At 40.2% G+C, this 72,089-nt stretch overlaps 1 protein-coding gene across 2 annotated transcripts; it reads left to right on the top strand.

Moving 5' to 3' along the window:
- The first annotated feature begins 21,965 nt into the window (after positions 1-21,965).
- INKA2 (inka box actin regulator 2) lies at positions 21,966-51,954 on the top strand. Of its 2 annotated transcripts, none has more exons than XM_075196243.1 (2): positions 21,966-22,374; positions 46,482-51,954. In XM_075196243.1, the coding sequence occupies exons 1-2, from the start codon at positions 22,330-22,332 to the stop codon at positions 47,502-47,504; spliced, it is 1,068 nt and encodes a 355-aa protein (XP_075052344.1). In that variant the 5' UTR covers positions 21,966-22,329; the 3' UTR covers positions 47,505-51,954. The 2 variants fall into 2 exon arrangements, with proteins under 2 accessions (XP_075052344.1, XP_075052345.1); XM_075196244.1 differs by lacking the exon at positions 21,966-22,374 and adding an exon at positions 38,997-39,082.
- The last annotated feature ends 20,135 nt before the right edge of the window (positions 51,955-72,089 follow it).

The raw sequence follows: 72,089 nt of genomic DNA, 5'->3' as shown, positions 1-72,089 counted from the left end.
TGTGATTAAGCAAACTCTCCTAAATTTTCTTTAAAAATCGCAAAATACAACATGCTGCTTCCTAGCTACGTGATTAGTAAACACATCACTGTTACACTGTCCTGTCTATAGAGCCGGAGGTCCGGCAGCAGTCAAAAGTGTAAAAATAGATAAATGTTCAAAATAAAAAAGCGTGGGGTCCCCCGCCCAATATTCGGGCTGCCAGCCTACTGCTGGTTGCATGAAAATCAGGGAAAAATTTGCGTGGGGTCCCCCCGTTTTTCAAGCAAACAGCACTAGGCAAACCAGCCTGGGGTGGGTGGCACTATAGCAGAGGGACATGCTGCAAGAGTCCCCCTGTCATAATGACAAACCAACCCTTGGCTGTTCAGCACTGGGCTAGATTCCCTAGACAGTGGGAGTGGGTGATTTCCACAGTCTGTCTTCAATGTCTCTATGATGATATTTCTCAGCACACATTGGCTTTTAAAGTTTACTAGAGTTTTCATAAATACTTGTGTTCTTGTGTTTTATGGTGGATGCATCCCTGATGTTCCCATTCTTAAGCCCCTGCACCATCTTCTTATGTCTCTCTCCCACATCCCCAGGTAAAATCTTCTCCTCTGTCCCTCTCACACATTCCCCTGCACCATCTTCTCCTCTGCCCCTCTCACACATCCCCCTGCACCATCTTGTCACAGCTCTCAGGTGGATTCCACAATATTAATGTAAGAAACAATGATGCTGGTAAACTTAAATATTTATTGTGAATACAGGCAGGGGTGGATCTCAGTGGCTGAAGGGCCAGGCAAGGCAAGAAACAAAATGTCCAGAAATAATATTGAAAACAAAGTCTTTTAAACTTGCCAGGCTCCAGAGATGCAGAGTGAAATCAGAGTCCAAAGTCCAGGTAATTATAAATAGCAAATCCAGAGCACAATGGTCAAGAGCTGCAACACAAACAGATATCCAGAGCTGTAACACAAACAGATATCCAGAGCTGTAACACAAACAATGAACCAGCAGGAAATGATTTCCACGGGTCAGTCTTTATGGTCTGATGATCAGCAAAACACTAAACAGCTGAGTGAGGACACACAATCCACATAGCGGCCACTAGTGGGTAAAACTTAGAACTGCACCCGTAGGGACTTAGTGCAGAAAAGCATCAGGCCATAACAGTACACCCCCCTAAACAAAGCGGATTCCAGATGCTTTTTTCTTTTCCTCTCCCCAACCTAGACAGCAGATTTTTTCTTCTTACGGGCTTTGGAACATTGATTTTTCTTTTCAGATGCAGATCTCCCGACCGGAGCTGAGCATATAGCTGCTTCAGGAGCTGGAATATCGGCAAAAGCTGGAGCTTGCACTAGAGGTAAAGTTGGTTCCGGTGAAGACATAGAAGCTTCTATGGTATCAGAGGCTGGGTCAAAAAGAGAGGGTGGTCCAAATTTCTTTGCCACTGCACCAATGAAGATGCTGGTATGGTAGAGAATGGGGTGATCAGATTCTATCAAGGACAGCGCCCATTCCAGAACCTTCCCTTTAAAACCCATTAGTATGGTAGCTACTTGATTAAAGCTTTTAGCATAATAAGTAGGATTGAAACAGAAGTTATCGAAACACTGCCATGTAAAAGCACAAAATTGATCCAGGTCTCCATCAAAAGGCAGAGGCTGAAACATGGGAAGGTTACAGGCAGTAGCCTTGGCAATTATAGCACAGGCGTCTATGACTGGGCACTCTGAAGACTTTGGCTGTGGGTTAGCAGCTGTTACTTCGTACTGGGCACCTGACTCACAAGGCTCGGACTGGGCAAACAGCTTAGAGAACTCGGGTTGAGCATACATATCAGAAGGCCTGGACTGGGCACATAGCTTAGAGAACTCAGGTTGAGCATACATATCAGAAGGCCCGGACTGGGCACACAGCTTAAACTGGACAGCGGTAGGAGGAGCCTCGGACGCGGCAGCACTGTGAGGATCCTTGGATGCGGCAGCACTGTGAGGAGCCTCGGACGCGGCAGCACTGTGAGGAGCCTCGGACGCGGCAGCACTGTGAGGAGCCTCGCACGCAGCATGCACTGTGAGGAGCCTCGCACGCAGCATGCACTGTGAGGAGCCTCGCACGCAGCATGCACTGTGAGGAGCCTCGCACGCAGCATGCACTGTGAGGAGCCTCGCACGCGGCAGCACCGAGTAAAAACTCGGGCTGGACCGCACTGACCGGCAACTCGGGCTGGACCGCATAGACTGGCAACTCGGGCTGGACCGCACTGACCGGCAACTCGGGCTGGACCGCATAGACTGGCAACTCGGGCTGGACCGCACTGACCGGCAACTCGGGCTGGACCGCATAGACTGGCAACTCGGGCTGGACCGCATAGACTGGCAACTCGGGCTGGACCGCATAGACTGGCAACTCGGGCTGAACTGTATTGACCAACAACTCGGGCTGGACCTTCAATAATGTCTCTTGAGCGGACTGAGAGGGTAGCGCCCTCTCTGAAGCAGATAGTATCTCAGGACTGGAAACAGAGGCTGGAAGCTTGGCACAGGAGCTGGAAGCAGGAGCTGGAATGTTGGCACTGGAAACAGGGGCTGGCACCTCAGGACAGGAGGCAGAGGCTGGCACCTCAGGACAGGAGGCAGAGGCTGGCACCTCAGGACAGGAGGCAGAGGCTGGCACCTCAGGACAGGAGGCAGAGGCTGGAAACTTTGCACTGGAGGCAGGAGCTGGAAGCTTTGCACTGGAGGCAGGAGCTGGAAGCTTTGCACTGGAGGCAGGAGCTTGCACCATGGAGCGGGAGGCAGGAATAAATGGTGGAACATAAACAAATTTGGAATGCAGAGAGGAAACAGGGGATGGATCAGTAGTCCGACGTGGTCTACGGATAGGACAGTCCTGTAAGAAGTGCTCTTTACTGGCACAGTACAGACACAATTTGTTTGTTATTCTGCGCCACCGCTCCTCTTCGGAGAGATGGGGGCGTGGACCACCTGTGAACCGGGAATTAGTTAAACCATAGTTCTTAGTAAACGGCAAATTTGTAGGAGCACAATTACAACGTGCTGCTTGCACAGATTCCACAGCAGAGGGGGTTGGTGGAGACAAATCACTTGCTTCTGCATTAGAAGAGACAGAGTCTGACAGCCTTCTGAGTGGGTCCATAAGCAAGGTAGAAAACTTAGCCAGCTGGGAGCGTAGCAGGATTATGTCCATTTGTAATGCCTGTAGCATAAATGAGTCTGAAAAAGCTGACACAGGTGTGGCCCCAGCGAGATCCATGAAGTTTGGCTGGTTCATTCTGTCACGGCTCTCAGGTGGATTCCACAATATTAATGTACAGAAACAATGATGCTGGTAAACTTAAATATTTATTGTGAATACAGGCAGGGGTGGATCTCAGTGGCTGAAGGGCCAGGCAAGGCAAGAAACAAAATGTCCAGAAATAATATTGAAAACAAAAGTCTTTTAAACTTGCCAGGCTCCAGAGATGCAGAGTGAAATCAGAGTCCAAAGTCCAGGTAATTATAAATAGCAAATCCAGAGCACAATGGTCAAGAGCTGCAACACAAACAGATATCCAGAGCTGTAACACAAACAGATATCCAGAGCTGTAACACAAACAATGAACCAGCAGGGAATGATTTTCACGGGTCAGTCTTTATGGTCTGATGATCAGCAAAACACTAAACAGCTGAGTGAGGACACACATTCCACATAGCGGCCACTAGTGGGTAAAACTTAGAACTGCACCCGTAGGGACTTAGTGCAGAAAAGCAACAGGCCATAACACATCTTCTCCTCTGTACCTCTCACACATCTCCCTGCACCATCTTCTCCCCCATCTCTCTCACACTCGTGGCAATCCAAACCCCCCCAATTATAGATCTGTAAGGAACAGCAGAAAGAAAGCTGTACTAAGGCTGGTTATGGTACTAAAGCTGGACCAAATGCGTTATAAAAGGAGAAGGAAAAAAAAGAACAATTTTAAAGTGAGTTTCCGATTAAGATATACAGAAATTTGAATAAGCAGCTTTGATCTGAGAAAAAAACCTTTTATCTAGCAGGCATACTGAACAGTCTGATGTCTCTATTGGCTGTTAAAATAATCTCTGTGCGGATGGTTAGTGCCTCTAGTTTGGGACATGGGTCTCTCTCTCTCTTGCTGGCGCCTGTTCGGCGCCGCGGCCGTCCGCCATCTTGACCAAGGATTGCGCATGTGCAGAAACCACGAACTGTTAAAACCTTGCTCATAGTCTCATTGGTCAATCAATCACCTCTCACTACTTAAGGCACCTGTTACTCTATTACCGTTGCCTGTTCTTTGGTTTTCATTCCCTTGTGACTCCGAGGTGTTTCCGGTTTCTACTCGTGCTCTCTGTTTGCTGTGGAACATACCTGCACAAGCCTTCTCTCCATATCGTGGTACAACTTGCCAGCCACAGACCACTCCACGCTACCTTGTTACATACCTACACCTGGACAAGCCTTCTCTCCATATCGTGGTACAACTTGCCAGCTGCAGACCACTCCACGCTACCTTGTTACATATCTGCACCTGGACAAGCCTTCTCTCCATACAGTGGTACAACTTGCTAGTCGCAGACCACTCTACGCTACCTGATAACATACCTGCACCTGGACAAGCCTTCTCTCCATACAGTGGTACAACTTGCTAGTCGCAGACCACTCTACGCTCCCTGATAACATACCTGCACCTGGACAAGTCGTCTCTCCATATCAGTGGTACAACTTGCTACTCGCAGACCACTTCACGCTACCTTATAACATACCTGCACTCGGACAAGTCTTCTCTCCATATCAGTGGTACAACTTGCTAGCCGCAGACCACTTCACGCTATCTAGTATTATACCAGCATCTGCATAAGTCTTTACATCTACCAACGGGAACATGTGTCAGGAGCAGCTTACCCTACTATTTTGCATGGTACCTGTTATTAGGACTAAAGCCTATAGTGCCTCTGAAGTATAGCTGCGAGTCGCTGACTGTCCTGTTGCATTATTGATTGGTCCTTCCATAGACTTTATCCAGTTGTCATATGTTGGTCTGCTGTATGCTACCTGTGTGCTAATGCACTTTGGAACTTTCTACTCCTTTTATTACTGCTCATCAGTCTACAGTATTACCATTGTTTTCATTGTTCAGAGACTCTGCATTTATATAATTGACATTCCCTTTCCTTTTCAATTGTACAGTTCCGTATATTCACCACACTTCCCAGAGGGCCGCGACCTGCACAGGGGCAGCCGCTAAAACCATACTCCCTTGCGGGAGTTCCTGGAGAAGACCAGCCACTGTGTTAGACTCCGCGCCTCTGGTAGAGTAAAATTCCACCTGGTGAATTCTGGGTAAAACTCCTAGTGCCCGTGACACTCTGTAATTGGCTGGTGATATAGGATCAAACTATTCACATCTCAGGTTATGCCCCTGGTTGTAGTCATACAATATTCCAGTAGACAAAAGTTTTCTACGACTTTTTTTATTGGCCCTACACATAAAGCCATTTTCTTGGAAGTTGGGTTCACAATAAAGACTGTGCATTCAATACAAATCTAAAATCCAACAGTCCTCAAATATCAATATCTGGACCAAAATCTGGTGTGCACGTCACTGTTGAGATCTGTTTCTAATCTTCCATAAAATCATATGTATAGAAAAGCAACAGCACCATCAGGGCCTACTGCTGATACATTTTATTTACCAATCAGCGCAGACAACATTTCAATGCTTTATGGACATTTATCAAACTTGCAAATGGGTCATTTATAAAGGTGAAGAGGCTGGTGGTGGTATCGCCTTTTCCTACATTTGTGCAGTAAATACAGTTATATTGTGCATGGCCTGACAGCCATTGATGATAGACGGAATTCAAATGAGCACCATGTTGGTCTATGGCAATAATCACTTACCCTATGAGTTTCTGCTGCTCACCCTGCTATACACAGCCCCACATAACATCAGTGATCCTCAGTGACAAGTTTAATATACTTTTATTCCAGTAATTTGGCCGGCAGAAGTCTCTGCTGAGTTTTGGCCCGAACTCCTGCTTATTGCCGTTAAGGTTGCCCGGTCAATGGTGGTACATACAGCCAAGTGCACAACTTGTCGGCAGTCACGGGAGATCTGGACACCTCCGCTTCTTGCAGTTTCTCAGTCTCCTAGCAACCTCAGTCACGTTCAGTGTTGTGAGGGCGAGACCTAAACAAAGAGAAAAGAATAAGATAAGCAAAGCCCAAAAACCCACGACCCGTGGCCAGCAAAAAAAATCCGCAACTAGCAAAAAAACCAAGCCCAATTCCGCTTGTTGTAAGCGGAATTGGCAGCTATGGGCAAGATACTTACTCAGCTGTTTAGGTAAATTGCCCCCACCTTTGCAAGAAGCAACGTGTAAACTGACCTATGATCTGCATTGCACTGGACTATCTTAAGCTGGGTACGCACTACAGAAATTTCTACCAACTTTTTATGCTGAGCGATTTTACATGCGATCGATGTTCCGATCGCTCGGTCCATGGACTGCATACACACTAGCCTTGTTTAGGACGATAAAGGGAAGAGCGGACATCCCTTTATCGACTTTTTACAGTTATGTTGTGGTGAGAAATGACTGTAATTTCATACTCATTGTTGTGGATCGGTCGGAAGTTTATACACACTGCACAGCGGAAACGAGATTGGACCGAAAATATTAAACGGTACGACCAACCAAATGAGGCGATAATCGTCCATTTGGGCAGACTTTCGACCACACTGACCCGACTTTTAAACGAGCGGTCGTATGTCGGCTGTTTGAGCCGATTATTGGATGAAAACAGTGTAGTGTGTACCCAGCTTTACATCCTGAATCAATGAAGAGAGACTAGTTTATCTTTGTGTACATTGTGACATCATTACATTTTTTTTAATGCAAACTGCATAAAAAGCCACTGGACAGTATCATTCAGCCTCTTTGCTAACACAGACTTCAGGATTGATGGCTGATTACTGGATCCAGTGCACTGCGTAATGTATTCGGTTATACTTTCTTGCATTTTGTTATACCTTCTCATACTTCATCATAGATTGCTATAATTCTGCTATATTTTGCTAATATCTCTTTGTGCATTGGAACTACATTAAACGCGTTAGACAATATTTATTGGTGAGGTAGTAATGGACATTACAATTCCCATGTATATTTGATATTTTTTATGTTATTAGTATATAATATACTTTCGACTAGTTTATTTTGTACATTTGAATGGTAAAATTATAAAAATTAGAGATGTTCACTGGCCCCCGTGTTTAGGGTTTTAGTTTTGGATCTGTATTAACTTTGTGTTTCGGTTTTGGTTTTGGCAAAACTGCCCTCATGTGTTTTGGGGGTTTTTTTGTTTGTTTTTTAAATTGCTAAAAAATGCTAAAATCACATAATTTGGCTCGCTTTTGTTCCTACATTATTATTAACCTCATTAACATTCATTTCTGGTCATTTCCAGTCAGTTTTAGTCAAGTGACAAGAACACTGCTTCCCCCTGTTTCTGTGTGAGCAATGGCACTGAGCAATGTCACTGGAGAATGGAGAGTGACAACTATACTTCTACCCCTGTTCCTGCGTTAGCAATGGCGCTGAATCTCCTGGGGAGAGAGGTACTTATGGAATCCAAAACCCGCGAGATAAGACGATGCAACAATGACGTTTTGATTCGATTCAGATCTGAGGAAGCAGGTAAGTACTGGGCAAGCTCATCTCAGTACTCGGGGGGTGGGGGGGGGGTGGGGCTAGCCTGAGTCTCTCAAATAAAAATGTGTTATTTCCCATATAACACACAGGTCAGTTGGTTAGAGCGATACAATTGTCCTGTGCTTTTTTCTTAAATGATAGTGTGAACAAAGCTTAAAGAAAATAAAATTGCTGTAAATGAGTTATATGCTGACATTGATACACACTGTTCCTTAGCAGCATATACTGTACAAAGTTGGATTAGTTTTACACCAATAAACAGTTTATTGATCAAGACTACTTGGTAGTAAATGTGAACCATTCACACGATGATCCACGTGATCTTGTACTTTGAGTAGGACTTTGTTTAACCATTTATTTCTCTACATTAATATTCCATATATTTTTCCTTCATACTACTCATATTTGTGGATGATCTTTTAAAAATTGCAGTGTACAGCTCAGTATATATATGTTTACATGGGATGACCAGCATGAAATATATCATTAAGTAGTCACAGCTTGGATCCAGTAGCAAAAAAGACTTATGAAAAACATCATAGTGCATTTAGGAAAGTTAAGAATAATAGGGAAGCCCTGGTCTAGATACAATTTCTCTATCAACTACATTTGCTGTCTGCTTTTTTAGTTTTTACAGCTCTGCTTCTGGTATCTGTGTTGCATGACCTTATCCTTGTGTTAGTAACTTACTTGCAAGCATAACTATTTTCCCCTATGATCCTGAACGTGGTAATGCAGTCCTGATCTCCTATTGGACAGCTTCTTATCCCATCTCAAAGCGATGCAGCGAAGAGTTCATTCAAGCTATGTGCCACCTCACTAATTTCCCTAGTATTTAGTGATCTCATCATTAGAACAGACGGCTTTCTCCCCAGGCATGTCTTGCATGTCTCATAAGTATGGATAAGTGATGTTTTCATGGAACAGCTGGGTGCAGCTATTTCAATTAGCAATAAAGTGACCACAATGCAATCCTATCTTTTGCAAAGTAGAACAGGAGACCAGTCTGAGCAAAGAAAATGGGAGGGGAAAAAATAACAATTTAAAGTTAAGAACATTACCCCGGGGGTCACATTTTTAAAGTGGTTTTGTGGTTCATTTCAGCTCACTACCCTTATTAAATTACTCATACCTTTTCATCTTGTTGTTTAGTCAATGTGGACACATTATCACCAAACTTGTTTTCTTTGTAGGTTCACATCAAGTGAACAGATTTAGTATTCATTAAAACATTGATAAAGGTTAAAACTGTTTATTATCTAATCATACTTTGTGTTTGTAGATCTGGCTTTCTCAGTTATTTGTCTTTAGGGGCAGATTGCAATAGGTACAGATTAAGCTGTTCTGTGTGATAAAATGGACCTGGGAAGGTAGTGGTACGGCATATTGATGCCAAGAAGAACGACAAGACTCACCCCGACGTGACTATTCTGAAGGAGCTGGTTCCCGACCTTGCCCGATGACGACTCCTCTTCACCCCAACAGCAGACAATGACAATGAAGCAGGAAGGCGGCTCCAGCTGATGACGTCATTGAGCATACCGACGGCATTATCACTGTTGTTAAGGTGGTAAGGTAAGTATGCACCAATGTACAATGTATAATCCTTTCTAAAACACATTGTACATGGGTGCATACTTACCTCACACTCTTAACAATAGTGATAATGCCGTCGGCATGCTCAATGACATCATCAGCTGCAGCCGCCTTCTTGCTTCATCATCATTGGCTGCTGTTGGGGTGAAGAGGAGTCGTCATCAGGCAGGGTCGGGAACCAGCTCCTTCGTAATAGTCACGTCGGGGTGAGTCTTGTCAGGGTAGTCAGCATCGATATACTACCACCGCCGGGGAATGCTATTTGTTCGTAATGATCTTGGAATGTGGGGATATGTAAAAATATTAAAGGGGTATCTGCTCAGTGGTTAGTAATACAAACATTCCCCTTGCCTTTACCAGCAGATTGGCTGGTTATCATCGAGTCATGTGCTGTTGTCTTGCAATAACTATAACTATAAATGCTCTCTGTGCCTGATGCCTACTGACTTTATATTGGTAACAACAAGGGTCCCATTTACAGATAAGCTAATTTTTTTAAATTGCTAAAAATATTTGTCTACTTTTACATTTGCTCATAGAGTTTTGCAATTTTTCAGAGGACTTTGGCATCAATTGTTTTGTACAGAATTCTCCCTATCAATTTGTTTTGCCTGGACTTTCCCCTTATTATACCACAACCATGATGAATTAATGCCATCGTACCATATCTGTTTTAGAGTATAATTACTGTGAAATGCAGTATTTACAAATACAGCAGAATGGCAAAAGAACAGTATAACTGAAAGATTGATGGATCGTCGTACATCTGCTAAATGGTCTTTTCTGCTGTGAAATTGAGGTTCCTCAACAACATTGTGTAATCTCATCCTTCTCCTTGCCAGAGGAAGGGGGGGTGAGAGGTCGGAAATATAATATCTAACAGCAGCTAAGTAGATTCAAAGATTGCCTTTCAATTGAACAATCCAATTAAAAATCAGGCTGGGTAATTTAAAATTGCTTTTATGAACATACCATTTTACTTGCTCTTGCTTTTACTATACTTTGTTAAATAAATGTAGGTATCAAATGAATAAACCATCAAGTTATCACTGACCTGCCTTATCTATATCCTTTGCAGACAACCTGTTCTTTAGCAAGGATTACATGTACAGGACAAATAGCATACACTTATCACCAACACTGGCCTTGTTAAAGCACATAAGACTGGCATAATAATTATTTTCCATCGTCATATGATAGTTTTTTATCCATTGCAGGTGTTTGCAAACTTTCCGGTACAAAGAGAAACTGTAAAAGTATCACAAAATTGGATTCTGGTTCTAATTATGTACAAGTGAAAAACAAAGGAATAGCTTGGTTATATTATTAATGTGCGTGATGCTGTTTTAAAAGCATGCATTATACGTGTCCCAATGTTGCATTACATGTATAGAGCTCCTCGTCTTATCATAGATGTTGTAATATAAAATATTAGCTTTGTTGCTGTTCTATGCATTGTAACAGAATATATTGTTCAGCAGTCACCAAAGCCTTTTTGACCCATGTGCAAAATCTGAGCTATCCTTACCACAAACTGCACTGTATATTTCCCTTTTCATGTAACCTGTGTAGCAGTTCTCCTAATACTGATTTAGAAGTAGGCACTCCATGGTCATTTCTATGCCTATGACTTTATCAGCACTTATTAATTTGGTGTTTTTCAGAAGTTTATGTATAACCAATGACAGTGACTTGTCACAGATATTGATAGTTCCGCCAGTGATACTGTGATGTTATATTGTATGTTGCCAGGTAATCATACACCACTGTTAAGACAAACAGGAGCAGAGGGAGTCTTATTGTATTATTTCTCAAAATTGTTACCTCTAAATGGCAAGTGAGCAATAAATGGACTGAAATAGTGTTATTGTATTTCCTTTGAAACCTGAACATTTCAATTGAACACTAGAAACTTTCTACAGAATGTTTCCATTCTCAGCTATCCTAGTGCCTCAATTCCCCCTTCAGTATTCTGAATTATTTTGGGGTGGGTGGTGTTTAATGGGTAAATATAACACAGCAGAATTCTACTTTTAATTACAGCAGTGAGATTAGCTGTAATTACATAAATGAAAATTGCATGCTGTGCGTTTCTGTGTTGGTGTCACAAATATATTAACAGACTGCAAATTATTTTTTAGTGAATTGTTTTTCCTCTAGACATGTTCATGCCCTAATTTTACAATATTTTACATAATGAAATCACAAAAAATAATATATACACTCATTATTACCTTGTGTGATCATGGTAAAAGTAGAGTGGGAACTTCTCTAGCTACCAATATACTACTGTAATTAAGGTGACTACATTGTTACTATGTATTTGAGCAGCTGTCTTTTTCTTTCTCTTTCTAAATTGTATATTGTAATCTTCTGTATAAACAGCTGAAGGAAGGATCTTAGCATTTGGAGACCAGCAGTAATGCAATTTCATCACATTCCAGAGAGGGGAATGGGAAGCTGAAACTATCTCACCACTAACTAGAATGGAGATATAGCAAATGCCTCTGGTTCAAGGGTAACTGCATCCAGAAATAGGATGACAAGCACTAAAACAGAATTATTTTTGGAATTAAGAAGGCACTGCAGTTACAGAGAATGTTGTAGAAACAAGTGGTCTAATTACATTTCAAAACGAAAGGTTTACTATGGGTCTCTTTGACCTTAGGCCATACATGTTAGGCTACCACAAAGTTTGAAGTGTGATATATCACCATGTATTTCTTGGGAAATGCTATTGAACAAACTATGTGGCAAGCAAATTCATGTAAAGGAATTAAGCAGATCTAAGTGTTAGGAATAGTAGTGCCAGACCTAAGTGTGAACACTATATATATTAAGGTGTGTCCCAATTTTTTCTCTGAAATAATTCTCTGCATATGAGTAGAACCAACTGCCGCTCTCAGAAAACCATCTGGCTAGATTACATGGATGGATCTCATGAAGGAAAGAAGAGACGGAGGGTAATACAGATGACGCAGATATTCTAATAAATATGAAAAGGGAATATGAGTAGAAATTCTTATGTGGCTTATGTGAGCATCTGCTATAAAATAAACTATATTAACTTGTAATATGCAGATGCTTGGTTTCCCGAGTGGAGATTGCTGGGGTAGAGTGACTCTCATCCATTATGAACTACAATTCCCAGACTTGTGTTTTTACGAGATCATTTATCTAAAATGACTTAAGTTAAAACGCTATATATAAAGCATTCCATGCATTTTGTGATTCTGGACTACTTTATGAATATATTTGTGGAGTGCAGTTTATCGCAGAACCCCAGGACCTTCATCTGGGAAACCAAACATCCGCATTTATCACAAGCGCATATGGTCATATTATCCTCTTCCAGAGGCTGCTATCTCTACTCATACACACTGTTCAGGTTTGTTAGATAATCGGTACCATCTATTTCACCATCTGTTTCAAATTGAGTTCTTGGTATATAACCCGTCTTTTTACTTTATGGCCAGTGCCCAATGCATTAGTTCCTAAATTAGTGGTTTGTGCACATGCTGATATACAAACAAGCATAATATATGCCAAGAACGCAATTGGCATTCAACTTAACATGAGCCCCTCCATATCATCTAGACAAAAATAAAGTAAGACCAGTAATGGGTCCACTCCCACAGAGAATCATTTCAGACAATAATTAGGAAAGCATCTTAAGACGTACAGCGCCAACATTTGGGTCTGGCACTACTGTACCTGTGTAGTCCTGCCATCCCCTGAAGCAGCAGCTCAGTTCGAGAAAACAGGTTAGGGAATCAGGCCTAGAGGTACAGATGATTATGCAATAGGAGAAGGAGAACATAAGGAAAGAGGGTCCTGCTTGTGGGAGCTTACATCCTAAAGGGGAGACACAAATAGGGTAGCACCAAGTGAGGGTGTGAAGGTGATAGTCGAGGCAAAGGAGCTAGAAAGAGGGCTGATAGACTTGAATAAATAAATTAGTTTTAAGGGAACGTTCAGGTAACATTAGATTTTATTGTACATAGGTAGGGGGTTAGATTGAAAAACCCTATATTGGTCTTTTTCATCTAAATTGTAAAGGTGGACATATCCTTTAATGTTGATTAAACCTAACTAAAATGCGATGTTAAAATAATATTTTGAAGTATATACTTTTTTAAAATGGAATTATATGAGGAAACATTGCTTGAGTATCTGTTGGCTTCTATATGCAGCAAAGAGGTTAAAAAAACAATTATAAACAGTCATGGCAGATGTCAGAGCGTGAAAGGATTAATTCACTTCCTCAGTGTCTGATTCATCATGAAACTGTATTTAGATGTGTTTATTGCCATGACGACACTGTACCCTGAAGCTTTAATACTCCACAGCAATTGTCATCTTATCTCCTTTAAGATTCTTCCTAAAATTTTCATATCCTCAGCTCACCGGTATGTTTTAGCACAATGAAATAGACTGCTAGTTTTAGATAAATGGTGTTTAATACTATTTATATTTCATTTTTATTATAATGATGTATCACATATTGTAAAATGTTCATTTGCATGTCTTTCTTTTAGAACCATAAGGGCTCGTTCACGTTTATTCGGTTTACAATTAAAACCCATATACAATATATAAATAGAAGATATATTATAAGAATAAAATGCAATAAACACAGTGCATAATCTGACTATTATATTAAAAAAAATAGTAGTAAAAATAAATAAATAAAAGGGCATTTAAAACCTGGGTAAATATCTGATATTGACTATACTGAATATCAATTCAGGCATTCTATCTCCTTGTAAATTCCTCTACCCGGCACACTTTATAATCTCACTGGTCAGGACAGAAGGCCGAACAACAATATCTATTATTTATCAGTACAAAAGAAATATTCCTGATGGCGCACACTAAATTGTCAATAATTTAAATTAAATAATACAATAACCCAAGTGTTGTGATTAGCCAGTCCCACTACTGTATAAAGGGATATGTAAATATTTTAAGAACAAAAAAAAGTAAATGAAGCAGTACAGCACTGACATTGCTGACAATTATATTTAAAATCGCTTGTTTTTAGCTCCGTACCTTCGAAGGAAAAACAGGAGTTTGCCTGTGTGCATATCATGTCTCATTTAAAATCACATACCGGCATGTTCTAGAGTTCCTGAATTCATAATATTTTCAGTGTGTATTTACCAATTATTACTAGTTCCTAATACAAAGTAATCTTATATTAATGTTTTTTTTTAATCTGATTTATCCAGATTCCAATACAGTTTAATATTTCAGAATTTTAACAGACTTTTTTATGGTTATATTTACTTAAACAAAAGTGTTGGTGGTCTCACTCAGCGCTGTACTGCTATTTTACTTTTTTTAGTATGTAATATTTAACTTTTCCTATTTATGCACACTAGGTCCTGGCATCCAGAAATCTCACTATATATAGAATAATATTTTGTGCATTTTCGTCACATGTTATGCCTTAAATATTTCCCAACAAATGTGCATGTAATTATCAGGCTCTACACATTTGCACATAATTGGGACTGTGCAGTTATTATTACTATCTTTTATTTATAAGGCACCACAAAAGGTCTGCAGCACCGTACATGACACTGTAAAATATAATACACAGTCAGCAACGATCCATAACACTTTACATAGTACATTATAAAAAAAACAAACATAATAGTACAAAGACCAGACATCAACTAATTAGCAAATTACACACAGATAACTTGGCAATGCAGATCACAAAATTTAGTGGACAGTGAGTGAGGGTGATGGTAATGTCCATCATGACTAGGCCGGGGCTCAAGAAAACAGGCTAGAGAAGCAGGTCTAGATGTACATCTTCTATTGCTATTGCAGAAGGAGAAGATGAGCAAAGAGGGTCATGTTCATGGGAGCTTACATCCTAAATGGAAGACACAAATTGGGTGGCACCGAGTGAGGGAGTGGAGGGCATAGCTGAGGCAAAGGAGTTAGGAAGAGGGCTGATAGTCTTGAATAAATAAAATTAGATTTAAAGCCATGCTTGAAGCCTTGAAGAGTAAAGTCTAATCTGATTGTTGGAGATTGTTCCACAGTAACAAGTTACCAAAAAAAATAGAACATAAAAATTTTATGGTGCAGAATAACTTTCTTCACCCTGCATCTGACTGGGTGCCAAGTGTATATGTTGGAACTCCCACAAAGTTCATAAATTCATAATTGTGGTAGTACCTTATTGTCCTCTCTCTGAAATGATGCACTAATGCAAAGTCATGTTTAAGCAAAATCTACCATGTCTTTATGGCTCATACACCTTACTAAATCAGCTCTCTCAAAGTATTATGGTTACGCAGTATAGTGCTTTAAATGCTGTAACCTTGCATGCATAAGAATGCATGTGTCTATGAGCATCATTGACTCCTATGACTATTGTACATCTCCATTCACATATCAGTGTGTAATGCGATGAGTGTTCTATAGAGCATTATCTTCACCCTCAGGGCCTGCTTTAGAAGTCTGACTGCCGGCTTCAAAAATCCAATTTTCTGCACTGTAAATTTGCAGCAAGATGTGGATTTAACCAGATTTTAAGTAATTTGAATCTTTGCATCTGGGGTGGGCAAGCACAAGTAGAGTACAATAGGGCCATGCACGGTTAAGAATGGCAAGCCCTCTGGATAGGCGGGTTTGTTAGACTTGGCCATATCACCAGACACATGTAATTTATGAAATTAGTGAGCCTGTATGCATGACTATTGTTCATATGTGACAATGGGAGAATGGTGGAGAAATATGTGTAGCATATGCTCTTCTTCCCACTTTCTCCTTGTTACATATGTTTTGTAACAAATCTCCCCTTGTCAGGTGTTCTCCAAGTTTCTCCCCCCAGAAGTTCATACTTGCTGCAGTGTCTGGTGGATGTGGGCTTTGGTGTTGACAGCAGCATGTACATCTCCTGCTCCATATGGAAAGGGGATCGAGGAGCTGATGGCTGCCACTGATTATATTACCTTCATTCTGCACAGACTGTCCACATCATGGAACAGCAGTGTGGACTGTGTAGTGCAGTGCAGTACTCTGGCACCTATTCCACTGTACACTGAATCAGGGTAAGAGCAAGAGCAGATGATGGAGCTGGATTAGGAGGGTGATGTGAAGCAGGACATACCTACTGACTGTCCCTGTGGTCAAGACAAAGTCCTGATGGTGAGGGATAGTTCCCCAAAATCATAACTGTCTTGCCTGATTAAGGACAGTTGGCAGAGTTGCTGCTCTCTCCTACCTCTTTTTGTATTTTTAATTAATAATAAATATGATGGCTTTGTATGTGTTTACATATTCTGTACCTGACATATTTGTCGAGAATATTGTATGCATCACTCTCACTCATTCACTGGCAATGTTGTGCTTATATTGTTGCCTGTTCTACTTGGGCTACCATCTGCATCCTTAGCGCTCTAAGGGGGAGATTCAGTTGCCTGCGGTGTACCACCAGACATCACGGCAGTGTTCAGCTGCGCACATTGCTGGCTATTATGGTAAGGAATTACAACGTGTCTCCGTGGAATTTTCGCATCACGCTGAATTGAATCTCCCCTAAGATGTGGTCATTAACCACACATTACAACTTCACTAAATTTGGTAGCTCCTATTGCCACCAAGACACATGGGGAAAGCAGTCTAATAGAGATCGCTATGCCCATGCATCATATTGGTACCCCAGTAAACACTGCTAAGAGGATCTAAAATAAGTGATCTGTGTATAGTAACATCCAGATTTTATCTGCCACAACACACATAGTGTTGACATCCAAGTGTGTGTTTTTTAATGTTAACACAAAAAAACTAACATTTTAAAAAAAGAATAAAAAATAAATAAAAAAGTAAAAAAATAATATATATACATATAAAAAATTGTAGAAATAATTTCATGAAAAAAGTTCATTCCCTGTATTATGTCCATAAATCTAAAAGTATATTTACTAGACTGTAGTAACAAAATAAAGCCTTTCCTGTCTTGGAAAATATTATAAAATTTGCTTGGGAAGAGTGAAAAGTTGTGACTTTATGAGAAAGGCCATTCATTTCATTAGCAATGTGAGAACCACTATCACAGACAGTTGTCACTGATGATTGATTGCAGGAAGAAGAGGGGTAGCGCAAATTGACAAACTGCATTATGACTCCATTACATTTGAAATTGTATCAGGCAACACTGACCAGTATAGCTTGTAGCCAAAGCACAGAGTGGTAAGGGTCAATATCTCTGTGGATCTGCAAGTTAGAGAAGAGGGGAGACTATGCAGTATGCAAATACTCTGTGTATATTAGATTGAATAAGGAATAAGAAAGGTGCAATTTCAATTCCTGCTTTAAGTAGCTGAATGTTTAGGCTTACCATAGGGGCATATGCTGATACAAGTATTGGCATTAGAGGCATCATTTAAACAAAGGGGGAAGCGTCACAGATCACTGCATCATTTATCTGTACACAGAACTCATTCAGCAATTTTGCCAACAGTCTATTCAAAGTTGGATTTTTTTGTAAAGCGGCGTCTCACTGTAGTTACCACAATCTTTCATCTGGATATAATTTATCCTATTTACTATATTTACTATTATTTTTGGGACTGATACTGTCTAGATTTTATTTATGGATACTCAAATTGCTTTTCAAGTGCTTTGTTTATATCATACTCGCAGTGCTAAATTGCCAACATTACAGTACTTATAGCATATTTGCATATGCTAGATGATAGCTAATTAGCTGCACAAAACACAGTGTTAGTGATGCCATTGGGACATGTTGTTTGCAAAGTCCTCGCTATTGGCCATTATTGTTGCGCTAGTCTCATTTAGCATTACATTACTCTTTTGTCAATACAAACTCCATGCTTTTTCATAATTTCTTCATCATTTATTAACTGACTTAAGTTCCATAGTAATTCATCTATTTAAATACCATATGCCCATCTTGCCTTAGCTTTGATAGCATTTTTGAAGAGTATCAATATCTTTATTACAATATATTGAGATACATAGATATATACAGTACATAAACATTTGGTTCGATTACATGATTGCTCTTAAGCCTGTCCTTTTAATTACGTCTTTATTTAAACATATGTTTTCATTTTAAAGGCTTGTACAACTATGGGTGTTCTTTTAGACATCTGTGTTGTTTTACGTGAACACTCCAAAGCACCTATGTGAATGCACCAAGGTTATGGACCACTGATAGCTTTGGTAAACTTACTGTTTGTACACTCACAAATTCAACACTTGGTAAGAGAGAACACTACAAGCTGCATTCAGTATTAACTCTACATGTCTTGTTTCTACCAGTCTTGATTATTAAGTTTGTCTAAGGTTTGCTTGTGGTTATAATTTAGTAATAATATCTAAAATAATACGAATAATAATGATGGGAATATTTTCTTGGACAAGATTATAAACTTTTGCTTGCACAATTTTTTTTATTCAAGGTCAGAGGTGCAATTACAATTTTGGGAGTCCCATAACCTTAGCTGTGGGTCCCATGGCAGCTGCATTTCCTGCAGTCCAAGTAGTTATGCCCCAGTTTAAGGTAAGGGTTTTGGGAAAAAAACGCTATGGCCGACAATTATGCTGTATTTGTTTCACCTACTTTCATACAGATGGGAGATGGTGGTGACTAGGAACTGTCAGATTGCATGACTGTCATTATCAATGAGTATTATTAGGAGTGAATTTTCCAAGTGTGTATATGTATGAGGAATTTAAAGGCTGTATTCTTTCATCCTGCACAACTGTCATTGCAGCTGTTTAAAAGAAAAAGTATTGGCTAGAAATGTGACATTGCGAATAAACACATTTAACTGTTAGTTCTTACATAACAGTGCTAATTGTTTGCCAGACGTAGTTCAATAATAGTAACACAAGGGGCCTGATCAATTAAGGGATGTAAATGGCTATTTTTGTGCATATACTCTGCATAATTACTCTACGCATGCCCAGAACTGGAACACACTTCACAGAATGCAGCAACATTCAATTCATCTTCGAGCACAAAGGACATTTACTACAGTCTACCATTTCAGGGAAAGAATAGGGCAAGTAAGAGACCTATGCATGTAGTCTATATACAGTAAGGATGTGTCAAGCTCGAGTGGACCCAGCACCATATGAATTAAGCTCTGGGCATCTCTCAGGCACTTGTTTTGTCAGCCGTATGTCTTGCTCCAGCTACAGGGCTAGTCTAAGTACAATTTACTAATGATGACGGCTGAGTATGTTTGCTATTAATGTTTTTGCAATCATGAGCAACTGTAAAAAAAATGTATGTGCTGTAGACATTTGTAACACCCTAATAAATGTATTTCATGGGGAATTTTTTTTAAATAAAACACTTTGTTAATTTTTTAATGTTTTATCATTGATGCCTATATTATTAACTGCGGACATTAATTGAATAGGGTTTTTTTTCTGTGCGTTCTTTTTTGAGTTTGTATTCCACACATATATTGAAATGTATCCTGCCAGGGGCTGACTGGCATACTGTAGCCCGGGGGGCAAGCACAGAGCACTGGCCCATCCTTAAAGGGTGGATTTTGGTACAATATATATTTATCAATATAAGAAGAGGCTATTTTAGTATTGCTTAACCCAGCGATACCATATTATTATAAATGATAAATTTTAAATAATGAAAACAAATAATGCAACAACAAAAACAAGCCTTTTTTTTATATTGCATTTTATTTTATATGTTTTTTCTCCCTACAGCACTTTTTTTTAACATACCTGGTTGATTATAATGGAGTATAATTCATATTTTAGTAATAGATTACATAATAATGTTCAATTACAGTACTGAACATAGGCTGATTTATCAAAACGCAAAAAGCCCTTTTGCTTTAAAAACCTGATGTTTTTGCCAGCAAAAGAGCTTGTCTTTGCTTTGCACTACATACTGATAGGGTTATTATTTATTTTAGGGTTAACCTAAAACAAATAATATATGAGGGGTGCTACTGGGAGGGGGAGCAGAGCACTAGGTGTCAATCTGACACCCTGTTCCAGAGCTGGATTAAGGCTCTGGGGGTCCCGGGGCACTTTAGATAGGGGGGGGGCCCTATGATGTAACATGTAGACCTAATTTTCCCCAAACAGCCCCATGTTCAATTAATAGCTCCCAAACCACCCCAGCATTAGATTAAAGGTCCAATTATCCCATCTTAAATTCATAGGCCCCACTATTAAATTAAATAGCCCACCATCACCCCACAAATAAAATAGCACCAGATAATTATCCTCTGCCTCTCACATTATATTAAGACCCCCTTACCTCGCATATATATTAAATATACTGGCCCCCTCACACACACACAATATGCTGGCCTTTCACAATGTACTGGCACACACACACACACACACACACAAACACAATATGCTGGCCACCTCACAAAGTACTGACCCCCACACACACAATATGCTGGACACCTCACAAAGTACTGACCCACACACACACACACAATATGCTGGCCCCCTCACAAAGTACTGACCCACACACAATATGCTGGCCCCCTCACAAAGTACTGCCACACACACTATACTGATGCACACTATACTGACACACACTGTACTGACACACACACGATATGCTGGCCCCTTCACAAAGTACTGCCACACACACACTATACTGACACACCACACACACACACACACACAATATGCTGGCCCTCTCACAAAGTACTGACACACACACAATATGCTGGCCCCCTCACAAAGTACTGCCATACACACACTATAATGACTCACACACACACAATATGCTGACCCCCTCACAAAGTACTGCCACACACACACACTATACTGATACACACTATACTACCACACAAACAATGTACCACCCCACACTTACCCATACTTGCCAACTCTCCCGGAAAGTCCGGGAGCTTCCCAAAATTCGGGTCAGTCTCCAGGACTCCCGCGAAAGTTGGCATTTCTCCCGCATTCCGAAATTAGGTTGTTAAAATTACGCGATTCACCGAGAATCGCAGCATTTTCACCCCCGCCCCACCGCGCGGAAAAACGCAATTTTACTCGTGGCCTGCCCATTAGTCACGCCCCTCTCCCAGACATCGCCTACTGAAAGTAAGCAAGTATGCACTTACCTGGTTCCATCCACGCTGTGCGCTCTGTAGTCTTCACACATGGGACACATGGTGCACATCCCATGTGACAGCAAGAAGGATACGGCGACTCCTTGTTGAATTTGGACGAGCGTATTCCCGATTTACATGTGTGTTTTTTAAAATCCAAATTACATTCAGTATTTCTCCCTTAATTAATCAGGCCTAAGATGTGTAACTACTGTGTAAATATCTAAGTTGTGTTTGTTTAAAATGTTTCTAATGAATACATTTACATTAATGCAGGTTGTATAGTTATGTATTTTGTTTGGCACATTGTATGTTTGTCAGTGCCTACAAAACTTCCGGAAGCATTCACAAGAAATGAATTGTATCCTTTATATAGAAGAGTAAAACCTGCTGTAGCAACTCCCTCTTGTGGGCTTTGTGTAAATAATCAGTAGGTCTCTATAGACATCAGTAAGGCTTGTCTACTCATCAGTAGGGATGGGCTGCCATTGGCTGTTGAGAGCAGCAGCTATCCCTGTACATTTCTCACAGCTCTGGCAAAGAGAGCATGTTTAGAAAGCAGCATGTTAACTACACTATTCTGTGCTTTAGAGCTACCACGGGAGCTGTGAATCTTACAGGCAGAGCTAGCACAATTAAAATAAGCAGAGGAACTCAGAAGCAGGATCAGGGGTCACAATCCTGGTGCATTAAATGGACCTTCATTGATTTCTAACACATCCTACATCATTATAAGACTTCCTGTAAATAACATTAGACTGGTAATGACTACTGAAACGATCTAAGCTGGAACCAGACTGGTTGATCTGACAATATGCTGGAGTACTGAGTGACAGAAAAGGGATGCCGAGGTTCCTCAAAGACTGACAAATGGACTCCCTCTGTTAATCACACTAATGAAGAGTATGGACCAGTACATTCGCAGGCTGAAGCAGGAGCTGGTAAGAAATCAGTTGTTTATCTAAACATATGATATATAAATATATATAACACAAATACATAAACTAATGTCTGTTTATAAAAATATCTATCTCACAGCAAATCCTATTTATATGGTTAGAATAATGGACATTATAAAGAGGATGACATATGTTTAAATAAACTTTTGTAGACCAGCAGTACAAGCAGTCAGTATAACAAGGAAGAACTACATAAATCAAATAAAGTTTCAAGTTTTTTAATGGACTGAAAATATTCACAAACCTACATATTGTTCCTCACAATACTTAGCACAAGGGGACAGGCTACAATGAGCAGTCTATGTTAGCAAAACAGGTGTTTTGTGGTTGCTGACTAGTAATTTACAAGCAATTATCAAGTAATTTTTATGACTAAAAAAATGGTCTCTGAACTATTATATAATTCAATCATCAACTGATGCACAACACAAAGGATAACAAATGTGTAAGACATGCATAAGAATGATTAGCATATTATGCAGCAAAGGATTATGGTTATATTCACCAATGGAAAGGTTGAATCTCAACATAAGTGGTCTATGTCCTAACAAAAGTCTTGAAAGAATGACAGGATATAATGCTTTACATAGTTAAATTATGGAATACTGTAATTGAGGAACATTGATATATGGTGAAAGTAAATGCAAAGTAAAGTACTGAGGTACAGAAATAGAGCCTTCATAAAAAACTTCTTAGTTTGTAAATCATATAATCTATCACCAATTTTATGGTAGCAAAATAAACTCCATTGAGTTGGCATAGTGTAAATTTTAAAACTTAACCCTGGATCCATTCACCCTGTATACAATTGGGACAAAATTACTAAATGTAGCTGTAATAACAATGTCAAAGTAATTATTTTGTGGAAATAATTAACATTGTGCAAACAAAAGTTTAGGATTATGTAAATGAATTCATCTTTTATGACATAATTCCTTACACAGTATACCTTGTCCCGTTTTACAATGATATATTTTCTTAGTATATGGCCATTATAGTAATATTAATATGTAAAAAAAAATAATATCAGATTCTAGCTTTCCTTGCAGTCTGTCTAAAATTGTGTGTTTGTCAAGCGCAATAAAACTAAAATGAAGCCGGATAAAAGTTGTGCTAATAACCAAAGCCGGCTAAAAGTTATGGTAATGTTTATAGCGTGAAGCTGTTTTATTTGTAAAAGAAAAAAACTTTCCCTTAGAAAGTGACTTTGACAAAATGCATGAAAAAATTAGTAACCCTGTAAGAGGATAATGAACTAGTGAAGGAATGTGTTGGATACACGTAAAAAGTAAACAAAAAAACAATATAAGCAGTAAACTAAATGCTATATAGATAAAAAAAAGTTTACTTCAAGAGTTAACAGTGCATAACAGACAACAATTCAAAGATTGTGGGAAAGGGGTTGAGGTGGCTATGTTTAGACTACTTAGACTTTTATCCTGACATGCACCTGTTCTGATTTGGGATGGATGAGAGAGCTCTATACTAATGAGAAAACTAAACACACATTGACAGAACATTCCATGCCTTTTGTGATGAAACACAACAACTGCTGCAGCAGAGCATTCCTACACTATGTTCACAATTAAACTAGACATATTGTGCACATTTTAATGCACTTGCTAAATAAGTTCATTATTGAAAGATAGTTTGTTTTATGTTGTTATTTTCATGGGAATAATAGAGAGAAAAGCAATGTTCAGCTGTATATTTGTAGAGATTCTGGTGTAAGGAATTACTTTTTACTTTTGCAAGAAGAATAAGTGAAATGTTATTGATTAGTCAGACACTTTTCTCTAAATTTCTTTTGCAGGGGTGGAGTAGCCTAATCTTAGTAGACTCCCTGAAAACTTAGCTACATTGACAGTTTACATTCAAGATTATTTAAAACACCATCACATGGTAAATGCACTTCTTACTGGACTTTTAAAGTGGGGCTAACTTCCAGGGACTATCTTGTACTGGGTCACTGGGCCACGTGCATTTTTTTTTCTTTTAAAATGTTCCTAATAGGCTGTTGAGTCGAGTCTTGCCCACTAGGCTAAAATTTGCCAGCCCTCCCCTGATAACTTCCATATGGTCTCATGAATAGGGCTCTTGGAGCAGATGGTCCATAAAAACAACTCCTTTTGCATGACAAATACATAAAAAATTGCTATAAGAACCTATTCTATTCGAAGAAATAAAGAATTCTATGTTAGATTTATAATGATTAGAATCTTGACTTCCCTGGTAAACTCAAGACGAAGGTTTCATACTAAGGAATTCAATATTAAGATGAATAAAAATAAGATCAAAAGTAACCTGTAATGCTGGGGCAGATTAGCTTATCAGGGCATTTGCTCCTGTTACTAACAACTATGCATCACTTCTTGTGAGCCAGTGGCTCCTGCAGTTTACATTGCACCGAATAGACCAGTTTCATGTTGAAATGGTCATGTACTGTATCACTTGTCTCATCTGTTAGTTGACAGTTCATGCGCTGAGCTTCTCCAGTAAGAAGTTATTGTATGTTCCTTCTTCTGGTATTCATGTGATTGAGGCTCACAAGGAAGCTGTCCATTCAGGACCAATTTCTAGAGAGATACCTTATGTCAAGACCTGTGAGTAGAGCATTTGTAATAAAACTTGATGGGGGAGAAATTATTAAAGTAGATCAATCTAATACAACCTGTTGCCCTATTGCTGTTTTACAACTACAAAAGCGTCAACAGCTGGATCCTGGTGGGAGATGTACAGGATGCTTTTCTCTGGTCTAGAATATGGGTAAGAGCAAATTTGGAATGCAGCTTTTTTATTTTTATGTAAAAAATAAAACTAAAAGGAGGGTTTACAAAATTTATGTTTGGGTTTATTTTTTAAATATTAGATTGTAAATATACAGTAAGATATGTCTGTAGCATTTGTGGTTTGAAAAAGGATCAAGTAAGTATTGAACAGTAGATAGCAAAGAAGAAATTGGGTATATAAGTTAGGTGTGTCGCCAATAATATCTTTGTCCTGGGCCCAACAGTACCTTAAAACAACCCTCATCCTTTCAAAAGGTTCCTCAGCTACAGCCAACAGCATATTCCCCTAGTTAATCAGACAAATATGTCTGCCACAGGGGGATGTGACCCCTGGAACCAATAGAAGCCACAAGTTCTTTCTAGTTTCTTATTGGTCCATGCTGTGACACCTCCTAGACCAGACCTATGCAACCTGCGACCCTCCATTTGTTGTGAAACTACAAGCCCCAGCATGCTTTGCCGGTAGACAACCAGTTGATAGCTGGAAGGGCATCCTGGGACTTGCAGTTTCACAACATCTGGAGGGCCGCAGGTTGGACAGGCCTGTCCTAGACAGTGAATTGTGGAAAAAACACTTTTTTGGAACACTATTCTGTTCCATGGGCTCAACTAATGGAAAGGAGTATGCTAGTTTACTGTAATGTTACCTGGGAGTACTTATTTAATAACTCCATGGGCCGTCCCTGCCACAATGCACCTCTGTTTTGATGTCTTACTTATATATAAGTCGCATTAAACAGGATGACAATGCTAAGCATATAAAAAAATATCTGACTTAAAGGATTTCTTATATAGCCCCTTGCCCTCAGAATAACAACATTACCTGAACTAAATCACCACAACATGACTGATAGCTATCAGTGCAGTGAAAATAACTGAGCAGAATATCCAAACTGCCCAGGTTGGAGGTGTGTAGTGCATACAATGTCATCATCATAATCCACATTTATTTAGACAACAGCACAAATTCCATAGCACTTTACAGTTGGGAACAAACACAGTAATAAAACAATACTGGGTAATGCAGACAGAGAGGTAAGAAGGTCCTGCTCGCAAGCTTACAAACTATGGGGGGGGCAATATCTTATTTTACAGGAGGCCATCCAATTACTTATCGCATACACTGCATATCTCCTGCCCTAAATCAGTAGTATGTGTTTGTCCAAAAGTGAGCAACTACTTTATTGTTTGTATAAAAACTTGAAAATCATATTTGTTTAAATTGTGCTTAGTGGCGCTATTATTTATTATTAACCCTTAGTGAGGCTATAACTTCAGTATTAGGAACAATGACATATTTTATAGCATCTATAAGGATCTTAAATATCTCAGAGTTCCACAATCATTAAAAATAGACTCGACCTGCAGTTATAAATTAAAATAATTCATTAATGTCATATAATATTCCTATATGTTAGTTTGGGTACATTAATGTATATATTATTGTACTTGGTATTCAGATATTAGGCTAAAATATTCATGGTGTTATGGGTCCGGAGAAAAGTTTGCTGTAACAAGGATTTTATTACAGAAAAGAAATATTACATGAAGAAGCTGAATCTGTGCATTACAAATTTAGCTAAACTTGTAGATAAGATGCCTTGAATATATTACAAGCTCTGTATCCTTTGTTGCACATTTACACAGAACTGGGATGATGAACACGCTCTGACATGCCCTGCAGAGTCACAGCAGTGGAGATGTGCGCTGGATTTGCATAGGGTCTGAAGGGCTTAATTAACCACCTCTGAATGTGGTAATTTACATAAATATATTTTACTGGGGAAGAGTTACATCCAGCCTCATCACTTGTGCCAAAAAATGACTGTTACATCTATTCCATATCCTTTTCCTGATGGACTGAATGAAAAGAAAATCAAGGCTGGTCTGATAAGTTGTTTATGCACATTTAGGTCTTTTAAAATTCTTAGATATTTTACATCAGAATTATTGTTTTTTTCTTTATAAGGAAACATTTAATGTTCATAAATTCTATCTATAAAAAGTGGAATCCAAAGTGTGGATTGTTTTTTTCCCCCCAGTGTAACAGATTGTTATTGGGACAGGGGTGTTGCAAGGTGTTACCATCATGGTCTTGGACCCAAATCCAGAATATCAAGCACAGTGCTCTGATAAATAAATGTTATACAATAGAGACTAGTGTGGTTCAAAAGAGGATGACACAGAGTACACAGTATTTAGATCCTTGGAAGGTTACATCTAGACCATGGATAACTATAGAATCAATCCTACATAAGCATCATCCACAAACTGGGTTATATTTAGTAAACGACGGTTTGAAAAAGTGGAAATGTTGCCTATAGCAACCAATCAGATTCTAGCTATTATTTATTTACACAGTCTACAAAATGACAGCTAAAATCTGATTGGTTGCTATTGGCAACATCTCCACTTTTTGTAAACCCACCATTTAGTAAATATACCCTTAGTTTTTCTCATAATAAATCCTGCTTATAGTTTCATCCTTAAGTTGGAGCAAGCAAGTTATAGGGAAAGGATGCTGTGCAGAAATTATCATCATCATCATTTATTTATATAGCGCCACTAATTCCGCAGCGCTGTACGGAGAACTCACTCACATCAGTCCCTGACCCATTGGAGATTACAGTCTAAATTCCCTAACACACACACAGAGACACACACTAGGGTCAATTTTGATAACAGCCAATTAAGCTATTAGTATGTTTTTGGAGTGTGGGAGGAAACCGGAGCACCGGGAGGAAACCCACGCAAAGACGGGGAGAACATGCAAACTCCACACAGATAAGGCCAAGGACGGGAATCAAACTCATGAACCCAGTGCTGTGAGGCAGAAGTGCTAACCACGAAGCCACCGTGTTGCTTATGGGGCCTTCTCACATGTTCATGGACAGCTGAACAGGCAGCATTTATGGGTTATTCTGCTTTTGTTTCTATGATGTATTTAAAGAGAAATTAATTTCATCTTTAATTTTTTTCATTTCATTATTTATCTTCAATTCTTTATTTTTTTTAAGTCCATTGAATTAAGTGGTAATTCAGCTTCTTCGCCTTGAATAATACATTGCAGTTTGCATAGCCATAGAAGCTTTTAAATCTTGGATACTAGGATTTGTCTTCCACATTGACCTAGAAACGAGAACATTGCAGCAAAATATAGAAAAGTAACTTAACCTGTTATTGCTAGACTGTGAATACTGAAAAAGGATACTTGCTGGGTGGCACGTAAAGGGAATCCATTTCTTAAAGATGCCCATTAGGCACTTACCCGCCCAAGCATAGTACAGATTATTTACACACAGCTATTATTATATTACAGTTCCTCAGTAACTGTTTTAGATGCACTTGCTTGGAGCCATGTATCCTATTTTTTAAATAAAGGTTTTTATTATGCCAGAAATATGAAATAACACTGTATAAAAGTATTAATGTGCAACAATAAAATAATACCTGTTATAACATTGTTTTCTGAACATGACTAAAATATTTGGATCAGAAAACAATAGTTACCAGATGAATACATGAAAATTTGTAATTTGTTATTTGTTTTCTTGGTAGAGCTATTATTTGGAGTTAATTTAATAAACTGATTAATCTTGTTTATATAAATAATTGAAAATGGTGAGACAAGGAAAATATAGATAATTAAAGTAAGGGTTAGAAGATGTACCCCATGACCTCCCCTTGACTGGGATGACCTCTCTTGTATTTGATTTTTGAGATACAGTGAAAAATCATGAGACAATGGGGGTATATTCAATTAGCCGTATTGTTCTTTAGAACAACGTGGCCAGCGCGCTGTTACCATTACTATGGTAATTTCTCTGCTGATTTTTGCTCGCAGCTCTGTGAGCCGCAAGCAAAAATCCGCAGAGAGATTACAGTAATAATGGTAATAATGCGTGGGCACTAATTCAATCTACCCCAAAGATTTTTTGATTTCCTCCATTGAGGCCATCTACCATATTTTCCATTTATTGGGCATACAGTATCTTATGTCTCTAGACAGATTTGAGAAATTAATTCCATTCCATTTGTGTTTCTATGCAGTAAGAACAACTATGGATCAAGTCAGGTCCATAAATATTGGGACATCAACACAATTCTTATATTTTGGGCTCTATACACCACCACGATGGATCTGAAATGAAACAAGATGTGCTTTAACTGCAGACTTTCAGCTTTAATTTGAGGGTATTTACATCCAAATCAGGTGAACGGTGTAGGAACTACAACGGTTTCTATATTTGCCTCCCACTATTTAAGGGACCAAAAGTAATGGGACAAACTAAACAATCCTACATCAAACTTTCACTTTTTAATACTTTGTTGCAAATCCTTTGCAGTCAATTACAGCCTGAAGTCTGGAACGCATAGACATCACCAGACACTGGGTTTCATCCCTGGTGATGCTCTGCCAGGCCTCTACTGCAAATGTCTTCAGTTCCTGCTTGTTTTTGGGACATTTTTCCTTCAGTTTTGTCTTCATCAAGTGAAATGCATGCTCAATCGGATTCAGGTCAGGTGATTGACTTGGCCATTGCATAACATTCCACTTGTTAGCCTTAAAAAACTCTTTGGTTGCTTTTGCAGTATGCTTCGGGTCATTGTCCATCTGCACTGTGAAGCGCCGTCCAGTGAGCTCTGAAGCATTTGACTGAATATGAGCAGATAATATTGCCCAAAACACTTCAAAATTCATCCTGCTGCTTTTGTCAGCAGTCACATCATAAATAAATACAAGAGAACCAGTTCCATTGGCAGCCATACATGCCCACGCCATGACACTACCACCACCATGCTTTACTGATGAGGTGGTATGTTTTGGATCATGAGCAGTTCCTTTTCTTCTCCATACTCTTCTCTTCCCATCACTCTGGTACAAGTTGATCTTTGTCTCATCTGTCCATAGGATGTTGTTCCAGAACTGTAATGGCTTTTTTAGATGTTGTTTGCCAAACTCTAATCTGGTCTACCTGTTTTTGTGGCTCACAAATGGCTTACATCTTGTGGTGAACCCTCTATATTCACTCTTGTGAAGTCTTCTCTGGATTGTTGACTTTGACGCATATACACCTACCTCCTGGAGAGTGTTCTTGATTTGGCCAACTGGTGTGAAGGGGTTTTTCTTCACCAGGGAAAAAAAAATTCTGTCATCCACCACAGTTGTTTTCCGTGGTCTTCTGGGTCTTTTGGTGTTGCTGAGCTCTCCGGTGCGTTCTTTCTTTTTAAGAATGTTCCAAACAGTTGATTTGGCCACACCTAATGTTTTTGCTATCTCTCTGATGGGTTTGTTTTGATTTTTCAGCCTAATGATGGCTTGCTTCACTGATAGTGAAAGCTCTTTGGATCTCATATTGAGAGTCGACAGCAACAGATTCCAAATGCAAATGTCACACCTAGAATCAACTCCAGACCTTTTACCTGCTTAATTGATGATGAAATAATGAGGGAATAGCCCACACATGTCCATGAAATAGCTTTGGAGTCGATTGTCCCATTACTTTTGGTCCCTTGAAAAGTGGGAGACATATATAGAAACCGTTGTAATTCCTACACCGTTCACCTGATTTGGAAGTAAATACCCTCAAATTAAAGCTGAAAGTCTGCAGTTAAAGCACATCTTGTTTGTTTCATTTCAAATCCATTGTGGTGGTGTATAGAGGCCAAAATATGAGAATTGTGTTGATGTCCCAATATTTATGGACCTGACTGTATACTGATCTCTCAAATTTTAATTATGATTATTTCCTCTTCATTGCAGAGATTTTTAAAGTGTTTACATGACCACCAAATATGAAAAGTGCTTCCCTATTCTCGGTATTCCCCTGTTACAGTGGACTTTTTTCTCATGTTATTCACCAGTGCATAAATACTTTATATGAGTTTTCTTTGTCTGTAATATATTAATAGATGATTTTGCAATGTTCTCTAGGATTCGTGGCCGTTGCTCTGTGGACAGGGTAGAGTCCAACCTGTTTTCCATTTACACATAAGAGGGAAATTCAAATATTTATAGTAAATATAAGGTATATAGTAATATAAGATGGAGACTATTCTACTGCATCTGGGATTTTTGCAGAGATGGTCATTGTGTGGAGTTATCCCTCTGTATCATGAGAAAAATTATTTATTTAGGCAAAACAAAATAGCTCCAATATGGGAGGTATTATTTTCTAAATCTGCATATAGAGAGATGCTTGTTTACCATGTATCATATTTTCGTTTGCAGGGTATGTGGTCCTTAGATAACAACATGTACAGTAAAGAAGTTCCCTGTAAAAATATTTTATGTCATGTGGGCCTGTGATGTATATGTTGTTGCTTTCAGTTGTAGTGTACCTAAGCTTTTCATTTTAGGGCACAGTTATTTATATTGAATAGATCAATACTTTAGTAATCGGCATCAACGGTTAGGCTACAGGAATCTAAAAATACATTCTAGTATAGTATCGAATCAGGTCTCATCTACTAACATTTGTATAAACATGAATTAAAAGTGACATCAGAAGAAATAAAGAAACAGTAAAAATAAATAATAATAAAATAAATGAAATATGAAGGTGAAAACTAGTAAAGGCCTAATGCTTTTCAAAATCACACTGGGTATTTCATACAAAAGATACTAATTACTGTCCGGTAGATTCATGTTAAGCGTACATTGCAGATGACTGGCTGGGAAAGTGTTAATATAGTTGAGGGGTGATTTCATCCTATGCACAGACAGTGTTTGGTGCTATCAGCTGCAGCTGGTCTATCCCATGTACTTCCTGTCCTAGACTGGTTTACAGCTTCCGGCTAACACATCTGGTTTATTCACATCTGTTCACACACAGAGAATAAACTAAAGAAGGAGACATCTGGACCTGACTGGTCAGTCACTTCTGGCCGGATAGGAAACAATAGCTAAAATATCCTATACTTATGTCAGAATGAAATTCTGGCAAGTCCTATGAACAGCCTTACCCTACTGATATATGAGTGGAAACAGTCAATAATGTGAAGTTTAATTAGGCCTGTCCCTTTGTTCCATATTTTAGGGATTGTGTTCAAATTTCAAGACAGTTGGGAGATGATGAGTGCCCTTTGAATGAAGTATGTATCTGTGGCAGGTGCATGCAGTATTGAAGTGGTCTTTTTAGGGGAGGGAAAAGGGGTTGGAGGGTGGCCAGTGCTTCAGAAGCACTGGGCTTGCCCCCAGGGTATGTGGCACGACCAACGTGACGTGACCTATATAGGGTAATCTGCTTGTTTATAAATGTATATTGTTGGTTATGTAAGAAAACAAAGCCAGGAAAGACATTGCTTTGTCGTCAGGGGTGTGTAGTCAAATAATCAAAACCAGCAACATCCTTAAAAAGAAAAACATCTTCAACAGCTCATTCTATGACACACCATAGTAAACATAAAAAAACAAATATTATTCTATTCTAGCAAGCTAAAACACAATATATGGTAAAAATTAGTTACAACATTCACGATAATGAAAAAGTGTACAGTATAATATAATAATGAAAACAATTTTAGAATGCAAAACTTCACGGCAGTTGTTTTTAGCTTAATATGAAATAGTCATTTGACAGTAATTTTTTATCAAAAGTCAATTATGATGAAGATACAGTCCCATAAACTGATGTTAATTTTCATAAAAAGGCAGTTCCTAAGGAGCAAATATTCTTCTGTACATGATTGTTAAAATGCATTTAACAATCATGTACAAATGAACAAATGAAAATTTTTAGCAAAGTGTATACTTGCAGAGTGAAGAAATGTCATCACCAATTAAGACCTTAATTCTATGAAGTGTGAATCATCAGAAGTACAGGGTGCAAATTTCACATAGAAAATACCAAATACTGATGTTGGGCCTCTGTGCTCCACAATTAAACACCACAGTGAGAAAACCTTACACGTTTCGATGCTATTGTTGCACTTCTTCAGAGGGATAAATGTTCATTCATTCCTTCACACCTTTCTATAGATAGAGTACTTATCAATTATATATACAACTGTTGATTGTAACTAGCGATTCACAGAATGGCTTGAAACTAATAAAATGTATCTCATATAAGATTGTAAATGAGAGGACACTTATATCCCTTACTTTAAAGCAAATTATAAACAAATTAAGTTATACCACTTTCATACTGCCGCCCCGGCAATATCCGGGGTTGTTAACCCGGGATATTGCCGGGGCACAGGGCAGTATAGATAAGAAGAATCCGGGTCGGGCGGGTTCATACTGCACCTGCCCGACCCGGGTTTTAGGGAAAAAAAAGTGGAAAAAAAGATTTGAAGTACTAAAAAATACAAAACAAATGTTTACTTAACTTATTTTCAGCCAGCGGTGTCTCCGGTGCGTTGCCGGCTGTCAGGGGGACCTCTGGGTACTAAAATGACGTCATTTCTAGTCCATTAGAAATGACGTCATTTTAGTACCCAGAGGTCCCCCTGACAGCCGGCAACGCACCGGAGACACCGCTGGCTGAAAATAAGTTAAGTAAACATTTGTTTTGTATTTTTTAGTAATTAAAATAATTTTTTTTTACTTTTTTTTTTACTTCCCAATTTTTTTTTTACAGTATGAATGGTGAGACCCGGGAATTACACGGGTTGCACCATTCATACTGCAGGCGAGCGGGGTCCAACACGGGAATTACCCCTCGCAAGTCTTGGTATTTTAGACCCGGGATTTTGTGGTTGGACTATTCATACTGCACCAAGACCCGGGTTTTTCAGCGTGCCTCTGCAAAAACCCGGGTTTTTGGTGCAGTATGAATGGGGTATAAGTTACAAATAGAATACTTTTACAGCAATGTAAATATGGTGGTCTTTTATACATGTTATACATATTTATATATCCTCCCTCATTATAAACATCTTATTATTTAGAGAAAGTGGTGGAAAAAAAGATTTGTTTTTGCAGTCTAAAACATTTCATTTCCTTAAAGATCGCAGTAGACAATATATCCGTACATTTAATTAGAGTAGTAATGACTTACATCCTAATATGCCATCAATCTGGTGACATATATATCTCATATCATATGACTCATCCAGCCATTTGTGAACTACACAGAGTTCAAATAATAACAGGCTCCCATTTACATGTAAAACAAAATCTTTCTTTCGCTATAGAGATTGTGTATTGCTATGTATTACAGGGCCATCTCCAGTGCCAGTCATGTGATTTACTGTTACTAATATGCCAAAACATTGGACACAATGGGCCTCATTCATTAAGGAAAGTAAGGCAAATAGTGAGTATATGTTCTCCTGGACAAACCATGTTACAATGAAAGGGGTGGGTGAAAATGAGTTTATTATTTTGCACTTAAGTTAAATATTTGCTGTTTTTTCATGTTGCACACATATTTGATAGCTTTATTTTTACAATGAAATTTAAAGTTGATCTAGGACATGTCCTACCCCAACTATAAATCTGTCCCCACGTTTTAAATTTAGCTACCCCTCCAATGCAACATGGTTTGGCCTAGGTGCAAAGTTACTCCTTTTTTATTTAATCTCCTTAATAAATCAGACCCATTATGTTCGATCTATAAGGAAAAAAAGCACTGGAACTTATTTCCTAATCGGTCAGCAGTTTCTGATCACCAGAGCACACAAGTGATGAGTGGAATCTACATCTTGGGTTCTTCTATTGGAGCTTTTCCCAGGTCAGACTAAAAGCTGGTCATGTGTGCTAGGTTGCTAAGGAAACATGAACAAGCAAGTTCCCGTGTTGTTTTAGATACAATAACCCAATAGGTTAGTATAGTTAAGTAGTGTAGACAAATAGGGGGGAAATCAATTCCCCCCAGAGTAACACTGCGCTAAACCTATTACCATTAATACACTAATTTCAACCCTGCTTTCTGCTGGCATTGAAATTAGCATATTAACAGTAATTACGCACACTATTACCGTTATATCGGCAATAGTGCTCAGGCCGCGTTACTTTCGGTAGTAACATGGCCAATTGAATTCTCCCCAATAGGGTGTAGAGAGCATAATTTGATAAACAGACTTAGGGGTATATTTACTAAACTGCGGGTTTGAAAAAGTGGAGATGTCTCCTATAGCAACCAATCAGATTCTAGCTGTCATTTTGTAGAATGTACTAAATAAATGATAACTAGAATCTGATTGTTTGCCATAGGCAACATCTCCACGTTTTCAAGCCCGCAATTTAGTAAATATACCCCCTAAAATCTTCAGTATCAGAAGGATGCATACCTTCCCACTCTCCCGGGAGACTTCCGAATTCTGGATAGATCTTCCGAGCCCCCAGGAGAGTAGGGCATTCTCCCGCATCACTAGGAAGAGGGCAGGATTTGGAACCTCCAGGAGGTGATTCTCTGGGAATCTCGTCATTTTGGTCCGGCCCCCGCGATAAAATTACACGCTTGCGTCATTGCTTTGCGGTGGTGGGGCCAAAATGGTGGAATTTTTCCCCTGCAAGTATACTCTTTGTTAAAATCTTCTCTTGTCCAGATTTACCTGTTGAAAGTGCAGATTCATGTAGATAAGAAAATGTGGGGGCGTATTTATTAAGCCTAAAACCAATGCAGAAACAGCTGTTTCTGCATGGTTTAGGTAAATTTAGGTGTGGGGCTATTCAAGAAAAGCCTAACATAAGAGATATCAGAGATAACGGCTGCATTAGGCAATACTACTCCTAATTCTCAATGGAAACTGCAGTCTAGAACAATTTATCAAGCTCCTAAAAGCTTAGAATGGCGTTATCAGCTGTAGCCTATAGGCTACAGCATCGCCAGAGCGGGATCCTCGGATACCTCCTGGCAGGCTGGAATGTGCCCATGCATGGCCCGCTGCTTCGCAGTACAGACACCAAGTCAGAACACAGACGTTCTTGCTTTTCCCAATGCAGTAAGCAAGCGAAAGAAGAAGTGTTAATGGAGCACAATAATCTCCGGGACAGTCTCTTTTAAGAAGCGCGGCCCCGGCATTACTGTCATGGTAAATTGCTCCATTGAGTTATCTGTTATCACCCACTAAGTCCTTACGAATTGCTTTATATAAGAATCACCACCAGCTTATGGGACTGTCCTAATTGACATTTGATAAATACTACTGGATCTAAGGTCTATTCCATATTAAGCTCCGCACAATTATGGTGATCCTCCAAGAGCCTCATTGGTTTTATTATACTATTATACTGTACCTCTTTTCCACTGCAGTAAATGTTGAATAGGTTTTTTTTACCATATAGATGTATTCTGTTTTAGCTTACGAGAATAAAATAATATGTGTTATATTGATGCTTACTATGGTGCTTCATATATTGAGCTGTATAGGATTTCTTGCTTTCAAGGATGTTGCTGGTTTTGATCATCTGATTACACGCACACACCTGATAATATAGCACTGCCTTTCCTGTTGTTGTTTTGTTGTATATTAAGAGAAGACAGCTGCTGCTTTAAGTCTGGTGAGATATTTAATTGAGTGACGTAAAAGCTATCTATATGTTAAAAATACACATGAACGCTGACAGCTTTGCTTCAATTTGTGTCCCTTTTTGAAGTTTTATTAAAACTGTATACTTTGAATCACAGAAAAGACATGTATGTTAACGATGATATATGTTAGTTGTCAAAAAATAGGACAATGTTTCTCAATGACTGATACTAAAAAAAATAATATGAATAGTACATAAATACCCACAGAGATAATATATTATATTTTCTTTCCCCAAAATTGTTGCTGTAGATAACACAGGCCCTGCTGAGTATCGCTGCACAGGTTGTGTGTTTCTTTGAGCAGAGAGCATGACTCCCCCTGAGCTTGCAAGCAACAGAGTTAATGCATCATTACTAGCTGTGGTTCCTGGGTTGCAACCAGTTGACATATGGCTATAGGTTCATCTCTGAGCCAATCAAAACAAAGCTTCCTACTTAGCCCCTTGACAGGAGGGAGGCGGTGGACTAATGAAGTGGGTAGCACACGCTGAGCTTTTGATGAGTGGGTATTAGAGCTGGCTTTTTGCCACTCAAACCCAGCTCATCACAAACTGTCAGAGCTATTTAACCTGTTCAGTGCTTCAACTTCCACTTTCTTTGTACCTGACATTGCAGAATGACTGCAGATGTGACCCTATTGGGCTGTGTGTTCGATCATCTTTGACTGTACAAACAGGCCTCAAAATGATGAAAATGATCCTACTTTTGTGGCCAAATTGGACATTAATCATGCCACTTGGCGCTAGCACCTTGTGGCAGGATCATGTTTCCCAATGTACTATTAATTCAATGCTACAGCACTTATATTGTTTTTATTAAAAATACTCCTGGAGAATCACGAACAATTTAAATGATTAAAATTAATTCCCATGGAGACAGCATCAAATGTCCAAGGCATGATTGGTACTGTTATACATTAGTATTATATTTCTGTTAGTCTAGGAATCTGTGAGATACTTAAACTACATAGGCCTTAAGAAGCACTGTGGCATTTTGGAGCAACAGAGAAATTCATATAGATTATATTTGTTATATCTTTTGGTGTCTCTGGTCTGTGTCATCTGATTACAAAGTAGGAGGCATTGGAAAGTGGTAAATAGTCATATATAATACACAATACATAATACACTGTAGACTTTTGTTGTACCATTCAGGGTCATTGTAATAAGAAAGGAATTACCAGCCAGAACAGACTTGTTCAGTTTACAACCTATTTTCCAAAGCCCCAAAAATACAAAGGATTTTTTCTGTCACTTAACTTCCCTTGGAATTCTGATTCTGCACAGTATGTAATTTTACAACTGGGTACTGTCAATTAGCAAATCCAACTCACTGTATAAACATGTAGCACATCACTTACAGGCTAACGTCTGATAATCAAAGTTGTATTTACTGATATGGCTTACCCATGTGCTGTCTAGCAAGGAGAAACGTGTCCTAACCTGTCTTTTTCCTTGATACCCCTAGCATTCCCACTTCACTAAATTGTTTAGCAGTGCTCCTCTCAGTGACTTAGTAGGAGGCTATTGATGATTATGTCGTAATCTGTCTATGGAGTATTTAAATGTATTTAATTTATACAAAAGGCACATTGTCAGGGTCGGTGCCATATAAATACCTGCCAACAGTTTTGTTAGACAATCCAGATTTTTAGCAACAAAACTGACAGTGGCCTCATCTGACATTGGAGTGACTTGAGTGGATACCTTAAGTTGTCCACATTTTCCCATCATAAATTTTGTGCTGTGTCACAACGGTGCAGTGAAAGCAGCCTATTGGAAAATTGGCTACAGATACTAGCTGCTTTCTTTGGTTACAATGTGAGTAATCTGGACATACATTTTAGTGGAGTACAAATTGCAAAGACGTGTAATCTGAGGTATAGCAATGTGATTTTTCTAATATTTCATAGGCAAGCGCAGGGGGATTACAGTTGCCTGGAATGCCACACTAGGCCAAAATGACCACTGATGATATAAAGAAAAGCTACACCACTGTCCGTTCTAGATATGCACAAGGTGCTTGGAGAGATTCCTATCTGCAGGTCAGCGTGATTTGTGAGCATACATAAGTATAGTATCTTTAGAAAATGTTATATGATTATTTTGATGAAAAGCAACGCTGGAATCCCCCCTGACAAATCCTTAGCTTGTATCTGTACTTAAAACCTTCATGTATTTTTGTTTTTTTCTTTGTTAAACTCTCTTTTTACCATTATATGTTGGAATATTGGAATAACTCAGACTAGAGTGGGTTAAGCTGTCTAGCTGTGTCTTAATCGGGAGGGACAGGATAATGACAGTCAGCATTACTGTCATCTGGAAAGGCAAAGTATCAGTGTTCCAGAGAACAAATGGATGAAAATATACTTGAGCCCGATGAATTATCTACAAAATGGACTAATGTCAGCCATCGCAATCAGTGAGTGTGAACAACATTTATGTAGTTCAGCTTTAACCACTTGTTTGCCATGAAGCACTTCATTGCAGTAAATCGTTTCGTTCATAACTGCAACTCCCATCTATAGCTTCAGAATGTTTGTTTGCCTGAGCTAACCAGCTACAGCCACTGCCAGTAAAACTCTCTGCTTGTTCGCGTGCTAAAGACTAGGGAGCCTCATCCTTTAAATAAGAACACATTGCATTGTAGGAGCAGAACGATGATCCTTCTGACCTTCCAGTCATCTTAAAATCTCATTCTTTTAAAAAGCTTACAAAAGTTCACATAGAACCTCACAGAGGAATGTGGCAGGAATGTTCTTGTCTCTTTTATTACAGGACTAATAATGACATACACTATGCTTTACATCCTCTCAACCACCAATATTTCTTTGATACATTTAAAAGTGGGTTAAGCATAGATGCTCTTCAGTAAGCTGGTTTTGTGAGGCACAATTTTTTTTACTTCCTTCATCGACATAGAAACGACCTAACTGATGTATCCACATTGTTCCACATTGCAGTAAAGCATTGTGTGAACTCATGCAAGCTGGTGCTTGTATGTAATGCCATGTAACTGGTATAATATTTTGTAAGTACAGCTTATAGTGTTCTAGGAGATGTTAGTGTTAAGCAAATAATAGTAATAAATAGGATGATTATTAATATTTATTTATAAAGTGCTGACATATTATGTAGCGCTGTACACAGGGCCGGATTAACCCGAGGTCTAACTGGGCTATAGCCCAGGGGCCTCGGGCATCCAGGGGGCCCTTCAAACTCCTCAGCAGCATTATTGATCGGTCGGGGGCGGGGGCGCCCCCGGCCCGATCGATGCTGCTGAGTACTGTCAGTGCAGTCCTCCGTCCCGGCGCGCTGTAGTCTGCTTACTGAGGAGATCTCGCGAGAGTTCATGAACTCTCGCGAGATCTCCTCAGTAAGGAGCCTACAGCGCGCCGGGACGGAGGACTGCACTGACAGGTAAGTGCCTGGGGGGGTCCTCGCGGGGGGTGGGGGGGCGGCGGACGGCTCACATTGGGGGCCTCGCGGGGAATGGAGGGCCCCTTAGCCCAGGGGCCTCCATTCCCTTAATCCGGCCCTGGCTGTACATTAAGGGGATTGCGACACAAATAAATCACATAGAATGACATGAAACAGAAGGTTAAGCTAACCCTGCCCAAATGAGCTTACAGTCAAAGAGCTGTGTGGAACACATGATGTATAAGGTAGCAGAATAATGATTGTAGTTGCTAGTGGCTATTCCTAAGCGAAGGATAAGGGTAGGTAAGAGAAAACTAGAGGCAAGATTGTACTTACAACCTGGGCAAGACACCAGCCTATAGATGTAATGTTCAAGGGGCAACATAAAATGCATTTTTTAATTTCTTTGTCTAAAGATAAACAATTGGGAATGCAATGTGGTGCAGTAAAAAAGCATTTACATCAGCATTTCCACGTACTTTTGACTTGATAAGATAACAACTACCTGTTTTGTCACAGATGCATGTTTAAAGAAACACAGAGTAAATCATACCACCCAACCGTCCCAATTTAGGCAGGACAGTCCCGATTTGAGCGATCTGCCCCACCATCCCAATCGGGGCAGCTTTGTACAGCCTGTGGGAAAGTTGGGAAGTGTTTTGTTCACTTCTGCTCTGTATGGCGGGGGAGAGAATGGGGCAACTTAGTGCTTCAAAAGCACTAGGCATGCCCCCTGGGTGTGGCCATGCACCTATTGTGTTATGACCATGCCCCCATCATGATATCACCACGTGCGCTGTACTGCTCCCGCCTACCCAAATGTTGGGAGGTATGGTAAACACATTTGGAATTGCATCTAAATGCACATCAAGTGCATATTTAAGGCATACATAAACTCAATTTGATTTCTGTGTGTCCACATGCCACTTGTGTTTGGCTTGATAAGATAACAGGGAGCCTGAATAGACCTGACAACTGTCAGAAAGTAAGAAAACAAATAAAGGGTTAGCAATTAACTTTTCTTTTTGTCCTTAGTGTGCTGACCCCCATTTCATTATTATTTTCATATATCAGTATGTCTTTGGCGTGTGGGGGGAAACCCACACAAATGTGGGGAAAACATACAAACCCAGGAAATGCTAACCACTGAGACACTCTCTCTGTACCCATTTTACTGCTGAACTGTAATGTAATGTGTTCAACGGCATCAAATGTAGCTAAAATAGGCTTCAAAATAGGGATCATCGTTCCTTGTGGAGATTATTATTTTTATTATTATTATTTATTTATTTTTTATTTATAGGGCGCCACTAGGTATCCGTAGCGCCGTACAGGGACAGACAGAAACACGATACAAGGTGAGACAGCACGGTACAGTTAACAAAAAGCACAGTAACTCTGAAGCTCAATGTACAGCTAGATGAGAGGTGAGAGCCCCCAGTGGGGTAGAGAGAGGGGTAGAAGGGCAGGAGGACCTCGTGGAAGAGACAAGGAGCTGAAGAGCAGAGTTAAGGTGGTGGAGAACAGAAGGAGAGGAGGCCCTGCTCGAAGGAGCGTACAATCTAAGGGATATGATATGATGGTGATGATATGATGGTGTTTAGAGACTAACCTTTATTGCCATAAAGTGACAACTTAACACACAATAAAGCATTTAGACCATCTCCATAGGGTTTAATCTATTTATTTCAAATATGATTATCTTCCTTTTATGATCTTAAATACTTTGGTTTATGTGCACAGAATTTTACAAAAGCTTTATATTATGATGCACCTAGATGGAACAAATAGTTGAAATAAGTAGAAAGTTGAAACAAGCTGTAGGGCCCGGCAGATGAAGGGGCCCATAAGGCCCCATACAGGGGCCGGCTGGGCCGGGGGCAGGGGGCTATCGGTCCCCCGGGCCGCTCAGTCTGACACCCCCCCAGCCCCCGTGGATGCACGTTTTCCTTAATATTACCGGCGGCCACACCACAAAACATGCGATGCGGCCACGTCAGCGCACAGGCGGCCACATCACATGACACGCGATGTGCATCGTGTGTCATGTGATTTGGCCGTTTAAGCGCCCCCGCCGGGCTGAGATTTGCCAGAACGCACCTGGCCCCATATAGCAGCCACCTGTGCTGTTCCGGCCGGACCGTGACCCCATCTACCATCTCCTCTGAGTGCAGTATAGGAACCTTAATTAGCTCCCTGCTGTGTGTCTACCAACGCCTCAAGGCATTTGAAGCCCCAGAATACTGTCCACACATGCTGCCATTTTAGGTCTCCAAAACTAAATTTTGCTCAGAGGGAAACTGAATTCTGATGTTCCCTTCCTCTCTGAGCAGGTAGTACAGAGATGCACTCAGCAGAGGCAACGGGGTAAGTGACGGGTAGGTAGGGGAAGGTGTCTCTCCCTAGCATTTTTGTTATGCCCATGCCCTGTAGCTTTTTATATATCCACCAGCAAAATAAAATGTAATTTTTTGTGATTGTAGTGCTTTATCCGATGCACAAGCGTCACTATCTGAAAGGCACAAAACAGCCCACATATGCTCATCAACCAGAGCAAACAGTCAGGCCTTTACACAAGAAGTCGTATTGTTCTGTAAATCCATATAAAAACAAGCATGACACGCACAAATGCAGGTGCAAAGGCTTCTATGGGACCTATGCATTGCATTGTAGATTTGTGAATGAACCTTGTTTTATAGTTGTAGCCTATTTCAAGCTGGTTATTAGTAGACAACTGTGTAAAGCTTATATGGGATTTGTGGACTGTAACTAAGGAACACAGTCTTATTTGTCAGACTCTTGCAGTAAGTTAGCATTACAACTAGAGATGCTCACTGACCCCTGTGAAGTGGTTTTGGTTTTGGATCTGGATTAGCTTCGTGTTTTGGTTTCGCTTTTGCTTTTGGCCAAACCATCCTCGTGTGTTTTGCTTTTGGATCTGTATTTTTTGGAAAAATTGCTAAAATATGCTAAAATCACATAATTTTGCTTTTTTTTTTTTAGTTCCTACATTATTATTAACCTCACTAACACTAATTTCAAGTCATTTGCAGTCAATTTTGACCACCTCACAGGACACATTATTATTTTCATACACTTTTGGACAAATACTGCAGCGACCTGGCTGGATGGTAAGCGACAGAGCAATAACTCAAACACACGGCAGTTCCTAGCACATCTAGGACACATTGGCACACAGCAGTGCAGAAAAGAAAAGGGGTGCAAGATGGAATTGTCCTTGGACCTTCCCACCCACCCTTATGTTGGATCTTAAAAAGGACATGCACACTTTAACAAACCAAGTACTTCAGCCACAAAAGTGCCAATCCTTGTGGCTGAAGTGCTTGGTTTGTTTGGGCCCCCACAAAACAAGGTAACAATGGGCTTAAGTCACCTAAGGTAACAGTGCTGTTAATGAACTCTACTGTGGCAAGATGATGTTGTCATCATCCTCAGCCTCATCCTCATCCTCATCAGTGTGTACATCATCCTCACACATTATTAATTCATCACCGCTGGAATCCACTGTTACAGAAGTCTCAGTATTTTGAAGTAATTGACGGGAAAGGCAGTCCTCGTGGAACTTGAAGTTCATTTTTATGAACACCATCTTTTCCAAATTTTGTGGAAGTAGCCTTCTACGTCGATCGCTGACAAGGTTCCCGGCTGTGCTGAAAACTCTTTCCGAGTACACACTGGAGGGTGGGCAGCTTAGGCAGTGCAAAGTAAGTTGGTACATGGGTCTCCAAATTCCCTATTTTTCCTCCCAGTATGTAAAGGGCACTGTCTGATTTGTCTATTTCTATGACATCATGAAAATAATCCTCCACCATCCTTTGGATGTTGATAGTAGGATCAGGTGGAGTTACGGCAAAGGTTTCACATTTTTTGGTCAATTCTTTTAGACCAGACCAGATGTCAAAATTTGGTGCAGAGTCATCTGCATCATCCATGGGTCTCTTGGGAAAGTTAAGTTGTTTCCTAGCAGCAGTTGAGTGACAAACTGAAGGAGGAGACGCCTTCCAGTCACGTAACACTTGAGCTGTCATCTTGCTCACCAGGAGCTCCTTGCATCTCTTCAGATCTGGGTCAGATGGAAACAAAGAGAAGACATAGGTCTTAAACCGAGGATCAAGCACAGTCGCCAAAATGTAGTAGTTCAAAAAATGTAGTATATTTGTATTTCAGCAATGACAAATTGAGCAATGGAGCTCTTGTCTTTGGGTGTATATAACACCCTACACTTTTTGGTGCAAATTCAGAAAAAAAGCCTGCAAGGACTAGTATATTTGTATTTCAGCAATGACAAATTGAGCAATGGAACTCTTGGGTGTATATAACAAACTACACATTTTGGTGCAAATTCAGAAAAAAAGCCTACAAGGACTAGTATATTTGTATTTCAGCAATGACAATTAGCAATGGAGATTTCTTTAACACTGCTACCACCCTCCTCTTTCAATTCTGTAAGTTTGCCTGCCCAACTGCTCTACACTCTATCCTACTGCTTCTGTATCCCTCTCTCAAATGGCGCTGGATCGCCGTGGAGGGCAGTGTTTATAGATTTCAAAACTTGTGAGATTCGAAATCCGACGACCTCACAATGGAGTTTTGCCTCGTTTTGGAATCCAAAAAAGACCAAAAGGAGGCTTGGTACTCGCATCCCCTAAGTTCTGGTGTGTTCGGATTCCGAGGAACCGAGCCTGAGCATCTCTAACTACAGCACACAGTAAACTATTTTCATGTATATGAATACTTGATAAGATGTGATATTACATATACAATAGGCATGAAAACATTTGACTCGTTAAGTAATGTAAGCTGCACAGTGCAACCTATTGTTTCTCCTTGCGGCCCTGTCGATAACTCAGTATTATAAATGGGTTAATTCATCCTATGCTGTGTGCCTCTTTGTGTGTGAATAAAGAAACTCAGGGGGAAGGGAGTCCGAAATTTATTAAACCTTCACATTAAGCCAGAGCCAGCTATTTTGCTGGAAAGGCTACTATAGTAAAACCACAGGCAGCTGTCATGGTGTATTGATCGTCAGGCAACCTCTCATCTGAGGTTGGAAACCTGATATCACAAGTTGGCCAAGGAGAGTGACAGGAAGGAAGGAATGAGAGTGCGAGACAGATACTGCAGAAATATTATACATTAGAAGGGCTGCTAACAAAGCAGTTATATGATAGCTCTGCCCAATTGTAGAACACTTGCAGTCTCTTCATCTGTCCTACATAATTTCTTCACTCCAGAAAAGACTGTTAATAAGACACAGAAAAATTAAATACTTATTGTAATACTCAGACATGTCACTCTGATAGATGGGTATTGTATTCTCCCATCTGTTTTATAATGCTTATGATGAATGAAAAAGTGCTTGGTACTGTGCTGTACAGTAGCCCAAAATCATAAATACTGGAACTGCTCTGCTCCCATTGTATATTCTTTAAAAAGGTGTCATATAAATAAACTATTTAAGAAGATTAAAATTTAGTCTGCTTCAGCACAAATTGCTGCTAAGAGGGAATTTTACGTATTTTTATATTTATTTAATTTTTTATTGATTACAGTTAGTAAAGCTATTTTATAAAAGTACAGAGCAAATGGTGTTTTGTGACTACTTTTGCGCAAATCCACTTTTTTTTACAGGGAAGCGCATGGATTTGTCAGCCAACATGGCTGACATATAGTTTGCATAATCTGATTATAGGCGTACACTCTTTGCTGAATGCAGATTAAGTTCATGAGCGCGTCTACCTTTTTTCCCCAAAGAAAAATTAGATTTACAAGAAAATTTAAATGTGATAAAGAAGTGGAAATATGAATTTAGGAGGACATCCCCAGATTACTTGGAGGGTACACATGCCTTTTCTCCTTGCAAATGGATCTCTGATATGCGGGAGATTGTGTTTCCTATACTGTAGATAGGAAACACTTTGCACTTTCTATTTCCGGGAAAGGGCATTTTTTGACCAATGTATACAAATATAGTTATAGGGAGTGTAGTACACCTAGACATTACCATGGGTGAATGGGTGACATACTTAGACCTAACCAGTAAAAATCTTTTCATGGGAACTATTTGAGAATATTGGCAACTAAGTTAGGGTACAACTATCCCAACTGTAAAAAGGTTATTTTCATACTGATACAAAATAAATTAACATTTCCAGTATACATTCCTAATCAATTTGTGAATTCACACAGACACGCATAAGTTTGCCTCTCTCCTAAGCTGAGTTAAACTGTATGTGACCCTAGTCTTTTGCAGTTTGAGGAATACCATTATAGTCACGCAGACTCAGTAGTTTAATCCTCAACGAGCAGTTTGTATTTTTATTATCATTATTATTTTATCTGTCCCTATGTAACTAGAACTCTTCTGCTCCTCTCCACAGCTGTCAATGAGAGACGTTGGAGAAGATTTGCAGGAGCAGATGAACTGTATGATGGGAGCACTCCAGGAACTGAAACTTCTCCAGGTCCAGACGGCTCTTGAGCAGCTGGAAATTTCAGGGGAGCAAAACCAACTCCAAAATATCAGAGCAAATCACTTTTGCCGTAATGTAAGAGAGGCTCCTGAGGTCAGGCAGGAGTCCAGAGAACAGACTGAGAAGCCATGGGCAGGTGGGAGAAGTCTAGACAACAGCTCGTTGGCTGGCAGCCGAGGGTCATGTGCTGCAAGCTCACTTAGCCCTGTCTCCATGCCAGGCCCAAAACAAGGTCATCAGGTATTGTCAGCTAGCGGAAGAAAGATGGAAAATAGACATACGCCCTCTTCCCCCATCTTATCTCCAGTGGAGAGTTGGCCAATGTATGAACCACACTTCACATCTTCTAACTTTCAGAGCCAGCATCCTAAGGAAGTTACCAATGTTCATTCTGATCAAGAACAATGTACTGACGAGTTTGTATGTGATGAAGCAAATGATTGGACCTCTTCTCTTATGTCCCAGAGCCGAAATCGACAGCCACTTGTCTTGGGTGACAACATCTTTGCAGACCTCGTTGGAAACTGGTTAGATTTGCCTGAGATGGAAAAGAAAGGAGAGAAGTCTGAAAACATTTTAGCTGTTAGCAGATCTCAAGAAATCTACAAAAAGTTATCCCTGACAGCCAACTTTTTCAAAAAGTTCCTAAGAAGTGTACGTCCTGACAGAGATAAGCTTCTAAAGGAGAAGCCTGGGTGGCTACATTTTGAAGATCAAAAACCTCAAATATCCAAGAGGAGCAAGAAGACAAGTAAACAAAAAAGTGTATTCTACTTTCCATCACAAGTTGAAATCAAAGGCAAAGTTGAAAAACCAGGCAAATGTAATGGCAAAAATATTGAAATGCCTAAAATGTATGCCAAGAAAGAGCAGAAACAAGGAGATCCTATGCACATAGGGTTTGATATGAACACAGTGGTCTGGGTTTAAAACAGAGGAATGTAGGATTCATCTACTGATGTTTGTGGAGGTGATAAAATAGCACATGAATGCTGAATATATATTGATAATGGGCATTCTAATAATGTTGTGGGTTTTTGATTTGTAGTCAGCTGAGCTGAATTCTGATAAAGGCAAAATATATTTGTCTTCATGTAATTTTTTTTAATTCTGTGGTATACAATACTTTTTCGTGTATGTTTTATATATTGCAGCAAATGCTGGTAGATAGGTAGAGATCCAAGCTGGCTCTTGGCACTTAAAAATACTATTTTCTTTCTACGGATTATAAATGCACACTTTGACCTGCTACAAATTGTTTCCGACAATCTGCCTAGAATGGGCTTGCACGTTTCTGCGTGGACTGCAGAAAGGTCAGGAGTTCAGGTAATTATGCACCTTGACAATTTATTTAGTGCAATTATAGAACAATGCAAATTACCTGTTATTTAGACTAATCTCAAACTTCAGGCATAGCAAAATGAGCCATCAAGATTAAGCCGTCTTAAAATCTTGTAACTCCAGGATCTTTAACTGTGCTGGGATCGTCTTACATATACATAACATTTTTAAAGACAATCTATTTTTATAGAATATGGATAAAAGGTTGAAGAAAGACACCACGTTTTACAATACTAAAAGCTGAAGAAAGTCTTGTTAATACTTATTGCTGACCGGACTGGTCTTTCCAGCAATTACCTTAAGCCATTTTATATTATGTTATCATGTTTTCATCTCCAGAGATAATTTGAAAGCCTGAATATATCAGTGAACAACTAAACTGGATAGATAAAATTATAGACTGAACTATACTATTGATTGATTATCACAACAGTTGTTCTTTATTATGGATAATGAGAAGAGATCATTGTATACAAGGAGAAGTACGTTTGTTATTTTGTTGAATTACAAAATTTTCAGGCCAGGACAACCTGTGGATCTCCAGGTGAATTACATGTCCCACTCCCAGCACAAGCAGCCAGATATCTGCTGGCAAAGCATGCTGGGGCTTGTAGTTTTACAACACCTGAACAGCCTCAGGTTATCCAGGCATGTAATAGATCAGTGATGGCTAACCTATGACACTCCAGGTGTATGTGAAACTACAAGCCCCAGCATGCTTTGCCAGTAGATAACTAGCTGATAGCTGGCAGAGCATGCTGGGACTTGTAGTTTCACAACACCTGGAGTGTAAAAGGTTAGCCCTCACTGTAATAGATTATAGTTGCACTCAGTTGGAAACAACAGAAGTGCTTCAGAAACAACATGGTAGGTTGTTTAAATGTCAACTATTTAAGCATATTTCATGTATATGATGAGTGTGAATTTCACATTTTTACAGGTCTATTATTTAGAGGGATAAAAAAGTTTGCAGTTTATGTGATTATGTTGAATGTTTTATGATGAGTGTGTTATATGGAAACCATTACAAGAAATGTATTTTGTTAGTCTTTGCCGAATGCAGGTACACAATGTAGATTTCAAAATCCTGGTCAGATTCCATTGCCAGAAAACTGGACTGTCATATTTTGTGTTTTTCCTTTGACATCAAAATGGCTGTTACATGGCTGCTACAATTCTGTGATTTCATAATATGTCCTTATTTTAATAAATAGAGATTTTATAACGGTAAACCCTAGTAAATCTAGTAATAAAGGTGTTTTCAAGTATAAAATATAGTCTATTTCATGTAGAACACATTTTATACTGTGAACACATCTTAATGTACCAAAATGATTGATCTGTTTTTGGCATTAGAGAGAAATATAATCACTTTCCATCCAATGACCATTTTGTTTCAGATCCAGAATTTTTGCCAATTTAGTCATGTGGCTAAATGGGTTACCCGTGGAAACACTAAACAAACATGGCACACAAACTTCTTATTTGCCCTGTGCTGTAGGCTCCCTGGAAGGGAATCAAGGCCCTCTATAATTTTGCTATTATCTAAATTATGTCAAATCTGTATTCAGCCATCTTTGATTCTGATGTTCCCTACTTTATTACTTAAGCATCCAGTAGTTTATTAAGGATATATTTAGATGGACAAAAATGGAACTTTAGTTTATGTAATGAATCAAAATATGTATATGGTGAAAAAGTCATTTTTACTTTTAAAAAAAAAATCACTTTTGCTGTCAAATAGATATTTTAATCAGTGTTATAATCCATCATCATTTAATTTGAATTGTTAGAGTGTTGTATTTAGATGAGAGTTTGAAATAGGTTGTTAAGCTGTAAAGAGAAGTGTGTTTCTGTAATATACAGAAATAGTTGTGTTAAATTCAACTGTGAACATGTCTTGCTTGTTATGGTAGCGCCTGATATTTGCATTAAAACCTGAGGAAAAAATTGAACTTATACATGTCTAAAGTCCAACTGTATGTTAGCCATTTATTCTGTGAACATGTACAATAGCTTTTGGTGTAGAAAACTATTTTGATTGAGATGTTCATGAAGGCAACAACAAATATATGAAATAAAAATAATTTGTTTTAGACTTTAGGGGGAGCCCGACAAACATCACTGTTTTCCATATTTGGAAATGTCATAGCTCTTAAGGTGGCCACACACAGCCAATACTGCCCCTCAACTCGAGAGATATGGTCATCGTTCATTTTTGTAAAATTCAATGAGATTTGGCAATTTTTCATTCAGGTTGAGTGGCCAGAACAACTGAATAGGAGGAAATAAACTTTTGTGTATAGGTCTTTTTACTGGATAAATCAAGCCTAATAATGTATGAGGGAGAATTTTAAAAAAAAAAGCTATGGCACTTTCTTAGCTATTGAGGGTGCTGAGGTTACAAAATGTAGTTAATATAACTCCCTTATTGGGGAATGTTGTTCTTGAAGATAACAAAGACAGAAGAACTATACACTGCCATTACGTAGTGCCCAATTGCTGCATTTGGCAGTAACAAAGAGAAGTGGATGAACCAGAGCTAAACCACTCATAATTCATTAATGACAAATCAATACAAAATTGATCTTCCCAGACCATGTACTTGATGCTCCAAGCCAGAGGTCAGAGTTTGCGAAGTCCCCAGTCAAATTGGCTACATCGTTTTTCTCAAGGGAAGTCTGGAGGTAATACAAAAAGTGGAATTGTTGGAATGTTTCCAGAGCCCTGGATAGCCAATCACAGCCTTCCCTCTGATTCAGTCCTGTTTGTTTCCTGCAGCTATCAAATCATAATTCTCTTTTCCATTTTCTTTTTGAAATCACATATTTTCTGTTGGATTAGTCAGCAAAACAGCAAGCCAGGAGTTAATTGTTAGTTAGCTAATGAATAATAAGTACAACAGTATAAATAAACACAAACAATGTAAAAACAAAAAACTCCTTGTATACATGGTGCATTTATTTGTATCTTTGAATTAACATGATCAAGTCTAAAATCTCAATCTTTGTTACTTCGTGACTGCCATGTGATTGCTTCCAAACTGGACAGTGATTAATTGTTTATGTAAGATAATGGCAGCATCCAGTTAGCGAATTGGAGGTGCCCTGATAGTCTGACAGTTCAACATACCTTTGTACATATCAAATTATGTTTACATTTAGTTCATTTTTAACCATTGCTTATGACTTTTACATCATGTAGTGGTTTTCACGCCAGCTCTTGTGTGGTTTCAGCAATGACTTCAGGATCTTACGGTGACAAGTATTCCATACACACTTTGCATTGGAATGAAGGTGTAAATACTTCAACTGCAACTTTGAGCTAAAAATACCATCAAAACCACAGATCCTCAGTTAAATATAAACTGCTAATTAACTAGCACAAGCTGTGCTTATGGGATATGGAAAATAGTTTAATAACCACTCCTGAGTGATCAGGAAGGCACATGTCTTTTTTCCGTATAGCTTCTGATCTGACCTCCTCGTTAATCCTAATTTCCAAGTAGGCATGCAAGGTCTTTGCCTCAAGCTTAGTGTTCATCCAGCACATCTGGGAGTAAGAGTTATGACATCATCTGTGTGCCTAGGGGGACATTCCAGTTCTAAAAGCATTGTTCAGTACGCAAGGTATTCTGTTTCTATCACAGAACACATCAATGTACGGCATATATGTAATGTATTTTGGTATGAGTGGACCAAGGGGATTAGTGTCACAATTGCTTAAAAATGTAAAAATTACGGAAGATAAAAGAGCACCTAGATGAGACCCAGAAATTCTGTGACGCTCTCTTTAGAACACATTGCTCCTTTCAGTTCTGCATTTTATATGTGTAGTTAAGTGCAACCTAAATGCCTGTCGTATGGTGTATACATCAGCAGTACATCTTTTACCGTGTAATTAAGTTATTCTTTCTGACCAGTTTGTCCCGGCAGGAACATTCACCTAATTTTCAGAAGTTTGTACAAACATTTCTACACTGTGGGGTCAAAAGCAAATATTCCAGTCTGTCAATGCTGATTTTTTTTTTTTATTGAGTATTGTGAAAAAATAAAACTTTGTTTGCAAATATGTCTGTTATGTGTGATTTTTTTTTTATTTTTGCTCCCATATGTGACAAACTATTCAGTAGGTTGCTAGTAAGAGCTACCTGACCATTTTTATATGCATTGGAGAAAAAGATTTTATGCGTTGGAAAAAAACAAATGTATATCTATTTGTTCTGCAGTATTTGCTAAAAATTGATTGATCATAATATTTTGAAGTAGTCTATTAGGTTTGTAGCTATACTCTGGTCGCTTAGTGATTGCAAATACTTAGAATTATATTAAGGTTCACTAAATTGCTGTTCCAAGTCCAGGGGGTAGATGTATCAAGTTCCGATTTCTGCAAATCACCGGAAATCGGCGACTTTGCAGGGGAAATTTAAAGTGGCGATGGCTTGTAAGGGCAACAAGAGATCGGAACTTGATACATTTACCCCTACATGTAATATATCAGTTTGGTTATACTTATTGAATATGAAATGAAATTTTACATGCATTGGTTATATAACACTGGTTTGTTCACTATATTCATAATACACACAAAAGCCTAAATATAGAAATCAAAGTATCTAAATGCTCTCTATATATATATATATATATATATATATATATATATATATATATATATATATATATATATCAAATAAATTAATATAACACTAAAATGCTGATTCTTCAGCTAGATGTTTCAATTTTTGAGCTTACTATGGTATCTAGTCTGATTACTCCAACACAGGGAATAGTATGCCCACTCACCAGCAGAGTCTATCCTTTCAAAGAAGACTCTAATGAGATGGAGGGAGAAGAGACAATTCTCTGTGACAACCGTTTGACTGTGAAAAAGGGACATCATGCACATTAAAGGAAAGTCTTCCGTCTGACACAAAATAGGATTATGTCTCTGAGGATTACTCACTCAGTACCACACAGCAGCTTCATGACAGGAATGAAGATGCAATTAACTCTATGAATGTCAATGATGGGCAAAGACACATGTAGACCCGCAATAGGCGATTTTTGTGTGATGTTGCAGGCTCGCATATCGTGAAAGTCAATTTAAATATAGTTAAGTTTATTACTGGTACGTCATTTCCGAAATTTGAACAGCGTAAAAAGTGTTAAAAAATGTGGAAGCAGGTGTTATCTGGGTGAGTGCTTTCACCTTGTATCATCTCCAGTGTCTCTTGTAAAGCTGACAAAAGTTAATACTTTGGCCATGTTGCAGTCCAAGTTTAACCAACTGAAAACACATGGTAGTTTTTTTTTTACAGCTGTTGACTAGGCTGATTTTCCCACAAGCTTGAAATATCATCCCTAAGGAATTTCTAATTCCTACATATTCAGCTCGTCAACACAAGCTTTCATGGGGGCTGTTTGGAACATACTACAGATGTTAAAGACACTAAAGGGCTAGATTTACTAAACTGCGGGTTTGAAAAAGTGGGGATGTTGCCTATAGCAACCAATCAGATTCTAGTTATCATTTATTTAGTGCATTCTACAAAATGACAGCTAGAACCTGATTGTTTGCTATAGGCAACATCCCCACTTTTTCAAACCCACAGTTTAGTAAATCTAGCTCTAAGAGTCATTTATAAAAGTGGGCATATTGGGAACTTAAAGTGGCCCTGAAATATCAAAAAAATTGACAGGTGGGGCCAACACAAAAGTAGGTGGGTTTAGTATACTGTTTGCGCTAGCCACACAATGGCAGGCAGAGCTATTGGAAGACATAATGATAGACAGTGGTGGGTGGAGCCTGTTACAGTAGGTGGAATTAGCACAAGTAGGCACTGAAATGATATTAGATGAATCTGAGAAATCCTTTCACTTGCATGAAGCCTGGTCGCCATTAGATAGAGCATTCTTACTGGAGTCTTACCCACAATCAGGTTTCCATTCCATGGGAGAACTAAGGCCTACAGGAGTTTGAGGTGAGGGCCACACGCTTATCAACTGAGGTAGTTCCGCTATTACTTGTATCATCTGTCATCTAAGAGCCTGCCCAATGAAGCCCAAATGAACCAGAAGAGCAGAGTGGGGGCAGCATGAGGAAAGAAAACATCACCATGTCCCACACGGTAGCTTTTAAAGATAAAAGCACATACTTTTAAACATAACTGTGATTAGCTGCCTGCAAACACTAGCATCAACAATTTGATAAATGCTTTATTTTGTAGTATATGTGGAGTACTTTATAGTTCAGCGGAGGAAGACATTAAGTGTGTTCTAAGAAATGTGTCACGTCACTATAGGGCTTATTTAACATCCTGTACTGTCCACACAAGCTGCTGCAACCTAGTGCAGCTTAACAAATGAAAGCAAGACGTGTGCACACAGTCAGTGGTTAAAGTGTTGATGTATATGGTGATATGCCATACCACCACTGCTCCTACTGCCTACGTTGTAACACTATAAAGTTCCATTCACTTACATTCCCATTACATTTTCCCTACCCCCACTTCTAAATTTCCACTTCGACCACTGCCTATATCCTTTATCCTATCCGAGGACCAAGCCCAGCTCGGTACTCTCCCGCCCGATCGGATTCGAAATCGAGGCAAAACGTCATTGTGACTTATTCGTATTTCTGAGCTCGGTTCTCGCGAGATTTGAAAAGCATAAATACCAGCCTCCACAGCAATCCATAGCCATTTGACAGAGGGAGAAAGCAGGGTTAGGTCACACTAGCTATATCAGTGCAGGGACAGAGCAGTAATTGGACACATTATTGTTTCTATTCAATACCATTCTAATCTTAATACCAGTTGTTACAGCAGTAAGAGGAGGATAGAGGAGGGTTTTTGTTCAGTTTCTGGCACTCCAAGTGCTTTTGGGGTGTTCCCCATTATTTCGCTTTAATTTTTCCGGCTGTCAAAAGTCCTATTTGTCAGCAGTCTAAAAAAATAATATTTAGCACTCCAAGTGATTTTGGGGTGTTCCCCATTTTTTTGCATTCATTTTTCTGGCTATCAAAAGTCCTATTTGTCAACAGTCTAAAAAAATAATATTTAGCACTCCAAGTGGTTTTGGGGTGTTCTCCATTCTTTTGCATTAATTTTTCTGGCTGTCAAAAGTCATATTTGTCAGCAGTCTAAAAAACAATTTTTAGCACTCCAAGTGCTTTTGGGGTGTCCCATATTGCCCAGTGTTTTACTGTAATTTTTCTGGCTGTCAAAAGTCATATTTGTCAGCAGTATAAAAAACAATTGGTAGCACTACAAGTGCTTTGGCCTCATTATAATGGATTCAAAGCAGTCCACATATGAGCAGAATCAGCAACCAGGTTCTGTCACCAGTCCTGATGGTAGTGTTCCCAATATGTCATCTGGGAAAGGCGATGTCAAACTACACCGTCTTTTGAAATCAGGCAAAAAAACACACACCCAAAAATTTTTTACTGTGTTGAAGCGAAAAAGAAGTGTAACTGAGGAAAAGTTAAGTACCAATAAAAAAGAAATTGCCAACATGCCATTCTACACACGCAGTGGAAAAGAAAGAATGAGGCCTTCCCCTTCCTCTATTAGTGGCAGATCCAAAAATGTTACAGAGCCTTCTTCTTGTACGGTTACTCGTGACCAAGCAAGACCAAGTAATTTGGAGTCTAAAAGTGGTGCACAACTACTGTTACGCGTCAAAGCCGAGCTGCAAGAAAACAGTAAGGCATTAGAGGATAATGTATGTTATGAATCAGAAATGACAACAATCCCTGTGGAGAGTCCATCCAACAGCGGTATGTCTAATCTTGAGCATTCTGTTAGTGACAGTGTACCCATAAAGAAGGGTCCTTTCAGCAGTACTGCTGATGTGTGCCTTAACAGCTCGAGTGTAGCCGGTGATACACCAATTGAGGATGCCACTTTAAAATTAGAAGAGGATGAGGGGGAGATTTGTGTAGGCGACGAGGGCACTAATGATGATGTTGATGATTATGATGCAGACAGCTACCAAATTGACTTTCTCAATTTCTATAACGGCTGAATAGTTTTCTATTTTACTCCTAGTGGAGAGGGGGTCTGATGCAGACAGATACCAAACTGCCTTTGTCCATTAATTTTTATATTCTAATTCTACAGTCTATACAGGCTGCTTTTTTTCTATTCAACTACAAGTGGAGGGCGGGGGGGTCATAGACAGCCACCAAACTACCTTGGTCCATTTCTTTTTATATTCTAATTCTACAGTCTATACAGGCTGCTTTTTTCTATTCAACTACAAGTGGGGGAAGGGGGGGGGTCATAGACAGCCACCAAACTACCTTGGTCCATTTCTTTTTTATTCTAATTCTACAGTCTATGCAGGCTGCTTTTTTTGTATTCAACTACAAGTGGAGGGCAGGGGGGGGGGCATAGACAGCCACCAAACTACCTTGGTCCATTTATTTTTTATATTGTTCAGTCTATGCAGGCTGCTTTTTTTTTCTATTTAACTAAAAGTGGGGGGGGGCTATAGAGACAGAAACCAAACTGCCTTTGTCCATTTCAATTTATATTGTACAGTCTATAATGGCTGAATTTTTTTGTATTTTCTACAAGTGGAGGGGGGCCTAGATAGACAGAAACCAAACTGCCTTTGTCCATTTCTTTAGATATTTAACTGTAAGTGTAGGGTGTAATATACACCCAAAGACGATGGCTGTATTGCCAATAGCCTAAGATGAAGAGGAAGACAATCAGGTTTGTGTGCAGAATGAAGGACGGCCTACCAGGGATTAAACTGTTTTCTTCATAATTTATTAGCTTTAGAATTACCTTACTTATCCAAGAAACAGGTGGAGCACTAAATTTGGTTATTTTATGCCCAAAATTATTGATTTTTAAAGAAAATAGCAAAACAAAACCAAACAAAACCAAAACCAAAACATGCAAGGGCGGTTTGGCAAAACCAAAACCAAAACACAACGGTAATCCAGATACAAAACCAAAACACGGGGGTCAGTGAGCATCTCTAGTTATAATATAGCATAATATAGCATACATTTATCACACACAGACCAAGATTTACTTAACTATGGTTTTGAAAAGTGAAGATGTTGCCTATAGCAACCAATCAGATTCTAGTTATCATTTATTTAGTACATTCTACAAAATGACAGACTGATTGGTTGCTATAGGTAACATCTCCACTTTTTCAAACCCGCAGTTTAGTAAATACATCTCACAGTCTGTGTAAGCTGACAGGAATGATCTGTGGTTGGTGTGTGACTGGCAAGGGAGGACAGCTGGCAAGGAGAAAAGCTGTGTGGTTTTTTTTTAGTTTGCTTTTTAACTTTTTATGATAATGGTTCTTATTTTGGGTTTTAGGAACCTGTAATCCCCTAAATGAACCTATGTCAAAAGTCAGTTATTATAGGTGTGAGTGGAAAGGATGTAACAATGTATCAAAGACATGGGTGGTTGCTGCTGGGAGTTTGAGATTATAACAGAAGGAGATTTCTTTGAGGCGTGTGTGTGTGTAATAGGGGGATTTCGACCAGTATTTGCAAATAATACCCCATTCACACTGCCTAAAAAAACAGGGATATTGCAGGGGCGGCAATGTGAAAGTGGTATCAATGAAGGTGAGCATCCTCTAAGATTACAGAGTTTCTCTTTTTATATCGCTGTGGGACAGTGAGCTAAACAGTGGGTTAACATCTGTGGCTTTCAGTCTCATTGTTAACATTCTCTCAACTGGTTTGTTGGCTTGAAACTTATATTCTGCAGTAGAAGATTTTTCCATTATAGTCCTTATTGTTTTCTTAAGAATGAACAAGCTCTGTTGATCCTCTTGTTAATTACAAAGAGTAAAGGGTGGGGTGGTTTCTTGTGCTACCTGATTTAAATTGTGTTTTGGGATGTTTTATAATTTTATTTTTATTGTACAATGATACTACTATTAATAGTACTGCAAATAATAATACAATATAGTAGTCATGGGTTGTTCGATGACTATGTCCTGCTTAATTATAATGCAGGTCATGTGAGTAGAGATCTGCAAATTGGGCCTCAGATGGGCTATGCTGCATTTGAGCATGGTCCTTTGAAAGGCCAATTTTATGTTAAAGTCACTAGTGGTCTGAAACCGCACACATATTTTGACAATGCACACAGCATGAGCTAGGCCTATGGATAATTTCAGCTCCCCACCCACAAGTTAACGTTACTTCAAACAGAAATAAATAAATATGGTTATAAAATCGAGTGACAAACAGTTATTTTTATAAAGATGTAATGCTAAGATGCCTATGGCGATGAAGCAATTTCAAATGACTATATTCAAGAAGCTGACCATGCTAATAGAGGATGCAGTCCATCTAATACACCAGATTTTTATAATTTCTGATCAATGTTATATACAATTTATATAGTTAAGCAACATTATGTCAAGTTTTGATCTCAATTACAAGCAGAAATGGGCTTTTAACAGCACAATCGGAGATAGTTCTCAAGCAGCAACATTTGGAGAGAAGTAGAACATGTTGAATCATTCTGAAATATTTATTGTCTTGCTGCAAAACTAAAATTTAGTGGCCAAAACACCAGTCTTAGGCTCATAAGGGGTAATGGGTGTCTCCTGCAAAATTTTTTTTAAATACAAAGCAAATTAAATAGTCCTGGTTCAAGTGTGTATGTATATTGTATAAACTAAAGATGCAGTCGGTTATTAGAAAAACCGAGTCCCCCCCCTGAACTATGTACATCTGAGTACCAAACCGATTCGGCGCAGGACTGTCCCATTTCCTCATATCTGGCGATGAGGTAAAACGTCATTGTCTCATCATTTGATCAGTTTGTGGATTCCTTAAGTCCCTCCCCAGGAGATCCGGCGACATTGCTCACACAGACACAGGAGGGCTAACTTCGTTTTGTCACTCTCCAGTCTCCAGCCACAAATCTTAATCTATTCTGCAACAGGACACCTAAATCACTACCTGACAGTGATTCCTCTACTCGGTAGTCATTTGCTGCAAATTGTTTTTTTCTATTTTATTAAAATTACACACTGTAGTGTGTGTATACTATCTGACAGCGTTGTTCACAAAAATCAGTGCCTGACAGTGTCAGGATTCCCAATATAAAGACCACTGAGAAAGCGTATGTGGTTTCAGGATGCAAAAAATGGTAAAGTCGTAAGTGCAAATCAGCAGGGTATGGCAGTAACAGCAAAGATAACTCAGTAAGCCACAGATGCAGAGAATGGACAATAATATAGTTCAAAGAGTCAGTGCTGAGAGGCCGGATGAAAAGTCTGATACTGAGGCTAGAGAAGCAGGTTAAATCACAGTTGTGGAAATCCCTTCGGTTGCCAGAAAATTTGTCTGGAAGATGAAGCTTGGGTTCTTGAGCCTCAACTTCCTGAGAAGAGGTAATCCTGAAAGCTTGTTCATGAACAGACAATCTGGTAGAAATTTCTTGAACAATCTGATATTGAGCCTGCAGTCAATTAGCCAGCATTTGTGCAAGAAATAGAGAAGTAGGATCCATGGGAGTAAATCCCAAGTATGTGGGCTGGTTACTATGTTATGAATCACCCTACGAGTTTAGTTAACAGAACCTGTTGTTGACCAGAGCTTCACCTATAGCAACCCCCTTTCCCATAGAACCAGATATGGTTGTCAGTACTCGGTTGTCCCCAGGACTTATTCTTGAGTAGTGATAACTCAACTCCAGTAGGTAGGCACCACAGAGGACTTGACAGTGTAATATTAAGCAGAGATACTGTATCTATTGGGTAACTAGGATGCAGGATACACCTGGACCAGATTAAGCAGGAATACCAGGATGCAGTACCAACCTTCACCAGTATAACAGATTAGCAGTGTGGAGTAGAGGATGATGTAGTACCAGCTGTGGCCTGTGTGAGATGGAGCTAGATAGCAGCACAGTGTCAGGGAAAATGCCAGAGCAAGATAGAGCAGTAAATCTGTACTGTGAACCACTGCTGACACAGGTGATTCTGATGGAGCGGATAGCTGACACCACGATCATGCGGCTGGGAGGTGATCTCTCATACGAAAAGGCAGAATCAGAATTCAGGCAGAGGTCAGGGCCACAAGCAAACAAGCAAGGTTTGTATCCAGGCAGAGGTCACAACAGGTATAAATCAGGAAAACATGCAGACTATTCACAGAAACAGGAGCACAGAGAAGCAAGCATGTGAACGCTATAACCGGCAAATGCAGAGTGAAGCTGACAGGTATTTAAACCAGTAGTTCAGATGATCACACCCAAGCTGAGAACAACACTGCAGCAGCCAAAAAGAAAACAGTAGTTACCTGCTGTTCCTAACACACACCAGCTACTATATAGAGCAAGGTAGAGGCAGGGAGGATGCACACTGCAGCCGGCCCCCGGGAGCGGGAAGCAGCACAGACAGAGCATACCAGACATCGGATTTGGTAAGAAACAGTCAGACTCTGGGTCTGGCATCTGACAGTGGTGACCTTGGGTACACTGCAGAGCCCTCCTAGCTTGTGCACGCATGAAGAGATGGAACTCTGCCGCTGAACCATGAAAATGTGCCTTAAATATGCACTAGATTAAGTGCTTGTGACTTATTAATGATGTCAGCAAACTGGAGCTGAACAAGAGAGCCACACCCATGAAATCCAAGGATAATGTAGTTTCACAGAACTTGAAATGAAGAGCTTCTACCAGCTGGAATAAAAAATTATAAAATGCAACCTGGGCATGTGACAGTATAGGGATGTTAACAGCTTGCTCCCAATTGTAGAGCGCTACAGAATTTGTTGGTGCTATATAAATAAATGTTGATGCTGATGGTGCACCCACTAAGTGCACAGATAAGGGATGACGTGCATGCCATCTCGCTCAGGATCACCCAATATGTTACAGGATGGTTTAGCTGTGCAGTTTTGTCATATCTATTGGAGATATGAGCTTACTGTTTTGGTATTCAATGTTTTGAGAAAAGCCCAAGGGATTAAACTAGCAGATGGTAAATTGAGGAGTCGGATGACACATATTGTCTCATTCATTTGCCAGATAGTTACCCTGCTCTAGAAGAAATACTCATCATCACACTTACTGATGTCTCACCACACCTTGTAAGAAAAAAAGAGGTTCAATTTTAAAATGTATTTTTCTTTTGTTTTTGTAACTCAATACATTTTTATTGAATTTATAAAACATTTTGAAAAAACAATTACAGGTATGAAGATGATACAAGCAAGGGAGAGAGGGCTGAATAATGGTAACATTTTGGTGAAAATACAATATATTGTTGCATGAAACAATAAAGTAGCTTATAATATTGAGTAATATTGTGGTACTCATTGTGCGGTGATGCTTTGTGCTCAGTAAAGTAAACTAAACATTGAATAAAATGTATTTTTCCAATGTATACAAAGCAAATTTCAGGCTCATAATTTTAAAAAAAAATCTAATAGCAGAGTCCGTAGGGGCCAGTTGACTTTATACTGTCATTTCGGCTTTCTAGATTTCTAACATGTCTTTATGTTGCTGAACAAATGTTGAGCAAATTGCTAATTTCTAAATAGGAATGTCACACTTTATTAGTATCAAGTATATATCTCACCACCTTAGGCAACACTCAGATGATTTGATTTATTTTTTACCGCTTACAAGTGCATTTTAGTTTCTTTGCCACATCCAATGAAAACTGATGTATTATTTTCAGCGTGTTCAAGCAAAAGAAACAGATATTAGTAAAGCTGTAGCCACCCAATCAGGTTTAAGGATACATTTGTATTGACCAATGGATTATTGCTCATGACTTCTCAACCTGGTGAACTGATCATTACCGGCAGTGGCAGGGGTAGGTACTTTGTGAATTTAGGACCTCATGGCTATCCCAGTTATATTAATCCCTACTAGAAACTTGATGATAACTATAATTGTACTTTTATAATGTATTATCACGGTTGATTAGATATTTCAATCAAGTAAATTGAAAGTTTAATGTTGCTGAATAAACATGGTCTGAGAAAATAAGGGCTGATCATCAAGCTAAAGTTTTTTTTTTTTACAGCAAAACATAACGCTCTATTAGGTTAAGAAAACTGATTCTGACCATAAATTATAGAAGCTAAAGGTAATAGTGTAGTGTAAATATTTGCAATTGTAACATCACAAAGTTATATTTGTGGACTATTTGCCTACTTCATTGGAATTGCACGGATTTATTTACTTTGAAATACAGAGAGAGACAATTTTTGGAATTAGGTGCAATGATATGCCTTACTGTGTGAAAACCTATAAAAAGATATTGTTTTACAGAACAAGATATTTAAATGAGCTGGTGGGCTTAGAGATACTGTGAATGTATAACACTGTCCTATCATTACATATCACTGCATGGCTTTTAAGCCAAGCACAATTACCGGAAAGTTACACAGTAATTCCTACGGGGAAAGACAGTGTCACGGGCACTAGGATTTTTACCCAGAATTCACCAGGTGTAGCTACACTTACCAGAGGTGCGGACCTCTGGGTAGTGTGGTGAATCAGTGGAACCATACAATAGAATAAAGGAAAGGAATGTCAATAGTATAAAAGCTGAGTCTTGGCACCATGGAACTGTGATGGTACAGCAGATTTGTAGGCAGGATACAATGAGGAAAGAGTCCAAGTGCCTTAGCACGCAGATAGCATATAGCAGGCCAGTACTTGATAACTGGATAACGTTAGGCAAACACCAATCAACAATGCAGTAGTCAGCGACTTGCAGCTATATTACAGAGGCACTTGTAGACTTTAGTCCAGCTCATAGGTACCATACTGAGTAGTAGCAATATCACAAGGAGACATGAGTGATCTACAGCTGGTAGGTTTCACCACAGATGTGTAGAGAAGACTTGTCCATCGCAGATATGTAATGGAATAGCGTGAGTGGTCCGCAGTTGGCAGTTTACATCACTGATGAGAAGAGAAGACTTGTCCAGGTGCAGGTATATAACGGGATAGCGTGAGTGGTCTGCCATTGGCAAGTTTTACCACTGATGTGTAGAGAAGCCTTGTCGTACCGCAGGCATGTAACCAGATAACATGAGTGGTCTGCAATTGGCATGTTTTACCACTGATGTATAGAGGAGACTTATCCAGGTGCAGGCATGTAACGAAGTAGCGTGAGTGGTCTGCAATTGGCAAGTTTTACCACTGAAGTATAGAGGAGACTTGTGCAGGTGCAGGCATATAATGGAGTAGTAAGAGTAGTCTGCAGCGGGTAAGTTCTACTACTGATGTAAAGAGGAGACTTGTCCAGGTGCAGGCATGTAACGGAGGTAGCGAGAGTAGTCTGCAGCGGGTGAGTTCTACTACTGATGTGAAGAGGAGACTTGTCCACAGCAAACGGATAACACGAGCAGAAACAGGAAACACCTCAGAGTCTCAAGAGAATGAGAACCAAGAACAGGCAAAGGTAATAGGGCAACAGGTGCCTTAAGTACTGAGAGGTGATTAATTAACCAATGAGACTAGAGGCGAGGTTTTAACAGTTCAGGGTTTCTGCACATGCGCAATCTTAGTCAAGATGGCGGACGGCCGCGGCTCAGGAGAGGCGCCGGCAGGAGCAAGAGAGACCCATGTCCCAAACTAGAGGCACTAACAGTCCGGTGAGTGACAGACAGATACCAACAAAGTTCTTACCTTCTTCGCGACTGCCCCACCTATCACTCGTCTTGGCTCCTCAGCATCACTCCCCACATGTCACTTCAGTATTGGGGAGAAACCACAACAAATTCCTGAAGTGCAATAATCCAGAGTTAAAGGAGGGGGGTGTCAGAGGTAACGTCTAGAAACCGGAACTCTAAACTCTATTTCTATTGCCGTCACCTCTATCTGGTCTGAACCTGGGTGCGGGAATACAGATATTCAAGACAGGGAAGTATCTCGCCTGAATATCCTATTGTACTGATGTACTGGTGAGGGCCCCATCAAAACCCAATAAAACCGAACGATGATACTCCCCAGATAGTCACTTCCACCTCATGATAGTAGTACGTAACTACTAAGATTGGCACCTAGGAAAAGGGCGACACACAGCAGCCCATTCACAGAGCTATCTACCGGGTTAGTATGCACCACGCACTTTAGTGCTAGCTAAGACAACAGTACAACACCAGCGCCCTGTGTCACTCACCAGACTGTGAGTGCTTCTTCCCGTGTGTTTAGGAACCGTGGCCGTCCACCATCCTGAGGGTCTGCGCATGTGCAGCCCTTTCAAACCTTCTGTTCATGTTCCTTTTAGTTAATTGGCTGATCAGGCAACACTCCCTATTATAAGCACCTGAGTTCCATACCTCGTTGCCTGATCTTGGAGTCTCATTCCCATGAGCCTCTGAAGGTGTTCCTGTGTTTCCTCGTGTATTCAGCTCTGCTGATTCCTGTGGTTTCCAGACCACTACAACTCTCCTGTGGTTTCCAGACCACTTCAACTCTCCTGTGTTTCATCGTGACTGTATTAGCTGATTCCTATCCGCTGCCTCCGTGCACTACAGTTATCAACTCACTTCAACTCTCCTGTGTTTCATCTTGACTGTATTAGCTGATTCCTATCCGCTGCCTCCGTGCACTACAGTTATCAACTCACTTCAACTCTCCTGTGTTTCATCGTGACTGTGTTAGCTCATTCCTATCCGCTGCCTCCGTGCACTACAGTTATCAGCTCACTTCAACTCTCCTGTGTTTCATCGAGACTGCACCAGCTGATTCCTATCCGCTGCCTCCGTGCTCAGCCGTTCCAGCTCATCTCAACTCTCCCGTGTTTCATCGTGACTGCACCTGCTGATTCCTATCCGCTACCTCCGTGTACCTGCAGTGTCCTGCTTGCCGCTACCCTTCAGTTCTACTCGTGTCTGCAGCCAGCTGATCCGCTCTCCGTGCTTCTACAGAATTCCTGCCTGTGTCAACTCGCCTGTCTGCATCGGATCTACGCCTCGCTGCTTTCATCTCGTCTAGACCATCTCTACTCTTCAGTGTTCTCCAGGTGTCCAGTTCTATATACTACTGCTTCCTGAGTATTTGTTTCGATCCCTGCTGGTCTACCTACCTGTGCGCTGCACCTACTTGATTACCGCTTCTACCCTCCTGGGACTTCGCATCCTGCCTGCCTCCAGCCGTTCAGGTATCTCTGCACTCCTGTCTGACAGCCTGCTCCTGAACCACGGTATGCATACTTCTCATTGACTGTGCTGGTGTATTGCATATCTTGCTGGACTGAGTTGTTCTCCTCTGGAGTTTACTATCCACTGAGACTATTGCCATCATTTGACTGTGTTACCTTTTGCCTGGATAGTTCCTGTGACTTTGTATTATGGTGCAGTGCTGTTCAGTCATTACTATATTGTGCATATCATCGTGGGATCAAGTTCAGTGTGCCCGTGTATACTCTGTATTGCATTTCTCTCCCCGTGCTCCTCCTCACATATATATTCAGTGGTACAACTTGCTAGAGGCAGACCACTGATCCCTGTTTCCCGAGTCACCTGTTTCCAGTATCCTTTCACATTGCAGTGGTACAACTTGCTAACACAGACCACTGACTTCCCGGATACCTCCACCTGGATTCCATTCCTTCACATAGACAGCGGTACAACTTGCTAAACGCAGACCGCTGACTCTCATCACCTCCTCGTTGCTGCTGGACATTCCTCCTCACTATAGCAGTGGTACAACTTGCTACCGCAGACCACTGACTACCCTCACGTTTCCTTTGTCCATTCAGTTCCTCGTGTACTACTACCTGTATATTACCAGTGCTGCTAGTCATAGACTTTCCACGAGCATTCTCTACCATCTGCTGTCTCCTGTTCCGTGATCACCCCGCTACCAGAGTACCATATTACCATCTATACTGCTCTGGTAAGTCCATTACCTGGTGATCCCTGGGTAAAGACTCCTAGTGCCCGTGACAGTAAGATCAGGCCATGACAGACCCAGATTCGGAACCTACAGCTAAAGAGATGCTGCAGCATCTGGTTACCCGTGTGGAGCAACAGGATGCTCGCCAACAGCTGTTACTACAATGTTACCAGGCGTTAGCCTCCCAAGGAACATCTGGACAGAATGTTACAGCTAATGTTGAAACTCCTGTGCTTTCCTCCATTTCCCCAGTGCCATCCCAGGTGTCTACGGCTTCCACGCTTCACCTACCTACTCCGTCAAAATATGATGGAGACCCCAAAACTTGTAGGGGTTTTCTCAACCAATGCTCAGTTCATTTTGAGCTCCAACCTCAAAATTTTTCTACCCATCGTTCCAGAGTGGCCTATCTTATTTCATTGTTTTCTGGACAAGCGCTGGCTTGGGCTTCCCCTCTGTGGGAGAGGAACGATCCAGTATTACAAGATAGTGCCAAATTTATTTCTATGTTCCGAAGTGTGTTCGATGAACCAGGTCGTGTGACCTCCGCTGCTTCCAGCATTCTCCGTTTACGTCAGGGTTCTCGTACAGTAGGCCAGTACGTCATTCAATATAGGATATTAGCCTCTGAACTTCAGTGGAACACTGAAGCATTAATTGCCGCCTTCTGGCAGGGGCTCTCCGATAAAATTAAAGATGCACTGACTACCCAAGAGCTACCTACGTCATTAGAAGATTTGATTTCCCTCTGCCATCGTGCAGACATGAGGTTTCGTGAAAGGGAATCTGAAAAAACAACTTCAGTTAAAGCACCTCTTCGCTCAACCCCTCAATTTCGTCCAGCTTCATCTCCTGTTATCCCCATGGAGATAGGACGTTCCAAATTAACTTCTGAGGAGAGAAACCGAAGAGTAAAGAATAGACTCTGTATCTATTGTGCTGATTCCACAAATATGCTCAATTCTTGCCCTAAGAAATCGGGAAATGCCAGGCCCTAAATAGTTCTGGAGAGGTGAAGTTAGGGTCCCTGGAGTCCTCTCCATGTTCTACGAAATTAAAAGTTTGCGCTTTTGATGTTACGATTTCCTTTGCTACCAAATCCTTTGAGTCCCAAGCTCTGATTGATTCTGGAGCAGCAGGAAATTTCATTTCTAAATCCCTAGTGAATCAATGGTCCCTACCAGTGATTACTTTGAAAACACCGATTACTGTGACTGCTATAGATGGATCACGTCTCATCAATGGTCTCATCACCCAGAGTACGTCTCCAGTAACGCTTCAGATTGGTGTGCTACACCATGAAGAGATTTCGTTTTTAATTCTTCCTGTTACTACAAGTCCGATTGTTTTAGGCCTTCCATGTCTTCAATGTCATTCTCCCCAGATTGACTGGCGCACTCCTCAAGTTACGTCTTGGGGAGCTGAATGTCATCATCGTTGTCTTTCCCAAGTCATTCCTCTTAAAATACAGCAATCTTCCATCTCATCTTCCTCACCGGGACTTCCTCCGCAGTATGCTTCATTTGCTGATGTATTTGATAAAGCTCAGTCTGAACGTCTTCCTCCTCATCGTTCATGGGATTGTCCGATCGATCTTCTACCTGGCAAGACTCCTCCTAGGGGTCGGGTGTATCCACTTTCGTTACCTGAAACTCAAGCTACATCTGAATACATCCAAGAGAATCTCCAGCGAGGTTTTATTCGACCTTCCACCTCTCCCGCTGGAGCCGGGTTCTTCTTCGTAAAAAAGAAGGATAGATCACTACGCCGATGCATAGATTTTCGTGGACTTAACTCCATTACTATTAAAAATCGGTATCCCATTCCTCTGATTACTGAGTTATTTGATCGCATTAAGGGAGCTCGGATCATTACCAAGTTGGATCTTCGTGGTGCCTATAATTTAATTAGAATCCGGTCCGGTGACGAATGGAAGACAGCTTTCAACACCAGAGATGGGCATTATGAATATTTAGTAATGCCTTTCGGGTTATGTAATGCCCCCCGCTGTCTTCCAGGGCTTCATTAATGAGATCTTTCGGGACTTGTTATATGTATGTGTCGTTGTCTACCTGGACGACATATTGATCTTTTCACAGGACCTGCCTTCTCATCACCAACATGTGGCAGAGGTCCTTTCCAGACTCCGGAAAAATTCATTATTCTGCAAACTAGAAAAATGTTCATTCGAGTTGCCCCAGATTCCATTTTTGGGTTATATTGTCTCCGGAGTTGGTCTACAAATGGATCCAGAAAAGGTGAATGCTGTGTTACATTGGCCTCAGCCAACTACTCTTCGTGCCATTCAGCGTTTTTTAGGTTTTGCCAATTACTATAGACGCTTCATTCAAGACTTCTCGTCCATTGCATCTCCTATTGTGGCCCTGACTCGTAAAGGGGCCAATACTAAGCAATGGTCATCTGAGGCTCTCCAAGCCTTTCAATTTCTTAAAGAGTCCTTCTCCTCTGCTCCCATTCTTCGACAGCCTGATGTGACACTTCCCTTCTTCCTAGAAGTAGATGCCTCTAATGTTGGCTTAGGAGCCATTCTCTCCCAACGATCGGAGCAACAAAAATTCCATCCTTGTGCCTTTTACTCTCTGGGTCTCCTGCCTGCGGAGAGGAATTACACTATCGGGGACAAGGAGTTGCTGGCTATCAAAGTAGCATTAGAGGAGTGGAGAAACTTGTTGGAGGGAGCTCGTCACCCTGTGACGATTTTCACGGATCATAAGAACTTGTCATATCTACAGTCTGCTCAATGCTTGAATCCTCGTCAAGCAAGATGGTCTCTTTTCTTTTCTCGTTTCGAATTAATCATAACCTTCAAACCAGCTGTCAAGAACAAAAAAGCTGACGCTCTATCCCAAGCTTTTGTGACGTCCTCTGACGTTGAAGAGGTTTCCAACCACTCTATACTAGACCCCAAATGTATTTCGCTGGCTGCTTCTTCCACTAAAGTGCTACCATTTGGGAAGACCCTCGTGCCTCCTACTCTTAGGAGGAAAATCCTTTCGTGGTTCCACTCTTCTCGTTTTTCTGGACATGCTGGTGAACGCAAGACCTTTGAGATTCTCTCTCGAAGTTACTGGTGGCCCTCGATGAGGAGAGACGTCAAAGAGTTTGTAGCTGCTTGTGAATTGTGTTCTCAGTTTAAGACCTCCCGCAGAACCCCAGCGGGTTTGCTTCAACCACTACCCATTCCATCCAAGCCCTGGACCCATATTAGTATGTACTTTGTTACTGATCTTCCGCCTAGTAAAAATTGTAATACTATTTGGGTAGTGGTAGACAGATTTTCCAAGATGGCTCATTTTGTCCCTTTGTCTGGTTTGCCTTCCTCTTCTACTCTGGCTGAGCATTTCGTCAAGGAAATCTTTCGTATTCATGGATGTCCGTCTGAGATTGTGTCAGATAGAGGAGTACAATTCGTTTCCAGATTCTGGCGGGCCTTTTGTAAGACCTTGGGCATACGATTAGCACTCTCATCTTCCTACCATCCTCAATCAAACGGACAAACTGAAAGGGTCAATCAAGATCTCGAGACCTTTATAAGGATGTTCTCATAAGCCAATCAAGACAACTGGGTAGAATTGCTTCCTTGGGCTGAATTCGCTCATAACAACATGTACCATGAGTCATCTTCCAAAACTCCATTCTTTGTGGTTTACGGTCACCATCCGTCTTTTCCGGAATTTCCTGCCCTCCCTCCCACCCAAGTTCCTGCTGTAGAGACTGTTTGTCAGACCTTCAAAAATATTTGGTCTCAGGTCAAAACCTGTTTAAAGAAGACATCTGCCAAATATAAGTCTTTTGCAGATAAGAAGAGGCGGGCTATTCCACCACTGAAAATTGGAGACCGTGTCTGGTTATCTACCAAAAATATCCGTTTGAAGGTCCCATCTATGAAATTCGCTCCCCGTTTTATTGGTCCATATAGGATCATTCAAGTGATAAATCCAGTTTGTTTCAAACTTCTACTTCCTAAGAATCTTCGCATTTCCAACGCCTTCCATGTGTCCTTGCTCAAACCTCTCATCATCAACCGTTTCTCGGCCCCTCCTTCAGCACCTCAGCCAGTTCAAGTTCATCAGGAGGAAGATTTCGAGATTACTCATATATTGGACGCAAAAATTTTGCGAGGAGTTCTTCGTTTCCTCGTTCATTGGAAGGGCTTTGGTCCTGAGGAGCGTTCATGGATCAAAGCTGAAGATCTCAATGCTCCAGCTCTTCTTAAGAAGTTTTATTCCAAAAATCCGGACAAGCCCGGTTCCAGGTGTTCTGTGCCCACCTTTAAAAGGGGGGGTACTGTCACTCACCAGACTGTGAGTGCTTCTTCCCGTGTGTTTAGGAACCGTGGCCGTCCACCATCCTGAGGGTCTGCGCATGTGCAGCCCTTTCAAACCTTCTGTTCATGTTCCTTTTAGTTAATTGGCTGATCAGGCAACACTCCCTATTATAAGCACCTGAGTTCCATACCTCGTTGCCTGATCTTGGAGTCTCATTCCCATGAGCCTCTGAAGGTGTTCCTGTGTTTCCTCGTGTATTCAGCTCTGCTGATTCCTGTGGTTTCCAGACCACTTCAACTCTCCTGTGGTTTCCAGACCACTTCAACTCTCCTGTGTTTCATCGTGACTGTATTAGCTGATTCCTATCCGCTGCCTCCGTGCACTACAGTTATCAGCTCACTTCAACTCTCCTGTGTTTCATCGAGACTGCACCAGCAGATTCCTATCCGCTGCCTCCGTGCTCAGCCGTTCCAGCTCATCTCAACTCTCCCGTGTTTCATCGTGACTGCACCTGCTGATTCCTATCCGCTACATCCGTGTACCTGCAGTGTCCTGCTTGCCGCTACCCTTCAGTTCTACTCGTGTCTGCAGCCAGCTGATCCGCTCTCTGTGCTTCTACAGAGTTCCTGCCTGTGTCAACTCGCCTGTCTGCATCGGATCTACGCCTCGCTGCTTTCATCTCGTCTAGACCATCTCTACTCTTCAGTGTTCTCCAGGTGTCCAGTTCTATATACTACTGCTTCCTGAGTATTTGTTTCGATCCCTGCTGGTCTACCTACCTGTGCGCTGCACCTACTTGATTACCGCTTCTACCCTCCTGGGACTTCGCATCCTGCCTGCCTCCAGCCGTTCAGGTATCTCTGCACTCCTGTCTGACAGCCTGCTCCTGAACCACGGTATGCATACTTCTCATTGACTGAGCTGGTGTATTGCATATCTTGCTGGACTGAGTTGTTCTCCTCTGGAGTTTACTATCCACTGAGACTATTGCCATCATTTGACTGTGTTACCTTTTGCCCGGATAGTTCCTGTGACTTTGTATTATGGTGCAGTGCTGTTCAGTCATTACTATATTGTGCATATCATCGTGGGATCAAGTTCAGTGTGCCCGTGTATACTCTGTATTGCAGTTCTCTCCCCGTGCTCCTCCTCACATATATATTCAGTGGTACAACTTGCTAGAGGCAGACCACTGATCCCTGTTTCCCGAGTCACCTGTTTCCAGTATCCTTTCACATAGCAGTGGTACAACTTGCTAACGCAGACCACTGACTTCCCGGATACCTCCACCTGGATTCCATTCCTTCACATAGACAGCGGTACAACTTGCTAAACGCAGACCGCTGACTCTCATCACCTCCTCGTTGCTGCTGGACATTCCTCCTCACTATAGCAGTGGTACAACTTGCTACCGCAGACCACTGACTACCCTCACGTTTCCTTTGTCCATTCAGTTCCTCGTGTACTACTACCTGTATATTACCAGTGCTGCTAGTCATAGACTTTCCACGAGCATTCTCTACCATCTGCTGTCTCCTGTTCCGTGATCACCCCGCTACCAGAGTACCATATTACCATCTATACTGCTCTGGTAAGTCCATTACCTGGTGATCCCTGGGTTAAGACTCCTAGTGCCTGTGACACCCTGGTTCTAACAAAAGTACTATGTGACCAGTATGTTGCACAACTTTAACTCCTAGCACTAGGTGCAGTGTACTACCCTAACAACCAACCCCACAGTTCCAATGCACCAATACACAGGATAAAGAGAACAGATACAATAACAGATACCAAACATCTACCTTCAGTGGGGCTTAATTTCTGGATGCTATCAAGGGAAGAAAACTCCTCAAAGCCTACCTTCAATGGGGCCCTGGAACACTAAAGCTATACACACAGTACTGTAAGAGACCACCATACAATGGCCATCTGAGATGAGGTCAGACTGGGTACAGTCTAAGAATGACAGGGTACCCCCTCCTGTCAAACGCTAATGAAAAGAAGAAGGAAATACTA

The sequence above is a fragment of the Mixophyes fleayi genome, chromosome 2 (assembly GCF_038048845.1).
Source record: "Mixophyes fleayi isolate aMixFle1 chromosome 2, aMixFle1.hap1, whole genome shotgun sequence".
NCBI lineage: Eukaryota > Metazoa > Chordata > Amphibia > Anura > Limnodynastidae > Mixophyes > Mixophyes fleayi.
The sequence above is the reverse complement of the archived record's forward strand: the minus strand, read 5'-3'. Positions and strand labels throughout refer to the sequence as shown.

What these genes read in the sequence shown, in the direction of transcription:
- INKA2 (XM_075196243.1), top strand. Translation starts at nt 22,330, where the DNA reads ATGAAGAGTATGGACCAGTACATTCGCAGGCTGAAGCAGGAGCTG. An exon ending in GCAGGCTGAAGCAGGAGCTG is followed by an intron (nt 22,375 to 46,481) that starts GTAAGAAATCAG and finishes TCCTCTCCACAG; the next exon opens with CTGTCAATGAGAGACGTTGG.